Source organism: Manis pentadactyla, chromosome 2 (assembly GCF_030020395.1).
Source record: "Manis pentadactyla isolate mManPen7 chromosome 2, mManPen7.hap1, whole genome shotgun sequence".
NCBI classification, from domain to species: Eukaryota; Metazoa; Chordata; class Mammalia; order Pholidota; family Manidae; genus Manis; species Manis pentadactyla.
Genome location: NC_080020.1, coordinates 201,710,985 through 201,782,577, shown reverse-complemented (window position 1 = coordinate 201,782,577; position 71,593 = coordinate 201,710,985). Strand labels below are relative to the sequence as shown.

Below are 71,593 nucleotides of genomic sequence, written 5' to 3'. Positions count from 1 at the left end.
CCAGACCATCGTACATCCATCCCTTCCCTAACCTCTCCAACCTCTTCCCTAATCCTCTCCCTAACAACTTCCATACCCTGCGCCAGGGCCTCCCTGAAGTGGGGAGCTCAGGCTGAGCCGAGCAACCAACCTGTCTCCATCCTTGGCTTTTCTCCTTCCAAGCTGAGGAGTCCCAGCTCTGGGACTCAGGAGCTCGGGCTCTGCTCTCAACAACTCCGCAGCAGCCTGGTACAGCCAGGCAGCCCCTGAAGTGGGCCCTGGGGCCACAGACCCCTGCCCAGGCGTCGCCACTCTACTCTTACACACCTGCCCTCTCCTCGCTTCTCTCCCTCTCAGAATGCTGGAGGGGCAGGGTAGCCCTCATGAAACACCCCTCTGGGCCCCACTTCACCCAGGGTCCTGCCTTGCCTGCAGCCTCAGCCTCCGCTGATCTGTCCCTTGTACTTTGTAGCCGTGCCAAGGCCCTTTTCCTGCTGAATGGGAAGCAACCCCACCCCTTCTTACAGCCTGGGGCAGCTGCAGCAACTTCCCCCAGAACGGCAAAGATTCCCATCTGGCCCCTACATGGCAGCATGAAGGCCAGCACTCTGGCCCTGAGGTGCAGCCATGCAACCACGACAAAGCTCCTAGCCAAGGTCACGACAACAAAAGGCCTATGTTCCAGGTGGGTTGTGTCAGAACCCAAGGAAAAGCAGTTGGAAGAATGCCATTCCCGGCCGCTCTGCCGGCCCTGCTTCATCAGTGTCTTGCCACAGCTCCTGTGGACGCCTCCTCTGACAGGTGCAGACCCAGAACAAGCAGCACCTGGTCCCCACCTCCCCACCTGGCACGTTCTGTTAGCACAGCACCCAGGCACCCAGGAGCCACACAAAGATCAGGATTCCCGATTCAAGACTGTGTGAGTGACCCACCCCACTTCATCCCACCTCAGTGGCTGAACCACCCCAGCTGCTCTGTTCCTGGGGTAGGAGCGAGGGTCAGCTGTGCGGCCCCCACAACGACAGGGCTGACACGCCACAGCTAAGGTGCAATGAGTTTCCCAGGACAGATGCTACAGCCTGGCTGCCCTCACCACCACCACCCAGGGGCAGCCTGTCCTAGAGCAACCAAACCCCATCAGCCCCAAGAGCACCCAGATCGGGAGAGGGGCGGGGTTGTAGGGGAGCTCCTCCCTAACGAGAGTTTCTTGGCCCTACGTTTTACCGGCTCTGAGAGACTGAGAGACACACCCTGAGAAGTGCCTAAAATAATATTAAAGGGGTTCCCTTCAACATACAGGGCCTGCTTACGAAGGCAAAGGTGTCTGATGCTCCTTTGGCTCCCTGGCATGCACTAGTGTGTGCTCTCGCACACTGATGAACCATCTGAAAAAAGCAGAGGATCAGCAGAACTGCTCAGTGACCGTGGGTCAGAGACGGCCCTGGAATACTGACAGTGACAGCCAGTGAAGCCAACAAGAGCAGAAAGGACAGGACCTGCTTCTCAACCAGCCAACCTGGGCAGTTTTTGGTGCTAGATTAGAGTGATCCAACCCAGGATATGTACCAAATGTCAAATAAATACATTAAATTACTGCATCCAGATGGCATCAGAATTTCCAATCATTATTATCCCCAGTAACCTCTATGGTGAAGATCAATGGGCCAGAAAGTGAGAGGTCTTCACAGATTCCCACCACAAGAAAACCCTGGAAGACAACTTGGGGATTAGAAAACTTAACCTCAGACAAGTCCAGGGAGCCTGCCCACACACAAAAAGGGGGTAAAGCATATAAAACAAGGGAAGTCAGCTGGTGTTTTAAGTCACTCCCACCTTCACCATGCCACTGACAGCTTCACACCAGTCACACTGGACAGGAGGCCAGGGAGGACAGGGAAAGCCAGCCTGACCCTGAAGGGGAACTTTGGCCGACAGAGAAAACAAAGGAGGGGGAAAGTGGGCACATCTCTGAGAGCAGAAGTATGAAGTAGCCATTTTCAACCCTTTTGTTATCATGCACCCTAAAAAAATTTTGAAAATCTATGTGTACCCATCTGCACATATGAGCTTAACATCTAAAATTTTTCATTGTAAGCTTACGGTAGTTGCAAAGAGTATAGTTTCTGGTGTATTGTTAAGTATCAGCTTACCTATTAAATCACTTATAAATGTATTCAGCAGAATATAAATACCATTGCAATTGAACATCTACCTTCATCTAGATAAAAATACAAATGTCTATTTAACAATCAGAAATTGCTTCTTGAACTTGTATTTCCATTTTACTCCTCCACCTAAAAATTTATACACACATGCCCCCACCAGCCCCAATTTTATCCTAAGGCAATATATTTTTAGGCTTGAAAGTCTATTATCACTCACACTTATAATTCTCTGTAACATATTAAAATTTAAATTTGTTTAAATTTTCTTGTGACCATAAGAGCTAGGTGTTAAGAAATACTTTATTCCAGATTCACTATTATATTTACTGTTAGTACATTTTTTATCAAAACAGCAGAAATACTTATAATTATTAAATATGAGCAAAATTTTATTAGAAATGTATCCCAGTTAGAAGGAAGAAGCCGGTTCATGTTTCCATGGCTAATCTACACTCACTATTAAAATAAGATACCTTCAGCACCAATTCTAGTCCTAATTTTTTAATTTTACAGATACTAAGCACTGAGAGACCTTGTTCTCATAAACAGATGCAAGTTTTAGAACAGCAACATCTCTAAATCCTTTGAACTCCCAAATTGTACACCAAAAGTCACGTAATGAATGATTATCAATTTTATTTTTAATGATCAACTGGCAACTCAATTGGTTCCTCCAATTTTGTTAAAAGCAAAGACTCACAAAATTTGTAACTTGCAAAAGGATTTGTTACCCAGTCATTAGAGTCACCAATTCCCAGCATCACCAGCATCACCAATATTTGGAATTATCCCTTGATGCCCCAGAAATAACTTATACTCCAGGGCAACATACAACAGTCTGATAAGAATGGGTGGAAAAAGACTGTGAAGAACCTTTTAGCCAGTTGTGTACTCAGGCAGCTCAATTTCAGGAAGTGTAATGGAAGCTGAGGATGTAAAAATTGACTTCCCTTAAAACTCTCTTTGCCTGGGTGCCCCAGGAGCCTTCCTACCCGTGGGGTGCGTGAAGGCAGGCCTCTGCTGTAAAGCCTAACACGTGGCCTGAAGAATGCAAGGTGAGTGAATGTTCCTTTGTTGACAGCATCCCATCCACACAGCACTGACAGAGAAACAAGCCAACCTGGCAAAGGTTCAAAGTAACATGCTTAAAAGGAATAATCCTGAGAATGCAGCATAAGGCTCAGAGCCATGAGTTAAGATCCAAGAAAACGAGATCCTGAGCTGCTTCTCTGCATCTGCCTGCACAGCCTGACACCAAACAGCTGACTGGCCCAGTGGAGGATACATGACCCAAGGGGACAATGACATTCTCTTTCCTGAAATCTGGAGCTGCTCTCCAGTGGCTGGGCAACAAGAAACAGAGAAAGTTGGTCCTGAGAAACAGAACTAAACAGCTGTATAGCCAAGAGCATGACAGAAAGGTGCACTGCACTGGCTCCAAAGGCAGTCCTTTGGAGGCTCAGCTTGAGTTCCGGAAAATTGCCCTTTCTGAATAGACTGGTTTTAATGAATTTTTGGGACCTGCAGTCAGACCAGGTTTGGTTCACACAAGACAATAGAGATTGCTCCTGAGGAAGTCAGCCTGATAGGCCAGTAACATTTACAGCATTATCAAAAAGCACTTAGATATAAGTAGGCAAAGTAGATGAATAAATCATTCCCAAAAGAGGAAATGAAAAGATTAAAATTTTTTTTTATTTTGGTATCATTAATATATAATTACATGAGCAACACTGTGGTTACTAGATTCCCATTATCAAGTCCCCACCACATACCCCATTACAGTCACTGTCCATCAGTGAAGTAAGATGCTATAGTCACTACTTGTCTTCTCTGTGCTATACTGCCTTCCCCGTGCCCCACCACCCCTACATTATGTGTGCTGATTAGTGCCCCTTTTCCCCCTTATCCCTCCCATCCCACCCATCCTCCCCAGTCCCTTTCCCTTTGGTAACTGTTAGTCCATTCTTGGGTTCTGTGATTCTGCTGCTGTTTTGTTCCTTCAGTTTTTGCTTTGTTCTTATATTCCACAGATGAGTGAAATCATTTGATACTTGTCTTTCTCTGCCTGGCTTATTTCACTGAGCATAATATCCTCTAGCTCCATCCATGTTGTTGCAAATGATAGGATTTGTTTTCTTCTTATGGCTGAGTAATATTCCATTGTGTATATGTACCACAGCTTCTTTATCCATTCATCTACTGATGGGACACTTAGGTTGCTTCCATTTCTTGGCTATTATAACTAGTGCTGCAATAAACATAGGGGTGCATATGTCTTTTTCAAACTGGGCTTCTGCATTCTTAGGGTAAATTCCTAGGAGTGGAACTCCTGGGTCAAATGGTATTTCTATTTTGAGTTTTCTGAGGAACCTCCATACTGCTTTCCACAATGTTTGAACTAATTTACATTCTCAACAGCAGTGTAGGAGGGTTCCCCTTTCTCTACATCCTCGCCAACATTTGTTGTTTGTCTTTTGGATGGTAGTCATCCTAACTGGTGTGAGGTGGTATCTCATCGTGGTTTTAATTTGCATTTCTCTGATGATTAGCAATGTGGAGCATCTTTTCATGTGCCTGTTGGCCATCTGAATTTTTTCTTTGGAGAAGTGTCTGTTCAGATCCTCTGCCCATTTTTTAATTGGTTTATTTGCTTTATGTTTGTTGAGGTGCATGAGCTCTTTGTATATTTTGGATGTCAACCCCTTATCAGATGTCATTTATGAATATATTCTCCCATACTGTAGGATGCCTTTTTGTTCTACTGATGGTGTCCTTTGCTGCACAGAAGCTTTTCAATTTGATATAGTCCCACTTGTTCATTTTTGTTCTTGTTTCCCTTGCCCAGGGAGGTATGTTCATGAAGAAGTTGTTAATGTTTATATTCAAGAGATTTTTGCCTATGTTTTTTTCTAAGAGATTTATGGTTTCATGATTTACATTCAGGTCTTTGATCCATTTTACTTCTGTGTATGGAGTTAGACAGTAATCCAGTTTCATTCTCTTACATGTAGCTGTCCAGTTTTGCCAGCACCATCTGCTGCAGAGACTGTCATTTCCCCATTGTATGTCCATGGCTCCTTTATCATATATTAATTGACCATATATGCTTGGGTTAATATCTGTACTCTCTATTCTGTTCCACTGGCCTATGAGTCTGTTCTTGTGCCAGTACCAAATTGTTGTGATTACTGTGGCTTTGTAGTAGAGCTTGAAGTTGGGAAGAGAGATCCCCCCTGCTTTATTCTTCCTTCTCAGGATTGCTTTGGCTATTTGGGGCCTTTTGTGGTTCCATATGAATTTCAGAACTATTTGTTCCATTTTGTTTAAGAATGCTGTCGGTATTTTGATAGGGATTGCATTGAATCTGTCAATTGCTTTAGGCAGGATGGCCATTTTGACAATATTAATTCTTCCTACCCAAGAGCATGGGATGCATAGGAACACAGATTAAGAATTCTGGAATCACTATATATGTATACTATAATTGAACAATTAAGTCAATGGGTGGTGGATGAGGGGATCCAGGTTTCTTACTATTAGAGTTGGAGTTTTCCAATAAGCATGGGGATGAGGCTAGAACAATCTGCATGATAATGGGTTAGAATTGGAGACATCAGCATGAACTCATGTTTAGCTTAATATACATAGAGATGATTCCACATAGAAATGTTTATAAATATGTGTGTGTGTACGCATTAGTAGATATATTTATTTCCTTGCTCCATCAGCAGAGGGACTAAAAGCAACAACATCCCAGTAGCAATGAATACCCAGCTACCAGATCTTGGTTTCTAATACTGTTCTCCAATAAAAGGAAACAGGTCTCCTCGGAGAAGTGGCTTATTTTAAGATTGGAGCAGAAAATTTACAAGATGAGCCTAGAACATCTTACTGTGCCAGAAAGCAGGGAAGTGCTAAAAAAAAGAGCCCCCCAAAAATCTGCAATGATGGTAGTATGTCAAAGGGACACAAAAGCTGTAAAATCTGTAAGATCTCACAGTGGCCAAAGCTGAAAAAATTTAAGTAACAAAATAAATAAATTGTTAATGCATCACAACTCAAATAAAAAAATAAATACCCTTGAGTTCATGCTTATATAAATGATTAAATAAATAAATGAGGCAAACAGATCTCCCATGCAGAATTCCAAATAATTTACTCCACCCTCAAGGAGGAAATATATTTCCCCACTCTTTAAGTGTGCTCTGCACCTTCCAAATAATACAGTAAGGAAAGGGGGGAGGGACAAGTCTTACAAGATTAAACTACAACTTTTTAAGCTCAGTTATGTGATTCTTTCTCTATATTTCCTGAGCGTAAGATTTATGAATAAAATAGTATAACCACTTAAACTTGTAAACGATTTTTGTTATTGGCAATTGTGTTTGTTCACTTAAGGTATAAAATATGTTTTGTAAGAATTGAATTTTCTCCCTTAAGCTGCCAAGAGCACAGGATGAATTTCCATTTATTAGTGTCTGCTTTAATTTCTCTTAAGAGTGTCTTGTAGTTTTCAGGGTAAAGGTCTTTCACTTCCTTCATTAGGTTTATTCCGAGGTATTTTATTCTTTTTGATGCAATTGTGAATGGAATTGTTTTCCTGATTTCTCTTTCTGCTAGTTCATCATAAGTGTATAGGAATGCAACAGATTTCTGTGTATTAATTTTGTATCCTGCAACTTTGCTGAATTCAAATATTAGTTCTACTAGTTTGAGAGTGGATTCTTTAGGGTTTTTTATGTACAATATCATGTCATCTGCAAACAGGGATAGTTTGGCTTCTTCCTTACCAATCTGGATGCCTTTTATTAAAAAGATAAAAATATTTAAAGTAAATTTTAAATAGAAGAAAGCTACTCAATATCACTAATTACAAAAGAAAAAGAATTTAAACCAAAGAAATTTTATAACTTGGCAAAAAATTTTATCACTTTTATCAGACTGGCAAAGATGAAAAACTTTGATAATACATTTTGCTGGCAAAGGGGAGGGGGAACAGGCACCCTCATCATGGCTGAACAGGAACACACCTCAGCACCATCTTTTAGTGAGCAATAACTGTCAAGATTGGAAACACACATTCCCTTTGCCTTTTAAGTCTCCCTTCTAGAAGTTATCCTACAAGTATATTCAACAATATGTAAAATGACATGGAAAGATCATCATACATTAAAGCAGTACTTGTAAAAGCAAAAAATTTAACTAAGTAACAGTCAAAAGGAGACTAGTTAAATAAACTGTGGTATATTCACAAAATGGAATATAATGCTGAAAAATGAGGCAGAGAATAATCTCCAAACTATGAGTAAGTAGTAGGAATGTACAGCACCATTTAGGTAAAAATAAAAGAGACAGAGAAGGAAAATGCACCAATGTGTATGAACAGAACATACCTGAAAGTAAACAGAGGAAATGGGGATAGAGAAAATACAAGGTAAAAATGGAAAGCATTTTATGTCAGAAACTAAAGAAACGTGCAAAGACTGGTAAGGGCATGTCAACAGGACACAGAAGCCAAATTTGGGCTAAACATAGGCATCACAATGAATAATGACAAAAATGGTTATTACACTGGATGAGAAAATTAAATCTGCTTAAAAGCGGGGTCCTCATTGTCACAGAAAAATGTTAACAATGAAGAAGGAAAGAAAGAATAGAAAATCACTTTTTTACAACCACCTTAGTAATAAATGATTCAGTCAATAATTACCAAAGAACACTAACATGGATGCCAAACTGTTGAGAAGGGTATTTCTAGTCTCAAATATTACCCAAAAGATTACTTATTAATTACAAAAGGAAAAGGGCATCTTTACAAGGGGGGAAATCTGGCAGACAACATCTTAAGTTACTTAACTTCAAATCTCCAATAATGGGCCAAACTGGTAACAAGTGCCACCTGATAAAAGGATACCACATCCCAGATGATGAATTCCTGACAAAAATGTTTAACCTGAATGCAATCATAAGAAGACAGTAAAACAACTCCACCTTGAAGGATGTTCTGCAAATCACTGCCCTGCTTTTCAAACAGGTCAGTGTCACAAAGGACACTGAGGACTATTCTGGATAAAAGGAGACTAAGGGGATATGACAACTAAATGCAATGAGTGATCCTTGAGTGGATCCTGGACTGGACCAATACAAAAACAAAACCAACTATAACTGCTAGTGGAAATATAAAAAGGTACAGTTGATTTGGAAACAGTCTGGCAATTCATCAAAAAGTTAAACATGGAGTTCCCATATGACCCACAATTCTGCTCCTAGATGTACATACTAAAGAGAAATGAAAATGTGCCCATATGAAAACTTGTTCACCAACATCCACAGAAGTGTGGCATATTCATAAGGGTCAAAAGTGGAAATAACCCAAATGTCTATCAACTGATCAATGAATAAACACAATGTGGTCTGTCTATACGAGAGTATTATTCAGCCATAGAAAGGAATGACATACCGATACACACTATAACACGAACCTCAAAATCATTACACTGAAAGAAACCAGTCACAAAAGATCACATATTATGTGAACATTTTTATGTGAAATGTCCAGAAAAATCTACAGAGACAAAAAAATAGATCAGTGGTTGCCTAAGATCACATATTATGTGAACATTTTTATGTGAAAAGTCCAGAAAAATCTACAGAGACAAAAAAATAGATCAGTGGTTGCCTAGGGCTAGGAGGCGAGCCGGCAAAGCAGGGTGACCGCTAATGGGCACAGGGTTTCCTCTTGGGCTAACTGAATTACAAAATTGATTGTGGTGATGGTTGCACAACTCTGAATATAGTAAAAACCACTGAATTGTACACTTTAAATAAGTGAATTGTTCAGTATGTGAATTATATCCTAATAAAGCTGTTTTTTAAATTTAAAAAAAAGACAACTATAGGGGCAGGTCCAAGATGGTGACAAAGAAAGAGCCTGAGCACACCTCCTCTCACATACACACTGACTCTGTACCTACACACAACCTCCTTCACACAAGCGATAAAAAGACCACATAAAAAAACAGCAGGAAAGCGAGAGACACAGTATTTGAGGGAGCCCCACCCCTAGCTAAGCCTTGCTGTAGGGACAGATATCACTGAGCCACTGGAGCACAGATTCGCCTGCTCTGGGGCACAGATATAAAGCTACCAGCTGGAGGGTCTAACCTGACCACCAACCAGCAGGGGAACTGCTGGAACTCTCTCCGAGACCACAGATACTGGTAAGTGCCAGTTTACATTCTCCCAGACACTGCTAGTGCAAATGGGGGTAGGGTGAGTGCCATTGTTTGCAATCCCCCCGGACACTGCTAGCTCGAATGGAAGCAGGGTATGAGACTCTGTTTACGCTCCCCATACACACTGTTAGTGCAGATGCAACAGGGTAAGCTATATCATTTGCATTACACTGCACATTGCCAGTGTGGACAGGAACAGAGAGAGTGTGACTGTTTACATTCTCTGTGCACATTGCCAGTGAAGACAAGAGCAGGAAAAGGGTGCACACACCAGCTCTGGATGTGTTGGAGGTAGCCTCCAGGCCCCTGCCCACATGCAAACATTTCTGGCCAAGAGAGCCAGGAGTCCCACCAAGGTGGTACTAGGATGATGCCCACGTGGATTCACTCTGTCTGTACCCCTTCTATCCCCAGCCTCCCTGTTTGCACAGCCCCAACCAGGGGCCAATCCAAGAGACACCCCCAGACTGGACCAGCCAACCCCAGCCACATTAGAATGGCCCCAACTAGTGCCCACCCAGGAGTCCCTGGACAGTACCATTTTGACACCAGTCACTCCACTAGAGAGGGTCCAGCCCACTGCCCAACTGGGAGCTCCCCAGACCACCTCTGCACTGGCCATCCCGCCAGCACAGCCCAAGGGGACCCCCAGCCCATGCCCTGGGAGCCCTGGCACTGGGACACGCCTATCTCATGTTTCACTTACCTCCAGCCAATCAAAGCCACCTGGCACACCCAGTCTATCCAGGGGGCCTTCCTACATAAGGCCATTCCTTCAAGACTAGGAGAGGTAGCCCTTTCAACTAAGTCATAGAATCAAGCACAGAGAGTCAAATAAAATGAGGAGACAGAGGAGTATGTTCCAAACAACAGAACAAAACCTCAGGAAAATAAATAAATAAATGAAACAGAGTTAACAATGCTACCTGACAGAGTTCAAAGCAATGGTTATAAAGTTGCTTATCAGACTTGAGAGAAGAATTGATGGGCTCAGGGAGGATTTCAATAAAGAGATAGAAAATCTAAGAAAGAACCAATCAGAGAGATGAAGAATAAAACACACTAGAGGGAATCAACAGCAGACTAGAGGTTGCAGAAGAACAGATCAGCAACTGTGGAAGACAGAGTAATGGGAAGTACTCAAATTGAACAACTGAAAGAAAAAAGAATAGAAAGAAATGAGGATAGGTTAAGGGAGATCTGAGACATCTAATGTCCCAATATTCACATTACAAGAGTCCCAGAGAGAGAGAAGACAGAGGAGTGGACAACTTACTTAAAGAAATAACAGCTGAAAACTTCCCTAACCCAGAGAATAAACAGACATCCAGATCCAGGAAGCAGAGAGCCCCAAACAAGATGAACTCAAGGAGGCCACCACTGAGACACATAATTAAAATGTCAAAAATCAAAGACAAAAAGAGAATCCTAAAAGCAGCAAGAGAAAAGAAATGAGTTACCTACCAGGGAAACCCCATAAGGGTACCAGCTGATTTTTAAGCAGAAACTCTAAAGGGCAGAAAGAGGTGGCATGATATATTCAAACTGCTGAAAGAAAGAGACCTACAACCAAAAATACTCTACCCAGCAAGGTTATCATTCAGAATTGAAGAAGAGATGAAGTTTCTCAGATAAGCACAGGTTAATGGAGTTCACCACCACTAAACCAGCCTTACCAGAAATGTTAAAGAAAATTCTCTAAGAAAAGGAAAGCCCATAACTAGAAGAAAACTACAAAAAGAAAAAATTTCACTGGTAAAAGTAAACAGACAGCAAAGGTAGTAGACCAATCACTTAAAATCTAGTATGTTAAGGTTAAAAGCAAAGTAGTAAAAAAACTATTCCTAAAAAAACAGTTAAAGGGATCACTAAATAAAAGGTGTTTCAGAAGACATCATATACATAAAATATAAGGGGAGTTAAAATGCAGCGCTGTTAGAATCCATTCAACCTTAAGCAGAGACTGCTATATATATATATATATATATATATATAATATGTCATATATAAACTACATGGTAACCACAAACTGAAATCTGTAACAGATACACAAAAAATAGAGAAAGGAATACAACCATAACACTAAGAAAAGTCATCACACACAAGGGAAAAGACCAAGAGAAGAACAGATCAAAGAAAAATGACAAAACAAACAGAAAATATTTAACAAAATGGCAATAATTACATACTTATCAATAATTAATTTAAATGTAAACAGACTACATCTCCAATCAAAAGACACAGGGTGACTGAATGGATAAAAGAACAAGACCCATCTATAAGCTGCCTACAAAAGACTCCCTTCAGATAAAGCAGCAGACTGAAACTGAAGGGATGGAAAAAGATAGTTTATGCAAATAAAAATTTTTTTAAAAACCTGGAGCAGTAGTATTTATGTCAGACAAAATAGACTTTAAGACAAATATTGTAACAAGAGACAAAGGGCATTTATAATGATTATGGGCTCAATCCAGCAAGAAGATAAAACAACTATAAATATCTATATGCAACAGAGAAACACCTAAGTACATAAAGCAAAAATCAAAAGACATGAAAGGAGAAACTGGCAGGAATATATAATAGTAGGGGACTTTACCATCCTACTAACATCTATGGCTAGATTAGCCAGCCAGAAATTCAATAAGGAAATAGTGGCTTTAAATGATACCTTAGACCAAATGGATCTAATAGATATATACAGAGTATTACATACAAAACAACAGAATTCTCATTCAAATGCACATGGAACATTTTCCAGGATAGATCACATGTCAGACCACAAAACAAGCCTTAGTAAATACAGGAAGACTTAAATCATACCAAAAGACTTAAATCATACCAACCATCTTTTCTGACTACAACAGTATGAAACTGGAAATCACTTAAAGGAAAAACACTTGAAAAAACACAAACACATCGAGGCTAAACATGCCACTAAACAACCAATGGGTCAATGAAGAAATCAAAGAGGAAATCAAAAATTACATGGAAAATAATGGAAATAGAAACATAACAATGCAAAATCTTTGGGATGCAGCATAAGCAGTTCTAAGAGGGAAGTTTATAGCATTATAGGCCTACCTCAAGAAGGAAGAAAAATCTCAAAAACACAATAAAAGTCCAACACCTACAGGAACTAGAAAAGAACAAAGCCCAAAGTTAGTAGAAGACAAGAAGTAACAAAGATCAAAGCAGAATAAATGAAAGAGATTTAAAAAAAATACAAAGGATCAATGAAAGTAAGAGCTGGTTCTCTGAAAAGATAAACAGAACTGATATGCCTTCAGTTAGAGTCATCAAGAAAAAGGACTCAAGTAAGTAAAAAACAGAAATGAAAAGTTATAACTGACACCATAGAAATATAAACAACTTTAAGAGACTTTTATGAAAAATTATGTGCCAACAAATTGGACAACCTAGAAGAAATGGATAAATTCCTAGAAACATGCAATCTCCCCAAGACTGAACCACAAAGAGAAAATATGAAGACCATTTACTAGTAATGAAATTGAAGCACTAATCAAAAAACACTCAACGAACAAAAATCCAGCATCAGATGGCTTCACAGGAGAATTCCACAAAACATTTAGAGTTACTATCAATCCTTCTCCAAGAATTTCAAAAACTGAAGAGGAAAGAAAGCTTCCAAATTCATTCTAAGAGCCAGCATCACCCAAATACCAAAACAAACAAAAACACTACAAAAAAAAAATTAGAGACCAATATCCCTAATGAATATACATGCAAAACTCAACAAAATATTAGTAAATCAATTCAAACATACATTAAAATCATCATTCACTATAACCAGGTGGGACTTATTCCAGGAATGCAATGATGGTTCAATATACACAAATCAATCAACGTGAAACACCACATTAACAAAAGGATGGAGAAAAACTATATGGTTATCTCAACAGATGCTGAAAAAGCATTTTACAAAATTAAGTGTGCACTCGTGACAAAAATTCTCAAGAAAGTGGTTAGAGGGAACACACTTCAACATGATAAAAGCCATATATGACAAATCCACAGCTAACATCATACTCAGTGGCTAAAGCTGAAAGCTTTTCCTCTAGATCAGGACAAGACAAGGATGCCCACTCTCACCACTTTTATTCAACACAGTACTGGGGGTCCTAGCCACAACAGTCAGGCAAGAAAAAGAAAAGGCATCCAAACTGCCGAGGCAGAAGTAAGATTGTCACTATTTGCAGATGATGTGATACTATATATAGAAAACCCTAAAGATTCCATCAAAAAACTACTTGAATTAATAAATCAATTAAGATATGTGTTGCATTTTTATATGCAAATAATGAATTAATAGAAAGAGAAATTAAAAATCAATCCTATTTACAATTGCATCAAAAAGAATAAAATACCTAGGGAAAAATTTAACCAATGGGGTGAAAGACTTGTACTCTGAAAACTGTGAGATACTGATGAAAGAAATTGAAGATGACACCACTAAATGGAAAGCTATTCCATGCTGTTGGACAGAATTAAAAATTAAAATTATCAAAATAGCCATACTGCCCAAAGCAATCTACATATTCAATGCAATCCCTATCAAAATACCAACAGCATTTTTTACTAAATTAGAGCAAATATCCTAAGATTTTATACAGAACCACAAGAAACCTTGAACAGCCCAAGCCATCCTGAGAAAGAACAATGCAAGGGGTATCAGGGTCCCTGATTTCAAACTATACTACAAAGCTACAGTAATCAAACAGTATGGTACTAGTACAAGAACAGATAAATAGACCAACAGAACAGAATAGAGCACCCAGAAATAAACCCACACCCATATGGTCAATTAATATATGACAAAGGAGGCAAGAATATCAATGAGGAAAAGACAGTCTCTTTAATAAATGATGCTGGGAAAACTAGACGGCTACATGCAAAATAATGAAACCAGATCACTCTCTTACACTATACATATAAAAACTCAAAATGGATTATAGACCTAAATATAAGACCTGAATCCATAAATCTCCTAGAAGAAAACATGGACAGTAAACTCTTAAACATCAACATTAGTCATTTTTTTCTAGATATGTCTCCCCAGGGAAGGGAAACAAAAGCAAAAGGGAAAAATGAGCAAGTGGGACTACTTCAAGCTAAAAAGCTTCTGCATGGCAAGAGAAACCATCAACACATGAAAAACAACTGATTGCATGGGAGAATATACTTGCAAATGATATATCTGATAAGGGGCTAACATTCAAAATACATAGAACTCATACAACTCAACACCAAAAAAAACAAATAATCCAACTGAAATATGGGCAGAGGACCAGAATAGATATTTCCAAAAAAAGACATACAGATGGCCAACAGGCACACGAAAAGGTGTTCATCACTAATCACCAGGGAAATGCAAATCAAACCCACAATTAGCTATCACCTCACACCAGTCAGAATGGCTAATATCAAAAAACAAGTGTTGGCAAGGATGTGGAGAAAAGAGGACCCTTGAGTACTGCTGGTGGGACTGCACACTGGTACAGCCACTATAGAAAGCAGTATGGAGGTTTCTCAACTAAAAATAGAAACCACATGACCAAGCAATTTCAATTCTGGGAAGTTCCCCAAAGAAAAGAAAATTAATAATCTGATAAGATATATATGCACTATGTTTATCACAGCACTATTTACAATAGCCAAAATACAGACACAACCGAAATACCATGGGCCATGGACAGATAAATGTATAAAAAAGATGTGGTACACATATACAATGGAATATTACTCAGCCATAAAAAGAAATCTTGCCATCTGCCAACACACATGGACCTAGAGGGTATTATATAAGTAAACAAAGTCAGACAGAGAAAGCCAAATACATATGATTTCACTTATAGGTGAAATCTAAGAAACAAAACAAAGAATCAAAATAAACTCAAACACAGAGAACAGACTGGTAGTTACCACAGGGGAGGAAAGGTAGAGGGATGGGTGCAATAGATCAAAGGGGAAAAAAAAATAGTGGTAATGTCTGGTATCTTGATCTGGGCAATTGTTACATGAGTTACATGTAACAATTACATGTAACAGTTACATTCATCAAGCTGTACATTAAGATTTGTGCATTTTTATTGTATGTACCTCAATTTTTAAAAAGCCAGAGGTCTATGAAAGAAAAAGAAACACAAGTATAAAGGACATATTATTGAGATACCTGGAGAAATTCAAATATAGTCTATATTTAGATGGTAGTATTGTTACAAATGTTAAACTGAGGGTGAAAACTGTATTATGGTTATAAAGGAAAATGTGCTTATTCTTAGGAGATAATGGCTAAAGTATTTATGGCTGAATTACTATAATTCCATAGCTTAATCTGAAATGACTCAGCAAAAACCAAATGTGTGTTTGTGAAACAGCAAGAAAAGGCAATACACTGATATGTGAAGGATATATAGGTATACACTGTACAATTCTTACAATCTTTCTATAATCTGAAATTTTTCAAAATAAAAACTTGGGGGAAATACCAGAGAAGAATAAAGTTAAAGTTTGGACTCTTACAGACAAATAAGGGCTTTCTAGACTGTGAGAATGTTACTGTTTTCAAACACCATTATTTTATCCTCAGGAAGAGGTCGCTGTTATTTGCTATGGCAAGATACAGACCACTACTTTACATAAAGTAAAATTCCACTTTTTTCAGCATTAATATAGGGTATATGAGAGCTACCCATTTTGACAGTACAGGAAATTAATGTCTAAATGAAATGCATGTTACATTTCACTTAGGGGCAAATAGGTTTCTTACATGGAAACATATGGTAATCATAAATATGCCATTAGCCTCTATTACTCGACTTTGAGAAACCATTTCATAAAGATTTTCTGGTACCTAATTAAAAAGAAAACTTAGACTCGGGTTTATCTGGTGTTCTGAAATCACCCTGAAGTTCATTTAAAAGGACTTCAAACAAGATTTTTCATTCATGTATTTATTCCACAATCAAAATAAATCATAATTTAAAACCATGACATTTTTAAAAGGTAAAGGAGAATTTGTACCAAAGCTACATTAATGAAACAAACATCAATTTAAAATGCAACACTAAACAGGTGTTCTCTGTTCCCATGGTGGAATAAATATGTAACAATTAGACATAAAATTCCTCTAAAGATCTGACATGAGCCATGAGACAAATAACCCTTGAAACAAACTGCCCAAAGGATAGAGGCAGGCTGCAAATAATTTCTATTAACATTTTACTGCAAGATGGAAAAATCCCCAAGGTGACTTGGAACTCAAACCCCTCATTTCATGCACCTGTCCTTGGCTTGTCTTCCTTCCTCTGCCACATCCAAATCCAGAAAGGCTTCTGCACCCCATGCTCAAAATGCCACTGTTAAATCCCCAAGGACCTTGACACAGACTGCCATTAATGAGCCTGTGTGCAACCTTCATCCAGAAGCTCAAGGGAAATCAGGAGCTCAAATTCAGAGAACAGCAGCATTTCTGTAAATAATAGTTTTAACTGTTGGATGAGCTCTGACAGGCCACATGCATTTCACAAACAAACCAAAATTTGTCTTAATATCTTTCAATTTTCTTTGCAAAATCTTAAGTAGGCCATTCAAGTAATAAAGAAAATTTTTACAGAAACAATGAAAAATGAAAATTCAAAGGGTTTATACCCAAAAGCAAACCAGTCCTCTGCAGCCTAACTCATTTGTTTCTGGGCTGTGAAGCCATGTAGAGGGCAATCAGGCAGTAGATGGTCCCTCCCACCGTCAGCGCCATGGTGGTCCGGTAAAGCATTTGGTCCAGCAGGCCTCTTTTCAGATGGATGGGCACACCATCAGATTTCTTGAAAGTAAGAATTGTCAAGGACATGGATGATAAGAAAATGATTTTATAATTAGACTAATAAAGAACAAATGTTTCTACTTTATAACTAGTCCTTCAACACACTGCAGTGGAAAAAGTCTTAATCCATTAGAATGTGAACTGAAATACTGGTATATTTTCTTATAAATGTAAATAAAGCTTGTAAGTCCAGTCATTCTTGAGAATGCAACCTCAGGAACATGCATGCAACAAATTCCAAATTCCTAAGGACTTTATCATATATTGCTATATACACTAGGAAAGGAGCACTGGTGTATTTTTTTTTAAGGCAAAGATAATCAGCACCAAAACAAAGATCTACAGGCACATGAAATGCTCTACATTTACTTCTACACTTAGCATGACTTGTGATCATTAATGGATGAAGTCTGAGCATATCAGGTCAGTTAAAACACTCAGGCCCATTTTGTATTCAACTGCCTTCTTTCTGCTAAACTTTTAAACCCTCATTTTCTGAGACTACATAAAATGTTTAATCCATTATTTTGTAGTCTCAAAGATCCTTCCCCACTGCAACTCAAGACCCGAAATGCCCCATTCAAGTCTTACTCATCAGATTTTAAAAGCCCCCAAGCTCATCCCAAATTTGGACATATTTTTGAGGAAGGGGCAGTAAGAGGCACTGCCACTCCCATGGCACCTGAGATGCAACTGGGTCACTGACCTCTCCATTATCTGCATGTAGATTAACATGAGTAATATTTTACAATCCAAGTCTAGCTACTCTCTTTTTCAGCAAATCCAAGACAGCCTCCTCCACTTCTAACAATAGCTAGTGAATTTTAACATCAAGCATCAAGCAAGGAAAAAAATAACTGGAAGAAAACCCATTGCCAAAATAAAAATGAGTTATTCTCTCCTCAACTAGTCTGTTCTAGTGTCTTCTCTCACCTGGAAAAATTTCTGCAGCTCGGGAACTTTGTTTTTCCCAGCATAATCATATGCAGTAGAATCAGATGTCAGCTTAGTTGGTGTGGCAAATATGATGGGCGGTGCTTCTGTGGAAACCACAGGCTTTAATCCCTGTAGGGAAAAAAGGAAAATGTCAGGCTGGAACTGTGTCTGGACATCTGAACAACCTTTCAAAGAGCAGGCTATGCTCTCAGGAATAGAGGAGGCAGTCATTCAACTACCCAAGAGGGAAGGAGTTCCCCCAAATCCACATTAAAAGCCCTTTAATTTTAAGGCTGAAAGTTCTTTAACTTTCAGCAGAACACCCTAGTCCACTTTCCCAGAGCAACTCCTGTCAAGCACTTCCCACCATTAAGATGGGGGCGGGGAAAGCGAGGAAAGGAGCAACCCAAGCGCCCACTCCAAACTTCCAGAAACACCTGCTTTGTCTTTTTATCAAACCAGTAAAACATTTATGACCTGTATGAACTTCTGGTTAGAGTTCAAAAGAGACCTGGTAGTTAGTTCCTTTTCTCCTCTTGAGTGGCCTGACATATCGACATAGAATCTCTAATCCCAGAGTGAACTTCCCAGACACACAGTAAAGAAATGTCTCAATCCGGAAGAACCTGTAGTGGTAAAAGACTTGTCTTTCAGGACCAAAAAACAAAAACAGAGCAAAAAAATTATAGTAGAGTAACTGGACTTCCCAACATTAAAAAAATCTATAAATTAAAAATACATAATAAAAATAAAGGAAACATAAGTGTTCTCACCTATGACATGTATGTGATATTAATAGTATCTACTACTAAAAGGATTTCATAAGATAAGTGTGCATGCTGCTGGTACACAGCAGGTATTCAGTAAATATAAACTGAATGAGATCTGGGGATTAACACAGGTTTGCTATTTGCAGCTCCCTCAGCCACAGGCACAAAGGAAGGACAAACATACAGGCTTAAAAGGAACATAAGGGGGAGATAAATGCAGTACTGATACATACTACAACGTGGATGAACCTTGAAAACGACACTGAGTAAAAGAATCCAGTCACAAAAGACTACGTATTATACGATCCCATTCATATGAATGTCCAGAATAGGAAAATCTACAGAGACAAAAGGAGATTAGTGGCTGCTTAGAGCTGGGGGTGGGGGAGCAATAGGGGTGAGAGCTGAAGATTATAGGATTCTTTTTTTTTTTTAATTTTTTATTAAGGTATTATTGATATACACTCTTATGAAGGTTTCACATGAAAAAACAATGTGGTTACTACATTTACCCATATTATCAAGTCCCCACCCATACCCCAATGCAGTCACTGTCCATCAGTGTAGTAAGATGCCACAGATTCACTTTCTGCCTTCTCTGTGCTACACTGTTTTCCCCGTGACCCCCCACACCATGTGTACTAAACATAATACCCCTCAATCCCCATCTCCCTCCCTCCTGACCAGCCCTCCCACACCCCTCCCCTTTGGTAACCACTAGTCCCTTCTTGGGTTTTGAGTCCACTGCTATTTTGTTCCTTCAGTTTTGCTTCGTTGTTATACTCCACAAATGAAGGAAATCATTTGATATTTGTCTTTCTCCGCCTGGCTTATTTCACTGAGCATAATATCCTCCAGTTCCATCATGTTGTTGCCAAGGGTAGGATTTGTTTCTTTCTTATGGCTGAATAGTATTCCATTGTGTATATGTACCACCTCTTCTTTATCCATTCATCTGAGGGACACTTAGTTTGCTTCCATACCTTGGCTACTGTAAATAGTGCTGCAATAAACATAGGGGTGCATATGTCTTTTTGAGTCTGAGAAGTTGTATTCTTTGGGTAAATTCCAAGGAGTGGGATTCCCGGGTCAAATGGCATTTCTATTTTTAGTTTTTTGAGGAACGTAAATATTGCTTTCCACAATGGTTGAACTAGCTTACATTCCCACCAGCTGTGTAGGAGGGCTCCCCTTTCTCCGCATTCTCACCAGCACTTGTTGTTCTTAAGTCTTTTCGATGCTGGCCATCCTTACTGGTGTGTGGTGATATCTCATTGTCGTTTTAATTTGAATTTCCCTGATGATTAGTGATGTGGAGCATCTTTTCATGTATCTGTCAGCCATCTCAATTTCTTCTTTGGACAATTGTCTCTTCATATCCTCTGCCCATTTTTTAATCGGGTTATTTGCTTTTCTGAGTGTTGAGCAAATGAGCTCTTTATATATTTTGGATATTAACCCCTTGTCGGATATGTCATTTACAAATATATTCTCCCATATTGTAGGATGCCTTTTTGTTCTGTTGATGGTGTCCTTTGCCATACAGAAACTTTTTAGTTTGATGTAGTCCCATGTGTTCATTTTTGCTTCTGTTTCCTTTGCTTGAGGAGATGCGTTCAGGAAGTTGCTCATGCTTATATTCAGGAGTATAGGTTTCTTTTTGAGGTGATGAAAATGCTCAAATTAATGTGATGATGGTTGAACATTATCTATTAATACACTAGAAACCACTGACTTATACACTTTAAATGAGTATAGTATGTGAACTGTATTTCAATAAAGACGTTTAAAAGAAAAAAAAAGGAACCTCAGGAGAACTCTGGTTTTCTATCTGACAGACCTACCATGGTAGGAATATAGATGGTTCTCCAAAATAACCCCCTGACTGAAATTAAACAATTCCTGACTTCCATTTGTAATATGTTTGGAATGAAGAATTTTAAAGTTATCTATAATCCCATTATCTTATCCCATCAATTATGATGAACTATATAATCTCCAATCTTTTTTCATAGGTATATTTTAATATCTTCACAGTCACAGTATAAAATCCTACATTCTGCTTTTTTCATTTATAACAAGCATTTTTTTCAAGTTGCTCTACAATCTTCCTAATTTAGACCTCACATCAGCCCTGTAAGTGAAATATCAGCAGCCCATGTTACAGATGAGCCCTTGCTACAAAGCTCAGAGATTCCAAAGGAAGATGGGGTTCCAATCTATGTTTCTTTTTTAATTAAGGTATCTTTGATATACAATCTTATGAAGGTTTCATATGAGCAACACTGAGGTTACAACATTCACCCATATTATCAAGTCCCCCACACATACCCCATTGCCAAATCCGTGTTTTTATTACACCATACAATCAATAATTCAGCTCTCTTGGCCGCACAGGTAAAAGGAATGGATATGGTGGTGAGGTACTTCACCTACCCATCATTAAACCTCCCAACAATTTAAGAGCAGTCAGTATTTCCAATGTTTCAAGGCAGCTGGGTAAAACTAGCGCTAGGGTTCTCAAGAGTGGATTTGACCAGGAAAACTGTATTTATAGGAAAGGACCTAGAGCGAATCCTTTCACCTTTGCCTCTTCAAGGGCTGCAACTGCCCAACCTAGAGCCTCAAATATGTCTCTAACCATCTCAGTAAATGACACCATCCTTCCAAGTGCTCAGGAGGAGATCCTTGGAATTATTCTTAATACCTCTCACACACTGCAAATCCTTTGGGCTTTACCTTCAAAATATATTCAGAACCTGACCAATTCTCACCCATCTCCACCAATCCACACTCCAGTTCAAACCCCCAGATTTTTACACCAGTCTCTGAACTCGTTACTCTGCTTCCACCCATACTGCCCTGCAGTTTACTCTTATGCAATAACCGGTGATTTTTGTTAATAGAGGCTGTCACTACTCAGCTCAAACCCTCCCAAAGGCCTCCTATCTCACTGAACAAAACCCAAGGTTCTTACAATGGCTTCCAGGATGATCCCTCAACCCCTCCTTATATCATCCTCTTTCTCTGCCCCAGCCCACTCGACTAGCCCCTAAAATCTCCCAGGCAACAGGCATGTTCCCTCTGTCTAGTATGTTCTTCTCTAGGTGTCTATGTGACTGGCAACCTCACCTCCTTCAGGTTTTTGCCCACATACCGCCTTCTCAGTAAGTCTTTCCCTTACCACCCTTGTTAAAACTGCATGTCCTTCCCCCTTACCCTGCTAACAACCTACCCCCATTCCTGCTTTGTCTCACAGCACTCATCACCATCTATACTACACATAAAAGATACCACATTCTACTTTGTTCACGGTTGTCTCCCCCTACTGCAATGGAAGCCCAACGAGGGCAGGATTTTGGTATGTTTTGTTCCCTGTTCTTATTTCCCAAAACTTAGAAAAGCAACTGGCACAGAAACACATTCAGTGATTATTTGTTGAATGTACATATACAGCTAAGGAAGTCTATAGCTTCATCACCATGTAGACTTGAGTATTTCAGAACCAAAGTCATATATATATATATATATCAGCACTTGATGACAGCCTCCCACACCTCCCACAGCAACAAGAAAACAAGTGAAAGCTGTTCTTAAAATAAGTAGACTGCAGACCAGGTAGAAATCACAGGTTTTGCTTTTTAATATCGAACCTCTTAGCTATTTACACAATCACCATCTCTACAATTAAGAGCCATTCACTAGTAACCATGTTTAGAAGTTGGTTCTTCCTAGTCTTTTTTCTCCTTTTCCCTTTCCCCTTCTCTCTCTCTCTTTCTGTATGTATGTATGTATGTATATATGTATGTATGTATGTATACCACCAAAGAGTACTTTAATAAAGCAAAATATACACTCAAGGAGGGAGTGCAGGCTTGCTCCAGAGGTAAAGGCAAGCAGCACCGTGGGGGGGTTCAGGTTGGGTGGTTTTACAGCTGGAGTTTAAGCAGGGGTGGAATATTCATCAGGTTGGGTGGGGTTTTCTCAGAATAGAGAACAGATTTCTGGGAACTAGGGTGTCACCCTCTTTTTGTCCTTAGATGATCTTCCTGGGTGCCAAGGGATGTGATTTTTGATATGCTAATGAGCATATAATATACTTTGAGGTGAAGTCAGGGTCAACTTCTCCTCCATGTTGGAACTAGTCCATTTTGGCAGGTTTGGTACCTATACCCTGCCTCCCCACATCAGGCAAGAACAGTTTACACAGAATGTTTAGGATATAAACAAGCATGAACAGAATAAAAACACCCACCAAAGTCCCCACCCTACTCCCTGCTCATTTCTGGCTATCCTCCTACTGTATAACATTATCCCCTCAAGGAATTTGGACCTGAAATCTTTCAAGGGTAAATGGGTCCAGCAGTTCTTTGGTGTCTGTCAGGGAGAGGAGGGGTCATGGGTCTGTCTCAGCAGTGGCCGAGATGGCCAAGGGCACATTAAGAGGAGGATGCGGCTAGGTGCAGGGTTGCTGATGTGTGTCTTCATCAGTGTGAAGGATGGATTGAAATCCTTGTCTGAGCAACACACCTGGAGCTGGATTTTCTGTAATCTGGAGGAAACAAATTTGACAAGGAGTTTAAGAACACAAGGCCCGGATATGAGGACTAGTAATAGTAAGATCCCAATTGAAATGATGGCAGAAAAGTGGAAACATTTGGAGAGTCATAGCCAGATATTAGAATCTAATATCCATAAGGGTGCACTATTGAAACATAATTCTTCTCTCTCTAAAATCACCCCCACTTTTATTAGAGGTAACCATATTAAGACTAATTTGTTTATAACACTTGGCTTGATTATTTACATAAGTGCAGTAAGGATAGCGACTGATCACAAAGGCTCTTTTAAATGTGCTTTGCTGGAACTTTTCATAAGGAACTTCAGATTTAACCCTCAAACACCTCTCATCGTTGGGGAAGCCAAGCAAGGAACTTGCCATCAGGTTTCACCGCAGTACCTATAGATTTGAGTGAATTCCTCTCCTCTCGAGGTCCCCAAAATATCCTAAGGTTCCTGTGCTTGCCAGGAGGTGACCTTCCTTACTCACCTGGGTAAGGCTGCTAGGAACTCTGTAGGCAGGGTACCAGGCCAGTTCTTCAAAGGGATATATTGGCTCCATAAAGTCAGCCTTAGTTCCTTAAAGCTGTCTGGTCATATCTGAGTCTACACATGTTTCTCTCAAATACGGCATTCCAGTCAAAGCCTTGGTAATATAACCAATGGTTTCAATTGTGTTCTGTCACAAGAACAGATTCTTATTGAACTTAGGCAAATAAATATACTGCCAAAAAATAATAAAATACTCACTGAGAGTTTCCAAATTCTGGAGGGATCAGGTAAATATTTCAGTTCTGCTTATAAACGCATAATTTACCAAACTACTATAAATTAGCTTAAGAGAAAAAGTTGAAAAACAAACACATGGTCTTTGAACAGATCAGAAACATATGAAACAAAAATTCGTAAAAATTTAAATCATCATCCTCAGTTTACTCAATCTTATATAATTAATTCCTGTTCTGCTAAAATCCAGTTTTTCGACTAGTTCCAGAATAAAACAGTAACTATAAATGACAAAAGACCTAAAAATGGCAATGATTAAAGATCTGATGAGAGTTCATCATAAGTCAATTGACAAGGAAATTTGGTTATTTCTGTAACAAAAACAGTTTAACAATATAAAGTTTAGCGACATTCATCTGACAATGCTTCCCAGGTAATTTTATGTATCAAATTAATAAGCTGAATTAGCTAAAAAGTTCTCCAGAGAAAATCCTCTGGCATGTTCCAGGGGCCTTCTGGAATATGTGAGTTAACTGTAAGTGAAAAGACTTTATTTAAAATTTGATTTGGGGAAGTTGTCAACAAAGATTTTAAGACACTCACCTAAATAGGACTTTAGGTCACCATGAAACAATCCTTATCCATTTAATCAAATGACAATAAAAGATTTTAAAGGCAAACACAGACAAAGTCAGCCATCCTCCCAAAAATGTTGTTAGGCGATCCAACCCAGGAGATCTCCCTACCTGCTAGGTGAGACCTCAACCCGCAGAAGGATTCCTGACTGACAGAGAAAGAATTAACAAGCAGGTCCATCAGGTACAAGCAAAGAGTAGTTTAATAAGGCAAAGTCACACTCAACAGTTGTGTGGGCATGCTCCATAGGCAAGCAGCCTTCCTGGTCTACTTTAGTTGCTCCAAATTATTAAAGAGAAGAGTGAACATGATTTTTCTCCCCTCAAAGTTGACTGGGGCAAGTTCCTTCTCTTCTACCTTTTAGGTTTGGGGAAGAGGAAAGAAGGTAGAGAAATAGAAAGTTTCAATGTGCAGTGACTTAAGTTACGCATTTCTAACTGCCAGCTAGATACCACCACCTGCATGTTGCCCCTGAGCCTTACATTTTGAACATTTACAATTTACCCAGTTTCTCACCCAGCAGCTCCCTGTTTCTGTGGAAATCACCATCATCCTCCCATTACCCAGTCTTCTTGAAGTCCTCCTTCCCCAACTCCGAAATCTCCATCAGTCGCTTACCTCCCAGACCTCTGACTCTTTCGCCATTCCTACTCAGAAGACCCTAAAATATTTTATGGGTGTAACAGGGATCCCTGGCACTGGTCTCACCACATCAGATTATCTTTTCAAAGCATAGTTATGGTCATGATACTTGCTCCTCCACCATAAGGCTTTCATGAAACTAAAGGTAAGAAGAATGCTCTTGTTTCTACCTCTGGACTAGATTTTATCACAACCTTCTGCATCAATGCGTTGTAAATTTCTACTCATTTCTCACAAAATTAAGTCCTCCCATCCCAGGCCCTTCATGATCACCTCAATCTACCACAGCCAAATTTACCTACCCAATGATTCTCCTGCAGCCAACCCCTCTTCCCTCTCACAGTTCCGTTTACCTAGAATATTCTGCCATCTTAAGTAGAAGAGGAATTGATAGGTCATATGGTAAAAACATATTTCACTTTTTAAGAAACTGCCCAAATGTTTCCAAAGTGGCTGCCTCATTTTATATTCCCACCAGCAATGTAGTAGGGTTCCAGTTTCTCCACATTATCACCAACACCTATTCTTTTTTATTTAGCAGGCATGATGTAATATCTCATTGTGGTTTTGATTTGCATTTACGTAATGACTAATGATGTTTTCATGTACCTATAAGCCTCGATTTATTTCTGGCACTGGACACAGGAAAACATTTTTCAACCAACTACTATAAGATACCCACCTCAAAATTATTTGTTATCAAGCTGATTCATAAATCTCTACCTGTACTATTGTTAGAGAACTAGCTTTTCCATATTGTTATTCAATGTTTGTTAGGTTTTTCACTTTACATAATATTGAAATTTACAAACATCTACATTTTACAGTATGCTAATGTTTCTGGTGCCTGTCACAATCTCTCTGAAATCTGCAACTCATATAAACCCTACACAGCACCACTTCTTTCAACATACTTCGAAATCCTTCACAAGTTCAAATTCTCAAGAGAAGCACAATTCAAGAGGTGCTAGAAATCTTATGGCCCTTTTTTCCTTACTAAGTAATGAAACCTAGATTATGCTAAAATTCTGTTGCAAGAACATCTACAACCACCAAGAGCACAGATCAATTGTGATATATTCATACAATGAAATCACTACACAGCACTAAAAGCAATTATTAGTACATATAACATGAATGAACCTCAGAAATATTGGGAGGGATAAAAAGCCTTACACAAGAGTACTGTGATTCCATTCATGTGAAATTCAAAAAACAGGCAAAAAACTATTTATAGTGACAAGGTCAGAATAGGCACCTGGAGACTGACAAAGTAAGAATTAAAAACGAACTTCCTAGTGGTGATATAATGTTCTACATGTTAACAGAGGTTGGAATTAAAGTGAATGCATTTGTCAAAATTTGTCAAAATTTGTCAAAATTTGTCTAAAATCTATCATCTCCACACCACGATATTCCATACCATATTAACACTCCACACCAATTCATCAAACTGTAAGTTAACAGTTGAGATCTGGACACTGAAAAATATACTTGCTTTACAGAAGCAGCAGATGTAACAGAAATGGCTATTTTCCTATAATCTGTAAAAGAAATCACTGTTGACAATGCCTTCTTCACATCTGGGTACAAATTTGGTTTGAGCGACACCACACAGGTTTCCCTTCTAATTCTGGATTGTTCTTTCAATAAATGTACTCCTCTACCCTCCCTTCATGTTTCCATAGTCTAATCATATTCCCACCTTTCTTCCCTATTATACTCCCTGAGCGATCTCCTCCCAGATTCTAATACCATGTACAGACTGAAAACACCCAAATATATTAAACTCTGTATTCATAAATCTGGTGCCACTAGACATGACACATCATTACAAGCTCAACATTGATTAACCTGGACCCTTCCTTCCCAACTAACATCCCCCAAAAACTTGCCCTTCTTCTTACCCTCTTTACTCTTGTTAATGTTAGTATCACATCCTTAGACTGAAATAGTTCTTAAACATCCTGTCTTGGGCAAGTTTCAGTGTCCCACAGAAAATGGAGGAAGTAACACTAATGGAACGTCCCTTACACCTCACCTGGGGCCCTTACTATTCCAGCCCAGTTTTCCAACTACTTATCTCATCAGCCCTTTCAAAACTACTCTGTGAGGAGGAGTGAACAGATGGTATCTCAGACTCAACTTCTGGAGAAGAGCTACCACTTATTTAGTACCAACCACCTGGCCAAAGACTGCTAATCACTTGACACACACCTCATTTAATCTGTACTAAAGCTGCCCTTGTTGAAACTGAGCTCACAATAAACTAATATAGCTAAGGTCATAAAATAAAGCTGCAAAGCCAGGATTTGTGCCCAAAATAAGAGTCTGGGACTCTAAAATCTATCGTCTCCACACCACAATCTGGAGACCGAAACTCCAATTATCCGTCAACTGTTTCACAGTTGAGGAAGTGTAAACAATTGCATGTTAACTGCTCATGTTCACCCGGACATTTCAAGGAACCGGTTAACTCTCCCGATTCTGATCACATAGCTCCTCCTGCCCCTATGACTTCCCTCCGTGCAGTCTTCCAGCTCTCCAATCTCGTGCTTGGATGAGGCTGCATTTTGGGCAGCGGCAAGAGGGTGACAATGGGGCACTGAGGAGACCGCAAGCCAGACCTTAAAAAGAATGACAAGGCTGAACTTCAAACTCCGCCGGGTTACATTCTGGGCCCCGCCGACCTCACGAGCCACAGTCAACGACCCCGGGGGTCACCTTGACCCTTGCCGAGTGCCAGGCCCAACCTCTGCGCCAGGCAAGCCCGGCAGGGAAGCAGCTACAGAATTAGAAGCCTTCACGGCCGTGGCAAGCGGGTGTGTAGAGGCACCGGGGAGACGCGGGGCGACCAAACCCAACTACGGCCAGAAACCTCGCCCAGTTCCGGCGCGCGAATGCCTGGCGCAGAGGTTCGGGCCGCCCTTCTCCCGTCCGAGTTGGCGCGGCGCCGCCCATACCTGAGGGGTATAGGCATCAGAAGCCCATGCTCCAGCCAACTTCTGCGTGAAGCCACTAAACTTGTAATACATGACGCCGCGAGTCCGGCTTCCCGCAGGCAGAGCCTGCGCGACCTCCCCAGGAAAGGACCCTGCCTTCCCGGCTGTCGCCCTAAAGCTCAGCCCAAGGACCCTGCACCAGAAGGGCTGTCCAGAGATCGCCTAATTTAAAAATGGTCATTTAAGCCATATAAGGGACAAGAAGCTGGATTCTCAGGACCAAGAGAAGCACAACTGCCTCTAGAAGAGCATGAAAAGCCACAATAGCGGATCTATAGAAATACTGGTTTCCCTTTCTCACAACATTTAGATACGGCAGTGCCAAGATGCCTTAAGAAAAACGCAAGCGCCTCGCTAACGAGACCGGAAGCTAAGGGACTCTCTGGGGAGGAGTGGGACGGACTCTGGCCGGGGCCTTGGGCAGAGGGGCGGGGCTTTGGTGAGGGCCGGAGGGGGCCGGAGGGGGCCGGAGGGCGGAGCGAGCTAAAACAGCGGTGCAGCCCCCTAGTTGTCGGGGGCTTCTCTTCTTTTACCAAACTTAACTTCCGTATAGTCTCTTTTTACTTCCATTACCTGGGTCACCTCGTGAAAAGTTCCGTTCTTACTCAGTCGTCCCAGGAGTATGAACCCGTCGGCCGGGCTTCTCCGGCAACCTGTGAGTGGGGGAGTAAATAAAATTTGGAAGTAACTGCTAAGAGATGTTAAGCACCAAGGGCTGTTGGGGTTTCACCCCGTTAATATAGATAGCCTCCTGGAATTGGTGCAGAAGAAATACCTAGTGACCTAAAGTTGAGGCACAGGGGCGTAAATTTTTCAGTTTCTCATCACTGGTTTTAACACTTACCTGAGTATTATGGGAATTTGTTACTCATCCTTTTCCTGGCCAATGCCCTTTTAGACAAATAAGGTGAGGAGTGGAAGGAAGGTAGACTAGAAACACTTGAAAAAACTGGACCCTGAGCCCGAAAGATTAGGGACTACCACTTCCAGCTCCTGTAGTATTCATTTGTGTTCGATTTAAAGATGTTTTTTAACTCTCTACTATGTGCAAGGTACTGTATAAAAGGAGTATACTAGTTTCCTACCTCCAGGGATGGAGCAAGGTTTTTCTTAGCTTTATTATCTAAGTAGAGGTTTTCACAAGCATAGGTGCATTTATAGTGCATTTATGAAAGCATGTGGCAAACTTACAGGTGATACCGACCTTTATATAACATTTTCCATAAATAAGTTCCTTTAATCTTTAACAGCGACCCTAAGAGGCAGGCGCTATTATCATCTGCATTTTACATTACACGAAAAGGAGGCCCAGAAAAGTAACTTGCCCAAGTCAGCTATTAGTGGCAGAGCTAGTCATCTGGCTCAAAATCCTGTACTCTTAAGCACTACATTATAGATAAATAGATATAAATCTATTCTAAGAAGAGAAGGATGAACATTGAATATTCCACAGCTAGAGTGTACACCAGCAACCCTAGATGCTCTTCCCTAGATAAGGGGAAGAAACCACAATTCACCATGCAGAGAAGCTTATCAATAGCTAAGTGACTTGAGTAAGTAATGCAAATGCTGGTCTGGCTCTGAGATCATATGGTATCAGCCAATCTAAAGATCAATTCATATGACCAGCCAATCTAAAGCTACTGCTTTCATAAAACAACATTGTGATAGAATGAAAAGAACATTCTATTTGAGTTTGACTTGCAATTTCTTCAAGACTTAGTGATTTGCAATTAGTTATTTCCATTTTCTGAACCTCTCTTGCCTCTTCTATAAAGTAGGAATTATCATAGTATCTTCCCTTACTAGTGTTCTGAGAATCAATAGTTTAGTAATAAAGCTTACACAAATGTTAAGTTGCTGATCTTACCTTTGATTCATTATACTTTTTCGTAGTTCTTCACTATATACAAGAAACTTAGTTAACTTTTCTTGGTTACTCTAAATTAATTAATTGATTGATTTAATTAATTTTTTAAATGCTGGGATCACAACAAGAAGAGGGAATGAGCTTGCTAGCAAATATGAATTGGAAAGAAATGTCTTTCATAGAGTTTAGACTGGAAAGAGAAATTAAATGATTGAGGGCAGCTCCCTGTCTCTATCCTATTGTCTTCTGGACATCTATCAGAAGAAAGTAGAGAACATTCCCCAACTTTTAGTAGCACTAAGGTGTAGCAGCTTTTTTAAGTATAAAGGTGACTGTCAACAGTGGTTATTTTCTTAAAGTTCCTGCCATCTGATTTTAGATCCTGCAAGACATAAATTAAGAATCCTGAAAATGTTACAACAGCCGGGCTGTTCAGTGGGAGGTAAAATGTCAGCAGCAGAGTGTGGGTTGGGATGTCACATGGAGTGGCTGATCATAGGAAGATTTTGTCTCTCATTTCTCTAAACGCAGCACACTCTGACAGCACTACAGCACCCTATTCTCATTCTCATTTGCATATCCCACCCAACATCAAAGCATGAGCCTTTCAGGATGGTCTCTGGATCCTCTTCTGAGGGGAAGTGACCACAATTCACGGTGCAGAGAAGCTTGTCAGTCGCCAAGTAGCTTGAGCAAGTGCAAATGCCAGTCTGACTCTGAGTGAATCAGAATACTGCTTCTCCATTTGTGAGGACTGTGTGTTAATGGCCCCTGGCAGGCTGCTCTGTGAAAGCACTCAGGAATGGATAGAAGACCAACATAAATTTTAAATTGGGTTGTACTGAATATAGATAGGAACTGCTCCTTGTGAAATAGTGCTTATTTTTTTTAATTCTCCGATTTTCCGAGAATTGACTTTTTAAAAATTGAAGCTTGGTGGGTCTGGCAGAGTTAAAGGCCCCATAGTAGTTGAGGTCATCATGGGCTCCTTTTTCCAAGTCCTTCAATCTCCTTCCCTTACGTCAGAAGGGCTCATATATCTCCTGGCTCTGGTGTTTCCAGTTGGGAACAGAAATAGGAGTAATAAGCATTTGTTCTGGGCTGTTTTACCATGGGGAGGGCATCTCTGGGATACAGGCCTCCAGGAAGCGTGCCTTCCCCATTTTACTGTTTCTTTGCTGCTAAATATACAAACTGAAAAACACTTCGAACCTGAAGGAGCACATTTGTACACGTGGATTTTGCCCATTCTAAGGTAGTTTCCCTGATGGAAAACAGTCTCTACTAGCATCTTGCTAGAGTGCAGTGCAACCTTTTTTATTGTGGCTTGTGTTTACCCTCTTTTTGGCAAAAAGGAAGGTAGAGGGGAAACTTTTTCCCAGCATTTAAAACTTCTAGTGATAGCCCCAAGAAAAGCATCCCCAGTAAAATACTGAAAACAAAATGGAGAGCTACACGCACTTTATAATTCTCAGCATGATGACACCTGTCGTACAGTTATTCAGTAATTTTCTTGTGGCAGAATTAAAAATATCAGCTGTCATCTCTTAGTCTTTTCCTCAGATAAAGTCCTATCTGGTGTGAAAATTTTAAGTTCGTCTTGAAACCTGAAATCTAGATTATATCAACAGTACTGAAAAACAATTAACCCTTTTTTAAAGCATGGTATTTTCATAGCAAAGGAGCAAAGGGTCTGAATGGTGCATTTTTCACCCAAAGGAGGAGAAATGGCAGCTGGGGTTGCAGTTGCCAGGACAGCTTTATTACAGTACAGGATGAACATATTGACATCAACTCCCTGCTCTGACCTTCTCATTGTTGAATGTCAATATGGTGTGTGAAGCTGCCTCACTTTTGCCTGCCTGCTTTTTGTTATGTGCAAGTCAAAAGCACATCCACAGATATTATAGATTTAACTCAATTTTGACACATCACATTTCATTTCACTGGTTAAGAAAGGCTGAGGTATGACTCATAATTTATTTTAAATCATTTTAAATATACTTAATTAGGCATAGGAAAAAGTTCAGATCCAGAACAAGATTCATGCAATTTTACATTACCATCTATAAAAACATAGTATATATAATGCTGTCCTATACATGCAATGAAAGCATTAGTGGTGGTCTTCTACAGTTTGGGGTGAAAGGGTGGTTCTTGATTACTGGAGATTCTCACTCTCTGCATCACTTATGTCTGCAGCGTTGAGATATTTTGCATTGAGAATGTATGACTTTTGTAAGTCCATATACACACAGACACATACCACAAAATCCCAAAAGGCATAAAAATTAGAATTTAAAAGTGTTCCCATATATTTATACTACCAATTCTGAATGTAAAACTACCAATTAATTTAGAATATATTTTAATCAACCTTTGTGCAGATGTAAGGAACCTATTGAGTGACAGTCTCCAAGTATTAAGCCACAGAAAGGTCACTCATGAGCCATTCAGCCCATTAAGCTTAACACTTCTTCACAGTTAAGATTCTTCTTCACAGGGCTTTTGGAGGAAAGAAAGAATGAATGAATGAATGAATGAATGATGAAAAAATGAAAGAACGAACAAACATCACCTCCACACACTGCTGTGAGAAATAAGCAACCATTGTGGGTAGTTATGTGAGTGCCCTGATGGCCATGAAAATTGGTGATAGAGTGGAAAAGGAAATTAAGAACATATATCTGGGTCTCAAGAGGGTGAATGTTAATGGATCGTTTTCTTTTCAGGTAGTAGAACTTTTTGTCTTTAGGAAAGTCTGACTCCATCCAATATCAAAACATGCAGTGCTCTAGAGCCATTGAAAGTCAGTGTGCCCAGATACCAGCCCTGCACTAGATGTGTGACCTTAGGCCAGTTCCGTAACCTCTCTTGGCTATAGAATAAAAATTTCAACTCAACAGATTGCAAGGTTAAATAAGATGATATGTGCTGAAAAAAGTGGAAAGAAAACATGTAAATATATGAAAGTCTATATGGGAAATAATATTGAATAAAAACAGTAAAACCAGTATAAACCAAAAATTAATTTAGCATAATATAAAGCATTAGACTCTGTAGTCTATTTGATTTTGTGTTTGTGTAGTTAGCTGGTTTATGTAGAGTTAGCTGTGTTTGTATAAAGTTAACTGGTTATAATAAAAATTGTAACCTAAAAATCTTTCCATTTCCTCAGCTCCCACCCCTCCTTCCTCTTGTTCTTCCATCTTCCTGTCTCCTTTCCCCAAGAGTAATAAGTGTTAGTTAAGGTCATGGAACAACCAGACCAGAACTGTCAGGTGGAACACAGTATATGAACTGCCTCCAAAGATGGAGAATCTATTTTTCGAACTTGAAGACCAAAGAAAGAAGTTGAGCATCCCACCAAAATAATAGCCAACCTTTTAGCATCAGCACCAAAAAATTAAAAATCACATTATTTTCAAACACCAAGTCCATATTTTACTTATCCCCCCACTCCCACTTCTGCCTCAGATTCACAGACATTGAAGATTCAGCATTTCTTTAGCTTCTGCTACATAAAAACCCAAAGTCATAGCCCTAACTTCAAATCACCTTCTGAAGCAGGTGCCAGGTACATAGGCTGTAATGCCAGCCCAGCCCAGGTATGAATCCCAGCTCTTTCGACTCACAAGCTCAGCTACCCTGGGAAAGTTACTTCCTTACTGAGTGTCAGAGGTGAAATGAAGGTTCTAAGTCACAGAGTTATCAGTGTATTACCGAGTAGCAAAGGTAGCAGCCTGCATGCACTAATACCTGGGAGCAGCCTGCCAGGTGATTCCAGAATGGCTGACTTGGGGAGGAGGGCAGGGGAGGTCAGCCTAGGTCTTCTTCCAAGAACGGACAGGCCTTTGACTATCACCACTACATTCTGGGAAGCAAGGCCATGGAAGCAACCCAGAGGTTTCCAGCAAGAGACTGAACACTGAAGCCCAGCTTTCCAACAGTGTGGAACCCTGGCAGGAGATACAAGTAGTGGCATGTAATTCTGTGAACATCACATCTTATTCAACCCCCAAACTTCAAGGCTACTCTTTCCCCTTTCCTAGCATCCACGCTTATATCCTGATGGGCTACAGATGCATAATGGAGAATATCTGCATCTACTTTCATCTAAATCATGGTAAAGGTAAAAATCAACTCAAGGTGTTTGTGTTTTCTCCCCTGAGCAGAAGCAAACGCTCTGTGAACACACATAGCCTTGTTTAAGCACAGATGTCAGGAACTCAGAGCCTGTAAATCTGCCCAGGCGGTTCTGTTCTTGAATCATTAAGAACAACTGAGTGGGTGGAACGAGAACATGAAATTGTTGTGTGCACTCATGTTTTGTTTATGGAGCAATCATTTCTAGATGTGTGTTCTTTTTTATGAAGAATCCTTTCTATGTTTGCCTTTTAGCACCCCACTTTCCTTCCTGTCCTCAGATTTCCCACACCCACTAATAAGAAACATTGAGAGCATTACAAAAATGTCCACAGATTTAAAGAATAGGTTACATTAAGTGTCTCTCTAAACCAATTCCATTTACTCAATCAAAATAAATGATTTAGTAATATAACACAGCTAACAATTTGAACATTGTGTATTGTTTAAAAAGCTCATAACAGCTCCCAAGTCATACAAACCACTTTCTTTTTCCTATTGTGCTCAACCAGGACCTTGTTAATCACATGGATTTAAAGTTCTGTGATGCTACTTATCAGCTGGGTTTAATTAGTGGCTTATGCACCTGCCACTGGATTCCTCATTTAACTTCACTGTACCTTGGTTTCCTTACCTATGAGCATATTATCTTCTTGTGAGGATTCAGTGCCTAGAACACAGTAAACACTCAGTAAACGGCTAGCAGTTAGCAGTTGTAGCAACTGGGCAGACAGGCTGGAATAGACTTTTGTGGGATCCTGAGGACCCTTCTCTCTGATACACCCCACCCCAACCTTGGCATGCATCAGACACCCCACAAATGATGGCTCTCAGGCTTATCCTAGTGATAACAACCCTGGCTAGTGCTCCAGTCTTCTCAGATCCCAGCAGTTTCTGTCCACCTGTAGACTGACCCACCCCACTGCTCTCCCTCCTTGTGTTTGTTGAGCTCTGGTGCTGTGTTTTCCATCTGCGTGGGTCTCACTTTATTGTTTTCTTTCATGTTGTTTTTGGCTTTTGTTGAGCTCTGGTGCTGTGTTTTCCATCTGCGTGGGTCTCACTTTATTGTTTTCTTTCATGTTGTTTTTGGCCTCTAAGCATGGTCCTCTCTGGCACACATCCCCAGCCCCATTCTCTGTGGCACACCCCCAAGACCTCGCCTTGTTTTGGCAGCCAGCTTACAGCTTGGGGCGGGAACGGTAGCATCAGGTGCTTTAAAAGAGGGAGCAATTACATTAAAATTTCCCTCAAGAAAATGAGCTTAGTTTTTTTAAATGTGCCATGGAACAGATCTAATAACTTAGTTCTGTAACACTTTCTCCTGTGCCTGCTCTAATTGCAAGAATTTTTTCAGAAACAATAGAGTATTACTGCTTTTCAACAGGCTACTGAGACTGCATTTCCAGAGGGCTTCCATTCAGAAGGGGCTTTTCAGATTTGATCCACAACACAAACAGGTACGGGGAAGCCCTGCCAGCTCAAAAAGGGTTAAGGGGGTCAGCAAGGCCAGGGCCAGTTTTGAAGAAGGTTGGTGCCACGAGACTCCAAATCATTCCCTCCCCATAGGGCCTTATAAGGCTCCACAGAGGTACTTTGCCTTTTGATCTGAAAGCCCGTTCAGCCAATGTTCAGTGTCCAGGACAAGTTCCTGACTACAGGAATGCTAGCCAGGACAGCAGGCCTACTTCCTTCAGGCTCTGGGAGTGCTGGGAACTGTCCAAACCTAGCCAAGCCGCCTGCAGGAGCTGATCAAATTAGAGAACTGAGACCTGTGACCACAGATTTTTCCAAGAGCTGTAATGCTATCAGTCAACTAGCTCTTCATTTTGATGGGTTGTAAAAGTGCCATTTATCCTACAAGCTTCAGGATGAGCAACCCAGTAGGAATCTAAGTTAAATAATGCAAGAACAACTACTCTTGGTAAAGATTTTGTACTTCAGAATTAATAGCAAAACAAAAAAAAACAAACCTACATTTATATCGATTGCAAATATTATAGCAGAGAAATCACTTTCATTAAATTCCCTTGATGAAGCCATGTATGACCTGAGTTAAAGGCCTCTGGAGGCCCGCAGCCATGAAGCAGCACCTTGTGGGCGCAAATGGAGATTTACCCCTTAAGGCCTCAGGCCAAGTTTTTTACACTTTGGTTGTCCCACCAATAAGGGGATGATCCCCAGCAAAATGCCTGAGTCAGGATGATCAGGATCTGGGGTGGGCAGTTGGAAGGGGGACTGCAGCAGTGGTCCTGACACAATGAGGCAGTTGGCTGAGGAATGGTCTAGGGCTAGTGTGATGCCATGGGACATTTACACCACCTCCTGAACCTGCAGACCTATGATTTAGAAAATCATGGAGAACTTTTCATTTCTTAGGGCCATCTAAGAAACAACATGATGTAGCATGTGGCTGGGGCACTGGGGTCACAGGATCTGTGTGTGGTGAAGTCTGGGGAGGAGATTTAGGGAAAAAAATTTCCAAGGTCCTTCATCAACTTTCTTAAATTACCTATAGAATGCAAACATGCTATTCAATAAATATTAACCCAAAATGCAGTTAACTTTGATAATACAATTAGATTAGCAGTCCAATAGAACATTCTGTGGTGATGGTAACATTCTCTGTGTGTTTGTGGCCATGTGTGGCTGTTGAGCCCTTGATATGTGGCTGGTGCAATTGAAGAACTTAATTTGTAATTTTATGTCATTTTAATTTTAATTTAGATAGCCACATCTGGCTTGTAGGTAGAGTAGTGGATAGCACAGGCTTAAGGGGACAAGGTGGGAAAGAGAAAGGAGACATACAGGTAACTTCCAGTTTGTCCAAGTCCTGAAAGGAAGTCCAACTCATCAGCTAATGAATTCAGGCCACCACAGTAAAAAATAATTTCAATTTGTATGAAAAGTGCTGTAATGCCTGCCTAAATGTTGAACCATAACAGATACTCTTTTTTCATAGTTTCAGTGGGAAAAATGCCATTTTATGCTTCTGGAAAATGGAAGTGTCATTCTCAGCATGTGCCCACCATTACTGTCTCCATCTTCAAGCCACGTAGAGCCTTGCTTCTGAAGGCTTCTAACATCCCGTTATGAGTTTTTCAGCCAGAAACCTAAAAAAGTTCTTCTACAGCCAATGACAGGTCAGGTTTCCCACCCTAATTTAGACCACCCCTGCATTCCATAGTTCACTGCCTTTCAGCATTTCTACTTGTGAAGCAGCAACTGATTCCTGAAAAACGTTTCTTTCACATGCTGAAATGTGGTTCAGCAACCAGCTCAGGTCAGTGGATCTGATCACCATCCCTGGCCCAGGTGAATGCCCTGAGGAGTAGTGACCTCTGCCCACAGGCAGTGGGCACCAACCAGGCAAGGGGCAGTACACGGGCCTCCCTGCTGCCCACCCACACAGCCCAAGCCCCCAGCAGCCCCTGCAGAGCAGGTACCAGCGCCTCGTCCCTTACAAGGGGCAAAGGTCAAGGGGGCTTGAGTAAGGTGGAGCAAAGACTCCTCAAGCAGGGCACAGGCTGGGAAGCAGGTGAGGCGGGGGAGAGGAAGGCTCTTCTGGTTATAAACAAAAAACCGACAGATCCAGTAAGCCAGCAGTTTGGAACTGAGTATCTGAGCCAGACAATAAGCTTTTAAAACCATAAAGTACAAGCGCAGCACAACACCCTATGTCAGAGCTCTGCCCCGGTCTTGTGAAAAGCACCAAGGGCCCCTAAGCAGCCGGGAGGCGCCTAAGTGGCCGGGAGGAGCGTGGGATGTCCCAAGCGGCTCACCGGAGCAAAGAACACAGACACGCCAGCTAGGAGGTGCAGGCCGGGACAGGCAGCTCAGCCAGGCCTGCCTAATTGACAAAGGCTCCTAATGAGTAGGATAAACACCATTCGGGGCCATTTGCTGTGAAATGGACTAGGGTAGATGAGAAATCGCCCTGTATGGGCAGAAAGCACACACGTCAACAGAAAATAATGTGCTGGAAAAGTTTTAAATTAAAGTGCCATGCTGAGTGTGCAGAGGCATTAATGCTTATATAATTAATCATTTCATATTTGAAGATTGGGATTTTTTTCCCTTTTAATTAATTAGCCAGTAGGCTCATTAGAGTACATTTTTCATGTCAAAAAGGCAGTGGATTCTAAGAGAAGTAAGAAGGGCTGCAGGCCATAAGTGGTGTCAGGCCTTCTCATACAAGGTGCTGTGAAAAGCACAGGAAACCACCATCATCTCTGCCCAGAAATTTCCCGGATAGGGGCTGGGAACCCAGAACTAGTCAAAATGCATGGGATTTATCCAAGTCCCAAGAATGCAAGACTTCGCTGGTGCTCACTTTTTCACAAGCTGCATTTAGCCCTTTTTTCAGGACTGCACTGACCAGAGTTGTGGCTTGCTCGGCCAGTGGATCTGTCTTTTACTAGAAAGAGGACGGAGCATGAGAGCTGAAGACTGGGCTCTGCCGACCACTGCTCTGGGTTCCAGCTTGGACTGCACCTTCCTCGCCAGAGACTTTGGGCAGTCACGTAAACCTCCTCATGCTTCAGTTTACTGCTCTGTACCATGAAGATAAAAGCACCTACCTCAGGGCTGTTGAGAGAAGAAAATGGAATAATGTGTATAAACTGCTTACTTAGGTGCCTAGCACAAACTGAAGACTCAGAATCGGTAGGCTTTATTACAAGAAGAGTTGCACTTCTTTGGAAACAGAACACCACCCTTGACTTCTCCACAAACCTGCTTTTTGCACATGCAGTAAAATATGCATAAAGTTAAATTTACCTTTTTAACCATTTTTAAGTGTACACTTCTGTGGCAACAAGGATTTACATTGTTGGGCAACCATCACCACCGTCCAGCCCCACCACATTTTCACCTACCGCAGATGGAACTCTGTACCCACTAAACTCCCCATCCCCCCACCTGCCCCTCAGCCCTCAGCAACCACCCTTCTACTCTCTGTTGCTATGAATTTGACTACTCTAGGTACATGATATATGAGGAATCATGCAATATTTGCCTCTTGTGATTGGCTTATTTTACTTAGAATATGTCTTCAAATCTCATCAATGTTGTGGCATGTGTCAAAATTTCCTTTTAAAGGCTGAATAATATTCCATTTATGTACATACCACATTTGGTTTCTCCATTCATTAGTCAATAGTCACTTAGGCTTCTTCCATCTTTTGTTTCGTCTGAATAATGCTGTTATGAACATGGTTGAACAAACATTTGGCCAAGTTCCCACTTTCACTTTTTTGGGGAATATATCCAGAAGTGGAATTGTTGGATCATTTGGTAATTCTTTTTAATTTTTTTGAGGAATCATATCATTTTCCACAGCAATTGCACTATTTTACATTCTCACAAGCTATGTACAGGGTTCCAATTTCTCCACATCCTTGTCAACACTTGTTATTTTCTGGGTTTTTTTTTTAATAGCCATCCTACTGGTATAAAATGGTATCTCATTGTGGTTTTGATTTATATTTCCCTAATGACTAGTGATGTTAAGCATCTTTTCATGTTCCACACAGCTTTTTGATACCCAAGAGGAGAGCATGGCAGAAACTCTTTGGGTTCTGGGCACAAGAACTGTAAGAGCAGGGGAATATTAACTTGCCTTTCTATCAAGATGATAGATAGATAGATAGATAGATAGATAGATAGATAGATAGATAGATAGATAGATAGATAGATAGATAGACAGATAGATAGACAGATAAATAGACAGGTAAATGTGAATATGGGGAGATACTGCATTTTGTATAAGCATAGAAACAAAAGTCTAATCTAGTTTGTGTCAATCATTAGCTCACAGGGTTTAGCCCTGGGACAGCAAGAGGATCTTTTCCATTCCTATTTTACTTTGTATGTTTCATGAAAAGGGAGAATAAGGTGTTGGAATTATACATGGTTTATTTTTGTAGTTTTCTATATTTTTTAATATCTCTATAATAGATGGATTATTTTTTCAAAAAGAAAAAGATTTTTTAAAAACAACCTTAGTAACATTTGCAGTATGTTTAACTTTATAAGTTAATAAATTCAAGGAACACAGATCAAGATGCACGCCTGGAATGTTAGAACTGAAACCTTCCTACAGCTCTATTGCATCCTATTTGGCAAGGACCCTGAAGAAGTAACTCTTGACCATGGCTCTGCCTTTCTGTCAAATTGCTCTAAGGTCAGCTAGGGGGCCAAAGGGAAGACCCAGAAAAGTGTGAAATCTTTAGGATGCTTACAGCCTAGTTGATGCTCACACAAAACATGGTGAGGGTACCACAGAGGGCTTAATGGAAGTGTGAAATTGTGTACATGGATGCAATCTTGGTACTTTTGAGACAAGATTGCCCAGAGTCTGCCACAGTTTAGAAACCTCTCCTGGACAAGTGGCAGTGGTGGTGGGTGGAAACTGAGCAGACCCTGACGACTGAGGGCAAGTAAATGGGTGTGCTGGGAAAGGAGTCAGGCAGCACTCCCGGCCCTGGGAGGAAATAATCCAGAGCTGTGTGGGCTCTGCAAGGCCTCTGCCTGGCAGCAGAGGAGGCTGATGTTGAGAGAGACTCAATAATTACACGGAAAATATGGTAGTATTTTTTGCCTTGACTTCAAAAGTAATGCATCATCTTTAAGAGTTTGTGATTAGATATAGAGATAGATATACATATAAAGATACCTTTTTACCAAAATAAAATGATATACTGTTCTATAACTTTGTTTTCTCAATAACCTCTTATATTGTCAAGATCTCTCTCTTTACATATGTGCATACATACATGCACACGTGCACATGCACACTCATCCTTATCAATATGCCCTATTTGTATGAATGTGACATAATTTTAACCAGGTCCCTACTGACGAACAGTTGTCCACTTTTTATCATTATGAAGTGTGCTACAGTAAATATCCTTGCACACACACCTTTATGTATTCATACTAGAAGTAAGATTGCCTGGTTGATGAGGATGTGCATTTAAATTTGTTAGGTGTGTTCAAGTTACCTTCAGAGAGGCCACGGCCATTCCTCCACCCCCTACCCCAGGCTGTGTGGGAGAAGTGCAGGCCGAGGTGTGGCACCCCCACCCTGGAGCCCCCTTGTGGCTATGCCTCCTGCTAAGCCTCAATAAGCCTCACTCCCACAACTGTAGAACTGACAGTTTGCTATGGCTGCTACATCCGAGAATCCATTTCAAAGTGCCTGGGACATCCTAACCACTCCACAAAGTCAGCTGCCATTATTATCTTTCAAACTTTAGCTAATTTGATAGGCAAAAAGTGATGTTTTGTTTTTGTTGTCATTTGCATTTTTAAACCACTACGATGAGGATGGCAATTCCTCCCAAGAGTGTTGCTGACTTCTCAACGATGTGTTTATTTAGCCAGTGGATTGCAAACATCACATACCAATCAAGTAGTGTCTGTTGAGAGTCTCCTATTGCAAGGCCATTGCCAGCTCCCCAGGGGCTGACTCAGAGGGTCCTGAACTTGTCACAGCTGTGCCTCTGTTGGGCCTTACTTACCAGCCAGGACTCCCTTCTTCACCCTCAGGGCTGCCTTGTGGCTGGGCTTAGAGGATCAGGACACTTGAGGTAGCTGAAGATCAGATGGGCTTAGTTTTCCAAGGGGCTGGGAACCTGCAGGGGGGTCTCAGGAAGGACTAAGGCCTACCCTTGATGAGTACACAGCCCAACTCAGCTACTGGTAGGGTTGCCAGGTTTAACAAACGGCAACGTGAAACACTCTTAAATTTGAGGGTCAGATAAACAACAAATAACTTTTCAGCATACATATGCCCCAAATATTGCATGGGACATTCTTATACCAAAAAATGCTTTTATTTAAAACTATGCATGGTTTATCTCAAATTCAAATGTAACTGGATGACTCATATTTTATCTGGTAACAGGTTTTTAATTAACCTGTTATAGTAGTTTCTGTTGCTGTTGTAGCAAATACCTCAAATTTGGTGGCTTTAAACTATACAAACTTACTCTCTTATAATTCTGGGAGCCAGAAGTCCAAAATTAGTTTCCCTGGACTAAAGCCAAGGTCAGCTTCCTTTTCCAGATTCTTGAAGATGCTTCCATTCTTTGGCTCAGGGCCCCTCTATCTTCATAGCAAGCAAAATAGCATCTTTAAATCTCTGATTCTAATATTTCTGCCTCCCTCTTTAAAAGACTCTTCTGTTTATATTGGGCCCACTTGGATAATCCAGGATAACCTCCCCATTGCATATTCTGTAATTAATTGCATCTGCAATCCCTTTTACCACATGAAGAAAGGTATTACGTTCTGAGGATTAGGATATGGACATCTTTGGAGGCCACACCTGCCAGGCAACCATCATACATTACATTTTTTCTACTGCAAAGGCATTCTGAGTTCCAAACTCCACCACCTTTTTCCCCCAAACTCTATAATAGCAGTTGGCATACTATTTTGTAACTATTTCAGGTCTGTCTGTCTCCCTACTCTCCTGCTTTGAGTATAGAGACAAGAGCTATTCATCTCAGTCTGCGCTGTGCTTGACACAATGATGACTGGCACACATGCTTGAGCAAAAGATGATCAAATACATACTGAACTGTAACTTAGGGTGCAGGGTGTGCCTCTAACATAATTGTATATTATGGAAGGACACAAGAAAAGGTGTGTTGTGTGGAAATGTGACTTGGTGAGAAGCGAGATGGACTCTGAACCAAAGAGCTGAGCAGCAAAAGGAGCACAGAGCTCAGGATCAGAGAGGTGTGTGTAGGAGAGAAAAGAACAAGGTGAGATGCAGGAGTGCCCCAAACCACAGCCCCTCCCTGGGTCCTGGATGCTAGGAGGTGGTTTTGAGTGTGGTACGGTTCCTCAAGCATACTCTGAGACAGGGATTTAGGTGCAATCACTTTATCTGGGAGATGATCCTAGAAAACACCTAGAGGAATGCACTGAAACTGGGAGGAAAAAGCCAACTTAGGGTGCATTGAAAGCACTGCGGCACCTGGCACTCAGTTTCCTGGGGGTCCCTCAGAACTGCCCCATGGAGATGGATCTACAGGGCACTCATGGCCCTTGCTTGGGCTGTACATATGCGACCTATTTACAGGCGACCTGATGGGGGGCTGGAAGGGATATGGCAGGACCAACACTGTCTACTCATTGTGTTTACTACTACAACATAGGATTACATGGATGTACACCTTTGACTTGATTTATGTTTGCAATATTTTAACTTGACAAAATTTTACAAAAAGAAGGAATATTTCCTATTTTTAAAAAAAACAGATAACTGCAGGAAATACAAATTCTCCACCCCTCAAAGTTCTACTCCATTGTTAGACCCCTCAAGAATGACTGGTTTTTAGCTCACAAGGTTTCTGCCACCTTGATTCTCCTAGTCTAATATATGTGCTGAATGTATCCCACTGGCATTTCTGACTTTGGTTAGCTGAAATTCTCCTCTTTCTCCCATCTACTCACTGGCCACCATCTTTACACCATTATCAGTTTGCAGTCACAGTTCATCAATGTCTATCTTTGTTAATTAATTTTGGCTTCCCAAAAAACAATAAATCTCAGTGATTATAAGTTCATCAAGTTGATTCTGTTAGGGTAAATACCTTGTTCCTTTTTTCTTGCTATAATTAACTTTGTTTTATCGGACTGTTTTCAGACAGTGAACACCCCACAATGGGACTTGTCTGTGTGAACATCCGCATCATTCCTTGGTTCTGAAGTGTGAGCTATGAAGAAAAAAACCATCAAACTAGATGTCATAAGTGACAGCACCCATCTGAGTCTGTAGCAGTGGAATGACACCCTGTGAGCTCCAGGATGACAAGATAGCTGCTCCCAGGTGCCAATGCAGAGTAACAACCCTCCCGCAGACACAAGAGTTTTGGTGAATAAGCGTTTAATAGATTAAACCATAAGCGTCACAATGCAAAAGCATTGGAGTCACTTCTCCTGTCTATTTTCTTAAAGAAAAAGAAAAACACAGAAAAATATTTTACACTTATTCATCCCATGAATTATTGTTGAGTATCTACTATGGACTGGGCACTGTGCTAAGGAGTCAATCAAAGCTTACATGTGAATTACTTTTCCCAGGAGGAAAATGGAGATGCCCAAGAAGCTATCTGATCAGCTCTGAAGTGGTACAGATAAAGGTAGGGAGAAAACAGAGAGAAAAAGGGAGAGAGAGCGAACGATCCTCACTCAAGAGAGACACTGGAGTGGCATCAGCTGCTGAATGGTGACCACTGGGGACTGACAAAAATCAGAAATACATGGCATTGAATCCTATCCAAAACCTTAAGGAACACAGTGTTTCCATAATAAGTAACACACACACATTCCAAATGTGATGCTCTACTAGCCTGTCACATACAGTGGAGAGGGAGGGATGCATTTTTGTTTGCTTTGGCAAATCTAAATTTGGATCTAGGAGTCTCATCACAAAGCATGCCTTGCAGACCTTGGTCCCTGTCATACATGTGTTCCCTCATGCTGCAGGCCCTGGCAGTGGGAGGAGCAGGCCAACCCACTAACAGGGGCTAGAGCCCAGGCCTGGGGTCCCCTCCCAGCTGTTACCAGACTGCCCACCATTCAGCTCTTCAAGAGCCCAATCTGTCTCGCAAAAACAACTGGCATTCAGGGAATGAGCACCAAGTGCAAAATATTTACCATCCGGAAGTTCAGCTTCGGCACAAAAAATTGGTTGCCTTCTCGGTGAATTAAATTCAATTAACCCCCTTATCTTAGCTGTGTGTTACAATAATCAGTAATGTCTGCCTCTGCCCGAGTCTATGTAAGGGACTGCAGGGGGGACAAGATGGCTTTTGGTAGGCTATGCCATTGGCAGGACATTGCTGCAAGATGATCGCCTCCTTAACAGCAAAGGCATAGGTGGCGCCTCCTCCACATCTATTTCCACTCAGGATTTTGCTCCCCCGACCCTCCCAGCATCCACACTCAGCACTCTGAGAGCCGCGGGAGGCCACTTTGCTCTGACAACTGTCTCTGTCGCTGACAGTGTCTCCTAATTATCTTCTCAGCAGTGATGGCTGAGGACCAGTTCTCCACTTGGGCGAGAGGATTATAATACCCGATCTGATTGGGAGGAAAGGAAATTCTGCTGTTTTCTGAGCTTCTTGGAGCAGTTACTACTTTTCCAAAAGAGCCTAAATAATATTCACAACAATCAGAAGAAGAAAAAACACACATATTACTTCAAACAACCATTCCTCAGAAAACAGTAACATGCTTTTCAGCCAGATGAATGTGCTTATGTAACAGGGTAACTCCTATCCTCAGCAGAGCTTCCAAGCACCACAGCCATTAAGTTAATGGCCTGAAACAGAGCCCAAAGACCTGTGTTTGTCCCATGACATGCACCCTGGGTGGTGGTATGCAAGGCAGTCTTCAAAAAGGGTCCTTTTTTTAAAAGAACAAATTACTTTTCAAACAGCTGCAGTCCAAGGCAAGGGACTTTACAAGGGGAAAAGACCAGTTTGGCCTAGAATCAAGTGGTGAGGTTTAAAGGTGGGCTTTAGAGGATCTATTATTGTCCTGAGTCTCTCCTTAGGGAAAGAAGGCTGAAAGTCACACCCCAAATCCCCTCCCTAGCCTCAAGTCCCTTCTCTGGTCTCTGGTCTCTGGTCACCTCTTGGTGACCTCTGCCAGTTTCTGGGGGCCTAAGCCTGTTTCTTTTCCCCCTGCCAGTGCAGAGCGAATGGTCACAGAAATAGAGCCTAACACCCCTGAGCCTTGCCTCGCTTGCCCTGTTTTCATAAACACAGAGCCCTGGCCAGCCAGCTTGTGGGAGGGCTGGGAATGGACTTGTGCTCCCACACCACAGAAATGCCGCCGCAAGTAGCTTGCAAGCCTGACCTCTTGGGAAAGAACCACACATGAATTCCACTGCAGTTACACCTTCCTCACTCTTCCTCCTCAGGGTCTTTCAGGGCAAAGGCCTGAGGATTTGGCACAAGGCATACCAGGATGCTCCCTAGTTCTTCAGTATATGGGCAACAGCTTTTAGACATCTAGATTAGAGCAGCCACGTGGGTTTGCTCTAACTAGGAGTTGGGGTTAAATCTCCAGTCCTGGTTTGACTCTGAACCTACTTTAACATTGTCTAAAAACTACCTAATTCTTTGGGGCCATTTTCTTTCATTTTATGAAAAAAGGTATTAGAGCAGCCTCCCAAGCCATCCGCTTACTGGTCATTAAACCTCAGAATTGCTCAGGTGAAAGGGACTGTCTAAATTAAAAAAGTGTCATTAATGATTCTATTACTGGCTTTATGGGAGGAAATGTTGGAAGAGGATGTCATAATGCTCAAGCTGAAGTGCTGGCCTCCCTTCCAAAAATATAGCAGCTGGCGCTTCTCCAAGCCTTGCTTTCCCGGCGCCTGCCCACCAGCCTCCGCCCCGCTCTGCGGGGTGCTGGCCTTGCCAGTTCCTGGAACGTGGTCCTCAGCCAGACTGGTGCTGCTGCTCTGGGGAGCTGGGACACATGGGCCATCAGCTGGGCTGCCAGATGTCCTTTGTAACTTCAGGCCTATGGTATTTCTTATAAATAACTGGGGGAACAAATACCTTCCCAATGCTAGTCTCTCCTCATTCCTCCCTCAAATCAATTCAACAAAGATCTGTTGGCTAAGTGTCAAACAGTGGAGGAGAGAAAAATTTACTCAGTGAAGAAACATATATCATTCCTGAGGATCTGCAGGGCACTGAGGTTGGCCCCGAGGGAGCCAAAATGAACATCATGGAGGTGTAGTCCTTGCCCTCAAGGAAATGCAGCCCCAGAGACAACTGGTAGGTGCTGGTCAGCCCCTGTGACTCAAGGCCCGATGGGCCGGCCCACAGCCAAGGGCTTGGAGGCAGCAGAGGGAGGCCTTCCTGAGGCAGGGGATGGGGGCAGGCTTCAGACGCTGAGGCATCTGAGTTGAACTGAGAGAGAGGCGCGGGATTTCAGCAGGGAAAGAAGGTGATGTGTGATACAGAAAGTCCCAGTGGCCTCAAAGTCCTCAGAGCAGGAGGGTCTCAGAGTAAGCCAGCTGGGAGTGTGCAGAGAAGCAGGCAGAGATGGGCTGTCTGCAGGTCAGGCCACTGCAGAAGGTCTAGGAGACCACACTCACCTTGACTGGACATCACAGGCATACTGCAGCCACAGGAGCTTTAGAGGAGAGGGCCTCTATCAGATGGCCTTGCTTCCTCTGACTGAAGTCTCCCCCACCTCCTGCTGAGGCCGTCTCTGTGAGGGGTAAAGTAGGGAGGAGACCATGGCCCAGCCTCCAGCTCTCCCCCACCCACCAGTGGGACAGCTCAGGGGAAGCAAGGTGTGGGGGTTCAGACATCGGGTCAGTCCCAACTCTGACCACACTGCCCTGCAGTGTGATACCGGGCCAGCTCCCCCCAGCCTAAATGAGATTGCACATTGCTGTCTGAGGCCCTGTCCCACACCCACAGCATTAAGAAGAGCCCATTTGGAGACAGGGTCAAGGTGTGGGCTGTAGTTCTGCTGTTTCTAGTTCCCCAGTGGGAAGGAAGGCCAAGGGGGAAGGACCACTATCCCTCACACCGGTGCACACATGCTGTATGCCAAGACACACCAATCTGCACAACTACTGTCAGCTTTACAGGCTAAAAGCTGGTGGTGTGGTGGCAGGAACCAGTAAACCTCAAGCCACAAACAATAATGTATGCTGTGCAATGTGTGCAAGGTACTTTATATACATTGTGTCACATTTAAACCTTACAATAATTTGTATGCTAAATACTTTGAAGATGAGAAAACTGAGGCCAAGAGATGTGAAATAAAATTGACCAAAGTCACAGGCCCCAGAAATGGTGGAGCAGATGTCTCTGCCCCATCCCGCACCCAGATTCATCCTTAAGAGTTTTGCTCTTGTTGCCTGTCCTGTGTGTGAACTTCCTTCCAGGGCCTACCCACCACCCAGGAAATAAAAGCCAAACTTTTTAACATGGCACTTCCAGACCTATGATATATTCCCAGTCTTACCTCCACTCCCCAAACCTGGCACTACCTGTCATTCTGAGGCTATAGCCTGTATATTCTCACTTCTGGCCACTTGGCTCCCCTTGCCCCTCTTACCTAAAATAGCCCTGTGCCCATCTGTGCCTGTCAGAAAACCACCTGCCTGTAGGCATGAGCTCAGTGTCCCTAGAAGTGTCAGCCTCTCCATCCAGCCCTGTCTTTGTTTCTCCAGATCCTCACTTGAGACACTCAGAATTTTCAGCCAGACAACTTTCTGTTGTATGGAACTCTTCCCAAGATTACAGGAAATTCAGCATTCAGGATCTGCCCAAATGTCAAAGATGACCCCCAGTGATTATGACAATGAAAATAATCTCCATCACATTTCTAATCACCATCTGGGATTGGAAGCCTGACTGCCTTGGGTAACAGTATGTGTAGAAATGTCCATCTCTCCTAGTGGACTGTATGCACCTTGAGTGCAGCTATTATTTTTGTGTTCAGCTTTGCATCTCCTATAAGCCTAGCACAATGCCTTGCACATTTCAAGTACTGATATGTCTGCTGAATGCACATAGTACAATGTTCTTTTTATTTTCCTACTTTATAAGTGAACTGATTTTTTAGTTTCATAGTCACAGAGAGCAGTAGCCATCCCCATGCCAATACACTCTACCTGGTTCTTCCATTTTGTCACCTAAATTTTTACTTAACTCTCTGAACATTAAGAAATCCAACCAATAGTGCCTATGTCTGTAACTGCTCTCATTCACTGATGCAAAAACTGCAAAATTCCTAGGAGGACTTAAAGATGTTTATCCAAGCTCATACTTGCCAACGTAGAACAAATAGATAAATAGATTGATCTGAATCTAGATCCCAGCACTGACAGACCCTGACTTTTCCAGCTTGAGCAGAGCCATTTTTAGAAAGTGCCACCTTCCTTCTGGGGCCCAGTGTCCAGGCTTCACCTTACAGCAGGGGGATATACAGGATAGGTCAATGGGGCTGCTCAAGACTAGCAAAACCTGCACAGCTTTTGAGGTTCTGAAAAACATGTGAACCAAAATAGCTCGTGGTTGGCATGGAAGTGGCAGAATGTAATATCTTCCTATTTCCAATATGAAATTTATAAGGACCGGAATTTTCCTGGGGTGGGAATCTGGAAGACTGAACTAGCTCTCTGAATCCTACTCATGAGATGGCCCAGGACTGCTGCAAAGGAAAGCTAAACAGGCAGTAACTGATGCAGAGATGGGCACTGGTCTTGGAGTCAAGAAGCCTGGTTCCTGCTCCTGGCTCCCATGACCTTGGAGAAAGTCACATAACCTCCCCAAATCTCACTCATAAGGAGCAATATTACCTACTTTGCTTACTACTGTTATAGTCAACTAAGCTAACAAATGTGCACTTTAAACTATAAGTAAGTCACCATTCCTTCGCTGAGGAACTAGGGCATAAGGAGGCTAACTGCAGGTTGACTCCAGGAGAGAAACGATATCTCGGTGACTGTACTACCCACTCCCCCAAAGACTATTCCTGAAGGGGGTCTAGGGAGTGGTGTTTCTCTCTGTCAATAGTAAAGGTGAAACCCTAAGAACAAAATTTTCACATCTGTTGTTCTTCGAACAGTAAAGCAATTCATAATCACTACAGCAAAGCCAGGAAGCAAGCCAAGAAAATTTAGAATATCCACTGTCTTAGTCAACTCCAGCTGCCATAACAAAATACCAAAGACTGGGTGGCTTAAACAATAGAGATTTATTTTCTCACCGTTCTGGAGGCTGGAGATCCAAGACCAGGGTACTGGCAGGGTTGGGTTCCAGTGAGGGCTCTCTCCTTGGCCTGCAGACGGCTGCCTTCTTGCTCTGTGCTCACGTGGCCTTTCTTTTATGCATGTGAATGGAGAGAGATCTCTCTCTCGTCCCCTCTTCTTCTAAGGCCACCAATCCTATAGAATTAAAACCCCACACTTATAACTTTATTTAACCTAAATTACCTCCCTAAAGGTCCTATCTCCAAATACAGTCACATGGGAGATAGGGCTTCAACATGTGAATGTAAGGGGGACACAGTTTAGCCCATAGGAACCACAAACTCACTCACAGAAAACTACTCTTGATACTTTGGTATATTTTCTCCCATTCTAAGCATGTAGATTTTAAAGAGAGAGAGATCATACCATGCAGAATACTTTTTAATCTGCTTCTTTCACTCAACAATATATGGTGACAATTTTTCCACATCTTTGGATTTACTTCTCCAACACTGCTTCTAGTAACTTATAACTTCCTCCACATGGCTGCATCATTGTTCCTGGGTTCCCTAATTTTGGCCTTGTAGCTTATAGCCAACTTTCCCCATTACAGAGAGGTGCCAGGGTAAACACCCTTGGCTATTTCCTTAGGATAAGTTCCTGGCAGTGAAGTGATAGGTCAGTTGGCATGCACATTTCTAAAGCTTTTCACAAGCAGTGTCAGAAATTTGCACCCATTTATACTTCCACTAGTAGCAAACTACAGAGTGGTTTCACTTTTTAAAAATAACCTTTTTTATTTTGGAGTAAATTTGTATCTACAGAAAAGTTGCAATGATAGTACAGAGTTTCTACATGCCTTTCACCCAGTTTCTCCTAATCTTAACATATTACCCAACCATAGTGCATTCATCCAAACCAAGAAATTCACATTGTACATGACTATTAAGTAAACTGTAGACTTTATCCTCAGTTCACCAATTTTTCCATTTAGGTCCTCTTATTCTCCCAGGATTCAAGCCAGGACATGACATTGTGTTTTGTGTGGCATCACATTTTTTAAAATTATTATTAAGGTATCATTGATATACAATCTTATGAAGGTTTCACATGAGCCACATTGTGGTTACTACATTTACACATATTATCAAGTCCCCCCTCACACACACCCCACTGCAGTTACTGTCCATCAGCATTAATAAGAGTGGCATCACTTTTTAAATCTTACTTTTTACCAACCACAGGGAAGTCCCGTGGTATTTTGGAGATCTGCTCTCTCTAATGCTAACGGGTGGTTACTGTCCATTGCTTCGGGGTATGACTCGTTCCAGGCTGTGCTTATCTCATCAGCAAAGTTACTGTTGTACGGGACAGTGAGGGTGTTTTAGGGTAACTGGCCATCATGGTCTACCTCCCCAAATTTTGTACAGAGCCCAGGAAGAGGACCTAGGGCTCTTTTTGAGGGAATGAACATGTGGGTGTTCCCACGGGGTCTCCCATGTCACTGTTAGGCAGGAAACATAAACAACAGCACCACAATTGGATTTTGCTCTCTATTTGTTAAATTTGGTCCTTCATTACAAAGCAGGCTGGTGCTATCTTATTTTGTTCATGCTTTTGCTCATCTCCTGTAATCATTAAATTACAGAGCCATATTTCCAAAGCTCTAGAGAAAAAAAAATGGATTAGGAATAAAATCTTTTAAGCTACCGTAGAAAAGCTCTGGATTCAGTTATGAATGGTGGGTGCAGAGCCTGGGATATGATCTGTTCCGAGGCATCTTAGGTGAATGATTTGCTTCATTTTCTATGGTTCTACAGTGTTTTCTCTTTAATGCAGAGCAAGGAGGGCACCTTTAATATTCTGTTCCTGGATGTATCCCAGATTGCTTCATGAGCCTATCCCCAGGGGTTAAAGTGAATGAAGGAATGAGAGGTCATGAAACACATGAATGATCAGGAGGGAGAAAATGAAAGCTGAGAAGAAAAGGCTGCTGGGTTGTTTATCATCCTCCCCACAGAGGCGGAGCAGCTCTGTGCCTTTCCCACAATTGTCTATTTGAAAGTCTTTGTTCTTTCCTTAGAAGGCCCGTTTCTCTTGAGTGACTCAAAAACTTAAATATTTAGTGAGCTATTAGAACAACTCTCAGATCAGCATTCAGAGACTGAGTTATCTTCCAGGCTCTGAATCTGTCTGAAGCCATGATTGATTCACTCATATTTTCATTTTCTCTCATTACCTCTGAGAGTTCAATCTGGACCCTTTCCAACAAGGTTCCTTGGGGACACCTATTTGTTTCTCTGGGCAGCCCAGCTTTGGCTTAGGATCCCCCCCAGGCCTTTGCCATCCCCCTCATTCACAAGGGAGGTACCGAGGGCCAAGTTCATGGTTCTTCTGGGGAATCTTCTAGAAGGACTCTTCTGGTGAAAGCTGCTATGACTGTTTCCTCCCAGGCAGCTCTACCAGGATGGGGCTCTGTAAACCAGATTTGCATTCTAAATGCAGGGCCCATTTGCCTCATTATGTTTTGTGTCTTTACTAAGAATGAGGGGGAAAATCAGAGCAGAAGAACATCTCGAAGACCGTGTTATTGGTCCTATGCCCTCATCATGGAGTTCCCCAAGGATCCCACCGTCCTCCACTCTCTGCACTGCTGGGACCAGGACACAAGCCTGCAAGAGCTGCCTAAGCACCCAGGGCAAACCAACTCATCCAGCTCGGCCCCACCTCTCAACTGGCGAGCTAGAGCTCAGACTCTGCCTCAAGAACCTTCCAGCTTGTAAAGGTGTCCTTGAGGTTGGCTTATTTACAATCAGTTTGGGAACCAAGGACTGCAGCTTATGCCCCTGAGTAGTGGAAGTTTGAGAGAAATCAGGTAGCAATAGGAACAACTCAAATTTCTCATGACAGCTTCCTGAGGCAGCACTTCTGGGCTCCTCCTCAATCAGAAGAGTGACTGCCTAGCACACACTTGTCTCTCTTTCTAACACTGTATATCTCTTGCCTCTGATTAGTTCAATCAGTAAAGACAGTTTTATGGTGCCAAGAGCTCTTATTGGTATCTTAGAATTTGGCCCCTAATTTTACTTTCCAGGGATATAGCAGAATCTATGGGGATCTCTTTATTCATAACGAATAGAGCATCTGAAATTGGCTAAGGAATACTCTCATCAATTCAACTCAAATGAAGTTGAGATGTACCAAAGCCCTCGCATGGGAAATCTGTTCTGAGGAAATGATGCTAAATGTTGGAAATGCTTTGCAGGTGTGAACGCAAGCGTCTCTTCCTGCCACCTTCCTCTTATATATTTGGGAAAAGGGGGCTTGTCTCCCATCCGCTCTTAGTCCATGCTGCGGCCCCCATCTCCCTGCCCTTCCAGGCCCCTGGCTTCTCCCTGTAGTCTCTGCTTCTGCTTGGACCTTTGTTGGCACCACAACCTGAAAATTTGGGATTTCCTTCCTTCACATCAGCTTCGGGGGGCAGGGACTTGGGGAGCAGAAGGGTGGGTGGGAGTGTGCTGACTGCCTGCAATCTTGTAAATCATTCACTAGGAATATTGAAAATTCACCAATAACACATGGTTGTGGTGGGTGGCAGATTCCAGGGTGGTGCTGTGCAGCTGAATCAGTGAAGGTTGGGCTTGGCCTTGTTTATGTAGTACAGCACAGTGCTTACACGTCCAGACTGCCTAGTTACTAGCCTTTACTAGCTACATGACTTCAGGCAAGTTAGTTCATCTCTTTGTGCCTTCGAGCTCATCTGTAAAACAGGGATAATCCTGGTACCTACCTCATAGGGTTGGTGACATAAACATTTAATTAGTTTATAAGTCAAGTGCTTACAACAGTATATGACAGGTGATAAGTGATTATTATGATAAGATGGGTGGAAAACCCAAAGAGTTTTATTTCTTATGTACATTAATAATGAAAAAAAGAAAGTCCAGAGGTAAGTAACCTAGAGCTGGTATGGCAACTTCATGATATTATTAGACCCAGACTCCTACCTTTCCTTTTCCCCCTCAAGTTTGCCTCATAGCACATGTAACTGCTGGAGCTCCAGTCATTGCACCTAAATTGAAGTCTGGAAGAAGGAAAGACAGTTGGGCAAAAAGAAATTATCCTAGCTGAGTGAGTTGCCTGAACGTGGTTACACTTCTGATTACATCTTATTAACTAGGACTGGGTCACAGGACTATGACCTGCTATGAGAGAAGCTGGGCAATATGCCCCTTCAAAAAAAACATTAAATGTATACTTTATTCCAGGTGACAATGTGCCGGCTAAAAACTAGTAACAAGAAGAGGAAGAGTAGACATAGGAAGAGAGAGTCTCTGCCATAACACCACAGCATAACAAACAACGCAAAGTTGGATATTAGGCCTGTCTTTTCCAAAGCTACTCAGACAGCCCCTCCCACAGGAAAGTTTTCATCCACTACCTTTTCTCTCCTGGGGATCCAACCTACCTGTATTACTTCAGCTTCTCTCTCTCTCTAGACCTTTGCCACACCTGTACCCTTCTCACATCTTCCCCTTCTCTCTAAAGTCAGATCACTCACTTCTCTCCAGAAATTCAAAATTCTCCTTGGTGCAATGCTGGGCCATTCAGCTCCTTCTTGGCATTACCCTCACCTATATCTGAATAGCCAGAGGCCCTGCTCTGGCTGGGGGTAAGTCTTTCTCAACCAAAATGCTCACCGGACCATTCAAAGCATTTTTCTAAATCAAAGAATGGAAGAAGCTGGTGGATAAATATATGTACAACTCCTGTTCCCACCCCATGTTCTCCTAGAGCATCAGTGTAGGGATTTGAAAAGGGTACAAACCCAAAAGGACAAGGAGAACAGGAGAAGAAATGACAGCAACAGTATTTTGGAAGCTGGAAAGCAGATGACGAAGTGGTGAGTGATTTAGGCAGTTCCAAGAAAGCAGAATTATAGGTCAGCAGGTAGAAAAAAACAAACAAGAATCCCTTTACACAGCATGCTGCAAAGGCTCAGGGCTTGGCAGTGGCAGGTGCCGTGGGGAATAATGGTGAAGGTGGAGCCCAGAGCAGGAGGATTGTGGAGAGGCTGTTTAAGAGGGAGCTGGACCCCCAGGTGGTGGTCTCTCCATTACCTCAGCAGAGGACTAGAGATATATTCTCTGAAGAGAATAGAAGGCCTCTGGTCTGAGAAATGAACACAGGGGGATTCAAGGATGTTTACGTGTTGAATGTTGAAAGCCCCAAACTCCTTTCCTTGCTGGAATACACCCTCCTGGCAGGAAATCAGACACATCTTCTTCGATACTGAGACTTACTGAGGTCAGGGGATGTCTAAAGATAGGACCCATCCATTAAAGGCATGACCCACAGCCAGGTAAACAATCAGCAAACAGCAGGGATGCCAGCCGCCCAGCACCACTAGAGGAAAAATGCTGGTGAGAAAGAGATCAAAACAAACCAACAGGAACCACATCAGGGTAAAGAACTACAGGGGATAAAGGAACAAGTCCATGACACCACAAAGAAACAATCAGTCAAATCCAGGTGCGGGCCAGGTCTCTTCAACAAGTCATCGTGATGGAAAATCAAACAGGGTATGAGGGGGACTTGTTCTAAAATAAAAAAAGATACAACCACGTGCAATCTGTGTTATTTGATTGAATCCTGGTTCAAAAAGTACAAAAGATATTTTTGGAACAACCAGGGAAATTTGAATATGGACTGTATATTAGAAACAAGGGAATTAAGGTACTTTTAACAAATTATCATTTATTACTATAAGGCGTGATAATGGTTTCATGTTAGAGAATGTCCTTACTTCTTGGATTGTATGCAGAAGTATTTAGATGTGAAGCATCATGATGCCTATAATTTTCTTTAAAACAGCTCAGGAAAAATACACATAGGTGAATCAAACATGGCAAAATGTTATTAATATTTTCATCTAAATGAGAGTAAATATTGAGTTTTCGTTGTCTGATTCCTTTTCTTTCTCTGTGTGTTTGAAACCTTCACAATAAAAGGTAAAACCAACCAACCAACCAAAAGCAAAAACCCATCAGGGAAATGACTGAATAATTAGCATAAACTCCTCAAATTCCACCAGAAGTTAGTTATGCAGAGGGAAGAGGGAGTTTCGTGGGTTCCGGCAGGCATTTCTATCCGGGTTCACAGTGGGTAGTGAGAGCAGGGTAGAACCAATTTGAGACCCCTGGGAAAGTCGGGATTCTAATGCTGGAGAGCTCACACCCAAGCCTCCGGTTCAGGGCAGGGGACACTGAAGTTGGGTCAGCAAGGTATGATTCAGAATGTGGCAAAGAGAATTCAGAGCAGGGAGACAGAGGCTTTGAGGTAACTGCTTTGAAAATTGATGGACAGGTGTTCTCAGGCACATTCTGTAACCATTTAAAATTATGTTTACACAAGGTCATTTCATTGTGGCATTATTTGTAATAGCACAACATTTAAAGAACCTAAATGTCCATTGTTTAGGGAATTTGTTGAATAAATTAAAATACAACCACCCAATAGAGTATAGGGAAGCCATAAAAAGCAGTGAGAAAAAACTATAATTACTGTATGGGATGGTCTTGGATAATCTGTTCCATGAAAAAAGCAAGGTACAGGACATACAGTATGTTACTTTTCATGTGGGAAGAGGCTAATACACATACATATATAAATAAGAACTGAAAAGACAAATCATAGACAAATAAATATGGTTACCTATAGGGGGAAGGAGGGAACAGCGTGGGAAAGGAAAGGGCTTGATCCTTACATATACATACACCTATTATATAGTTTCAATTTTGCAATCATGGCTTACATAATTGAAAACTTCAATTGAAAAGAAAAAATAGGCTTGCAAAGACTGAAATAATGTAAAAGTCTTGTGATATTAGGTGTAAAGGTGACACACAGCTAGTTATGTTCCACATGCTTACAACAGTATGAAAAAATAAGCCCAAGCCTATGCATGGAATAATGACTACAAGGACATACACTACGGTGTTATTTGTGCTGAATGGTGGGGCTGAGTGCATCCCTCTTTCTTCTTGCTTGTATTTTCAAAACTCTCCTTCATGAATCCAAAATCACTTAATAATGGAAGAAAAGAGAACTGATTTTTGTGGCCATCTGTGCTCTATATTAAAGAACCCTGCATTTGTAAGCCCCTTTTAGAGTCTACGGTTCTCTATCAAGCCTATCCCATAATTTAATTTTCATGACAAATCTAGCAGGCAGATATTCATCGTCTTTAATTTCCAGGCAAGAAAGTAACACTTTCGAGTTGGACTCTGAGATCAGCGCTCTTTTCCATGGCTGCCTCCATAGTCTGGTGGCCTTTATTTTGCTCAACCCAGTCTTCTAAGCATCCAGTCTCCTCCTCGGGCCAAGGCACAGTAGGCACCCCATGAGAAAAAGCCCTGAGAATTAGAGTTTGGTTCCACCACCCATGACAAATCTAAGTTCTACCATGAGTTTTGAGATACACAACATTACAGAAGACTCAAAACAGCTTTGATACTTCCAAATTAAACAAACAATCTTCTAACAGAAGCCAATCCTCTAGGGACAAAGAACAAAGAAAAAGTCTGAGAAATGTAGCAGCTGCTTCCAAAGGAAACCCCATTACAATTTAAAGTGCTGGATATTTTTGACACATGTAGTCTGGTTATTAATTCTGAAATGGCCTTGGAACAACATCATTTGCTACAGTAGAAGCTTTATCCCAACTGCTCTGCAAATAAGGGGATTCACATGGAGCCAACACACTGCAGAAATGCACACAAAGACAAGGGATGGCGGAGGAAAGGTTCCCATGTGTCCTGAGGGCAGGAGAAGGGGCTCAGTCTGGGGACTCAGGGATGAGACAGACCCCCAGGAAGTCTAGCTTGCACTAAGATCCTAGAGCTCCTGGGAAATATGGGAAAGGAATTGCTGACGTGTGGCACTGTAAACAATACAGGGCCTAAAGAGGAGAGACAAAATCTGTCTGATGTCTAGTTTTGTCTGGGTGGGAAAAACCTCCCTCCAGGCATCTCTTTAGTGTTCATTGCCCTATAATGTTCATCTCTTGTGACTTGGCTGTTCATATTCTTTGCCCATTTAAAAAACACTGGGTTGTCTTTTTCTGTTTGATTCGTAGTTCTCTGTTTTGATTCTCTATGCAACATGATATTAAAGTAGGGCTCTTCCTGCTCCAATTCTAATCTTCAATCAAAAGATTGTAATGGGGGAGAGCCTAGTAAACATGATGTTGGTCATGTAAGTGTAGATTAGTGATACAAAAAAAAAAAAAAGGGCAGTTCCTGTGTGGTAACCTCCAATGAGTTCTACACAAGAGTATAAAGGGCATATAAAAGTGTAGGCAAAGGGTCTGTTTGTGTTTATACAGAGGACCAAAGCCTAATTGGGCTACCCCGAAAATGAACTAAGATACGATATGAAAGAGAACTTCCAACATCAGCACTCTCTGGAAGACTCATGCCAGAAGATGATCATCAAAAAACCCCAACAAAGATCCACGCACTGCTACAGCTGTAGATGCACTCATCCCACCAGTTCCTGGACTTGCCATGGGAATGAGGAAGGAGATATCTAAGCTGGCCTGTGCATACAGTAAAACAACAAATTTGACTGGATCTATACTGTTGGAACTCAATCAAGAATTAGGAGAAGTGCAAATTGTAGCGCTCCAAAATCTTACAACTACAGACTATTTACTGTTAAAAGAACATAAGGGATGTGAACATTCCCCAGGAATGGGTTGTTTTAATTTGTCTGATTTCTCTCAGACTGTTCAAGTTCAGTTGGACAATATCCACCATATCATAGATAAGTTTTCACAAATGCCTAAGGTGCCTAACTGGTTTTCTTGGTTTCACTGGAGATGACTGGTAATTACAGGTATGCTTTGGTTAAGTAACTATACTCCTATTATGTTAATGTGTGTGTGCAATTTAAGTAGTAGCTTAAAACCTATACATGCTGAAGTTACTCTACAAGAAGATATGTCAAAGAAATAATCAATCTTCCCATGTTTTCTGCTGCCTGCTACTTCTATAGCTTTTCTTCTTCCTTCCTAATTACAACCCTTAAATAGAATTTGTGCCTCATATCAAATTTACTGAGTATCATAATTCTTCCAAGTGGTAAAGATACCTCAAGACAAATGCTGGGCATAGAACTACAGGGCATAAATATGCAAAGAAATAAAAAGCTAACCATTTCAAACAATAAGGCTTCTCTCTCACTTACCAACTTCACATTTCCCTGTATGGCCCCGGAAGATGACTGGTTAGCCCGAGACGGGTAAGATTCCTCAAGGGAGGAACAACCTAAGACAGGCACAGTCGCAGGGGGGTCATCAGGTGAGAAATTGGGGATCAACAGAGGTGAGGCTTAAAACCTTACCCCCCCGTTCTGAGAGAAATCTTCTGCATACGTGGATGTTTTATTGCCCTTGTCTAGCTTGGATTAACACATAGTCTACAGGCACACACCTGATCATCTACATTTGCTCTCTTACAACACTAAACTATGTTTTCTACCTTTATCTTGTATCTACCTACCACTTCAGCATTTTATTAAAAATAATAATAATAAAGAGAGAAATGTGGTATCCACATATAAATCAAGTATAAAAATCAAATGAGTATTCATATTTGAACTGACTGTTTATAGCTCATAATGCATGAGCAAAACCGAAGGTTTCTGTGATGGCTGCCCTTGTACTGTTCACCATGTAAGAACTTATTCACTATGTGAGAATTTGTTCTCCATGTAAGAACTTGTTCGTTATGCTTCAGAAGATTGGAGACTGATGAGAATTAGGCTTGGGGTGGATTAATGATTGTGCATTGAGCATTGAGTCCCCTATACAGAGTTTTATTGTTGTTAGCAACCATTTGATCGATAAATATGAGAGATGCCCTCACAAAAAAAAAAAAAAAAAAAAAAAAAAAAGTACACACTGCCAATGGTAAAATAATAAGTAACCGGGATGTAATGAATATAGTCAAGATACTGTAACAGCTTGGTATGGTGATAGCTGGTACCTAGAATTGTTGTGTATATAAATGTTGAATCACTGTGTTGTGCACCTGAAACTAATGTAATGTAATACTGTGTGTCAACTACCCTTCAATAAAAAATAATTATCTACAAAAAAAAAAAAAAAAGATTGTAAAAGATTGGTATATAGCCAAGATATGGAAGAAACCTAAGTGTTCGTCAATAGATGAATGGATAAAGAAGATGTGGTACATATACACAATGGAATATTATTCAGCCATAAAAAATATCCTGCCATTTGCAACAACATGGATGGATCTAGAGGGTGTGTTGACAAACAATGCTCAGTGAAATAAGCCAGGTCGAGAAAGACAAATACCATATAATTTCACTTACTTGTGGAATTAAAAAACAAAGCAAAACAGAATGAACAAAACAGCAGTAGACTCATAGACACTGAGAAGTGACTGGTGGTTAACATGGAGGAGGGGCTGGGTGAGTGGGTAGGGAGGGTGAGGGGGAAAAGGGGCACAAAAATTCTCAACATAGTATAAGTTGGTCATGGGCATAGTAGTACACATTGGAGAATATAGTCAATGATTCTATAACATCTTTCTATGTTGACAGATAGTAACCACACAAGAGGGGGTGAGGATTTAATAACATGGGTGACTGTTGAACCACTGTGTTGTATATTTGAAACCAATATAAGATTGTATATCAATGACACTTCAATTTAAAAAAAGAAAAAAAAAAGATTGGTATATATCCTCTACCAAACATTAAAGTGGGTGTGAGGCTTGCTCTCTATATGCAGAATTTACAAAAGAAAATTCAGAGAACTAGTTCAACAATCCTTAGGCACCTCAGCCAGGTCAGATACTAAAAGGGTCAGAGGAAGGAGAGAAAAGAGAAATTTTTGGAGACTTGTTGCCCTGCTACGAACAGATCCCATCCCATCTCAGCCTCATTCACCTCAATCCTAGAGAGAATGGGCTTCCATAATCCCACTGAGGGAGCTCAATATGAGTGTTCCTACAATTGCAGGTCTCTGTGGACCAGCACCTGACGCCTGTCCAGGAAATCCAGAGAGCAGTCATGAGGACAAATTGCTTAGGTGGCAGGACCAGAAGATTGCTGCTCTGTTGGCCTCCTCCTGCTCCTGGAGTTTGTCGGGACAGAGTTCATATGAGTGTTTCCATGAACAAGATGACGGCGATGTGAAGAGGGCTAGAGCGGGTGGCTGTGGTCCCATCCAATGGGGCTCCTTAAGTGAGCAAGGGAACCCAGCAGCAAGAAGCAAGAGATGATGCTCAGTTCTTAGGGGCTGGAAGGAGCCTCAAGGAACCAATTACAATAGAACACATCTGTCAGGGTCAAGGGACATGCAGGAAAGGGGACCCTCAGAAGAGAATCTCCTAAGAGGCAACAAACATGCTCATGAGAGAAAAACATGCTTAAACTCTGCCAAGCCCAGAGTTCAAAGCCAGGTTATGATGGGACCATGCTATCCACTGACCATACCTCCCTTCCTACCCCTCAGCCATGGGAAGATAAGAAACTGAGCTAGCAGGCTCAGGGCTGGAGGGATTGACAGAGCCCAAGACAATGACCTAGACTAAAAGGTCAATTGTCCCCCTCCTCTATCCCTACAGGCTGCCCACCCAAAGCAGATCTAAGGTGGATGAGAAAAGAAGTTTTGACATGAAATCAAGTTCAGAATTTAAGACCTTGGATGGATAATGTGTATAAATTGAGACTTGGCTTTTACTTTAAAGTGACCTAAGACTTTTTATTTTCTAAGAATGAATGGAAAGATATCTCTGGCTTGCCAGTTTTTATGTAGCAGCAGGAAAAGATCACCCCACTGAAACTTTTAAAGGAAGATAGTAGGAAGAATTGAAGAAGTTGTGTTTTGATTATTTCACAGGTTCATGCTTGTCTGATATACTAAGATGTTTATTTATTATAAATATTTTATTTTTCTTTATACTGTTGTCTTTTAATTTATGAATGGTGACTTTTATAAAAATTTTACATTTTGATGTTTCTGTTTTCTCCCTATTTGTATTTTTTTTTAAGAAATGCTTATCTTTTGAAATACTTTTAACATTTTCATGCTTGGATCTTTAATTCATCTGGAATTTACTTTGTATGTATGGTATGGGATAGGAATTTGTTTTCATGTTTTTACAAAAAGCCAATTTTCCTACTACCACTTAGTAAACATCCACTCTTTCCCACTAATTAGTGAGACCACACCTCTTAGGTACCAAAATGTCATAGTACATGAGCTCTGCTTATGTGCTCTCTGTTCTGTGCCATTGGTCTCTTTGTTTTTTCCTGAATCAATATACACCATTTAAATTACACTAGACGTATACTGCTTTAACTTCTGGTACTTACTCTTCATTTTCAGAATTGGGTTTGGACTATTTTAACTGTTCATCTTCTATATGAATTTAAGTAATGTTTGCCAGAGAGTCACAAATAAATATCTATTAGGAATTTTTATTAAGGTCCCACTGAATTTATAGATCAATTTGGGCAGAATTGCCACTTTGAGATTACTGAGTGTTCTTTCCATTAACATGATTTATTCAGTTCTTCTTATGTGTCCTTTAAACATATTTATATAGCTTTTAAACAGGATTTTGCATTTTATATCTCTTATTTATCTTGTTAATGTGAATGGTGTCTCTTTTTTTACACATAATCTAATTGGTTATTTCTTATGCAAAGAAATGATATTGCTTTCTTTATGTTGAGCTTAAATTCAGCCACCTCATGAACACCCATATTAGTCCAACTACTTCCCCAGTTTCTTGGGTTTTCTGGTAATATTGTGTGACTACCACAGTGCCACTACCACAGTGCCATACACTAGTAATAATCACAGAGATCCTTGTCATGTTCCTGAATTTAGTGGAACTGCTTCTGAAGTTTGACCACTGAGAATGATGTAGGCTTTTGGTAGATACTTTTATCAAGTTAAGAAAAAACCCTTTTGATGCCTAGTTTGCCAAGAAGTGCTATCATGATTGGGTGTTGGAGCTTGCTAAATTCCTTTTCTGAATCTACTTAAATCATATGGTATTTCTCCCAGAACAGTCTAGAACTGACCCTGCAGAGGAACTGCCATATGTGCCTCCATCAGGGGGGAGCCAGCTGCTTCCATGGAGACAACTGCTTTCAGGAGCACAAGACAAGGGTACAGTCCAGGGTCAGGAAGATGTGACTGAAACTGCTTCTCAACGCCCAAGCTGTGACTAGCTCAACACCGCGCTCCAGCTTCTGCCATCGCTACAGCTAAACTGACACCTTCAAAGCCGGATGCTGGACTCTTAGTCTCCACAGCCATTGTATGGCCGCAAAGCAGAGTGCGTCAAAAGCTGCAGGATGGTGGCCACTGCTTCCTTTTCTCCAACTTAGTCTCATACAAGTGCAGCTACAGGCAAAACCAGATTCTCATGTACCTGAAATGTGTTTTTCAGCTTTCTGGCCTCTGTAGTCAGGAAGATACACTCAGAGGAGGTGGATATAACTGCCAAGTGCCAATCAACTATATCTAATATGTCTCCTCATGATTCAAAAAAATCTCTACACGCAGTTAGGTGCACTGTTATCCTAAGATTATTTATCTCTGCCTCTCTGATCTTTTTTTTTCAATTGGTTTTTTAGATATCTGCCTATTTTGTCCTTTCAGAAAACCTGGCTTAATTGATCCTCTTGTTTTTGCATTTTATGTCTCATCAACCCATGCTTTCATCTTTGTTTTTAACTAAGGTATCATTGATACACAATCTTATGAAGGCTTCACATGAGCACCATTGTGGTTTCAACATTCATTCATGTTAATCAAGTCTCCCCCCTCCATTGCAGTCACAGTCCATCAGCACAGAAAGGTGCTATAGAGTCATTACTTGTCTTCTTGGTGCTATATTGCCTTCCTTGTGACCTACCTATACTGTGAGTGCTAATTATAGTGCCTCTTAAACCTCTTCTCCCTCCCCAGCCAACCTCCCCAACCCCTTCCCTTTGGTAACTGCTAGTCCCGTCTTGGAGTTTGTGAGTCTGCTGCTGTTTTTTTCCTTCAGTTTTGCTTTGTTGCTATGCCCCACAAATGAGTGAAGTCATTTGGTACTTGTTTTTCTCCATCTGGCTTATTTCACTAAGTATAATACCCTCTAGCTCCATCCCTGTTGTTGCAAATGGTAGGATTTGGGGGGATTTTTGTAGCTGAATAATATTCCATTGTATATATGTACCACACCTTCTCTACCCATTCATCTACTGATGGACACTTGGGTTGCTTCCATTTCTTGGCTATTGTAAATAGTTCTTTGATAAACATAGGGGTGCATTTGACTTTTTGAATCTGGGATCTTGTTTTCATGGGGTAAATTCCTAGGAGTGGAATTCCTGGGTCAAATGGTATTTCTATTTTTAGATTTTTGAGGAAACTCCATATTGCTTCCCACAATGGCTGAACTAATTTACATTCCCACCAACAGTGTAGGAGGGTTCCCCTTTCTCTGCATCCTCACCAGCATTTGTTGTATCTTGTCTTTTGGATGCTGGCCGTCCTAACTGGTATGAGGTGATATCTCATTGTAGTTTTAATTAGCATTTCCCTGATTATTTAGCAATGTGAAGCATCTTTTCATGTGCCTGTTGGCCATTCGAATTTCTTCTTTGGAGAAGTGTCTGTTCACATCCTCTGCCCATTTTTTAACCCGGTTATTTCTTTTTTAGGTGTTGAGGCATGTGAATTCTTTATATACTTTGGATGTTAGCCCTTCATTGGATAAGCCATTTACAAATATTTTCTCCCATAGCATAGTATGCCTTTTTGTTCTGCTGATGGTGTCCTTTGCTGTACAGAAGCTTTTTAGTTTGTTATAGTCCAATTTGTTCATTTTTGCTTTTGCTTCCCTTGCCCAAGAAGATGTTTTCAGGAAAAAGTTGCTCATGTTTATATTCAAGAGATTTTTGCCTATGTTTTCTTCTGAGTTTTATGGTTTCATGACTTACATGCATGCTTTTATCTTTATTTTATCTCTCTTGCATTCATTGGGTTCAGTCTCTAGCCTAAGGTGAACATTAAATGTTTACAATCTTTCTTGTTTCCCAAGAAATGTACTGCTTTATCTGCATCCCTCAGTGGTTGCTATTTTGTGATGTGTGTTTTAAAAGGTTTTATTGTCATTCAGTGTCTTTTCTTAGTTTCTCATTTGTCTTTTGATTTTGATTTGCTTATGTGGCTTCTCTCTCTCTCCCTCTTTGTATGCAGAACTTTGTGGTCAAAGTTGGAAAGATCTTCATTCCACAGTTATGAAGGAATTCTGTTTCCTTCTAGTACTTTTATGGTTTTACGTTGCACATTTATCTTTACTCTTTAGCCATTTGGAGCTTTTCTACTATATACTCATTGGTAGGGATTCAACTTTTTTCCTAGATGGTTCCCTCATTGCCTCAATACAATTTATTGAATAATCTTTTTTTCCCACTGGTTTGAGATAGTTCTTTTAACATATATAAGTACTTTCTTATGTATTTTAATCTTTTACTTTTTATTGCTTTGTGTTCATACATTAATACTCCATTGTTTTCATTTTTGAGAGTTTGCATGTTTTAAGATCTATCATTCTCAGATCCAGTTTCCATTCTTTGATCTACTTTTCTTATTTATTGTCATATGATTCACAGCATCATCATTTCTAGTTCTAAATAACATTTAGACTTTTTATTGCACTTGCCTTACTTTTATAAATTAACTTAGAGAACTGACCTCTTTATGATATTGACTCTTCTGATCCAAGAACATGGAATGTTTTTCATTTGCTCAGATCTTCTATGGTCCTTCAGTGGTATTTTAGTTTTCTTCACAGGACCTTATACATTTCTTTTTCAAGCTGATTTTTAGGTATTTGTGCTTGATAGGGTCAATTGGCACTTGACATTCACTCTCATGTACTTCTCTGTTCCCTTCTGAATTACAGGAACTGAAAGGCAAAAAAATCTCATTTCCCAGACTGTGACAGCTAAGGCTCTGGATATGACTTAGCTTTGAGCAATCACACACACACATACAAGACCAAGAAAGTGGAAACAAGGTGGAGTCTTTGAGGTTGCTCCTATGCTGGCTGACAGGTGAGGTTGGACTGTCACAAATGTTTATAGCCTCTGGACCCAATATTCCAGTATCTAGTCACCACCTGTATGAACATATGGACATGTGTTGGCAGGAGCAGTGTCAGCGTCTTAACCTCTGAGCTGTCACTGTGATGATATGACTTTGAAATCATTAATACCATGACAGCCCTCAGCTTTATATATCTCTTAAATTTTTATCTAACAGTTATGTAACACAGACTATCAACCAGAAATTGGTATAAGCAATTTTAAAATGCTATATCTGTGATTACTTACACTACTTTCAGCCCTACCAATGATTTTGTAAGCACTTAATTCCCTGTGTTCCTTTGTGGTTGAAATACTTGAGATTGATTTTGGTTTTCTAAATCAAAGTGGTTGATTCAACATCTTGTCTTTTGTATGACTACTGAATAATACAGCCTCTTCCATCATATAATCTTCTGTTTGTGTCTATAAGCACAGAAAGATCTCTGATAAAATTTTTATTCCATTTTTCTTCTTCTAGTGATTAAGAAGTTATATATTCTATTTTTCTAGTAAAGAATGACCAGCTTGTCTTTAAACACAGACACACAAACTGTTGCTATAATACTAATGATCAAGGTTTGTCAACATGGTTTCCCAATTTCTTTTTTTCCCCTTTGTTTCTGGGATCACATTCTTTCTTTCTGGATTCATTTTCATTCCTGCTGAAGCATAGTTTTTAGCTATCTTCCAGTGATGATCTATAAATACTCAGTCTTGATATTAAGTTATTATAGTCTTTCTTTTCATATCTTAAAATATCTCTATTTCACACACACTGATAGGTTAGCTGGGTATAGAATTCTACATCAAATTATTCTCCCTTAGTACTTTGAAGGTGTTATTTTTGACAACCATTTGTAAGAAGCATACAAGTCACTCCTTTCCAGATAAATTGTATTTTCCCTCTTGTAGCTTTAAAGATGATTCTCTTCATTCTTAGTATTTTGTAGTTTAATTGAAATGCTCCAAATATAGCTTCTTTTTTCTTTCCTCTTTCTATTTTTTGTAATCTGCCTCAGCATTTAGTATTTTCACTCTGCTAACTTGTGTCCATCTTAAATCTTAGAAAATTCTCACCTATTTTATCTTCAAATACTACCTCTTCACTTTTTCTACTCTCCCCTTCTGAAACTTCTAGTTCACATAAGCTAATGCTTCTCCATCTATCCTTCATGTCATCAACTATTGACTTTCTGTGCTATACTCTAAGAGGTTTTCCTCAGTTCCATTTTCCAATTTACTAATTCTTTCTTTAAATGTGTCTAGCCTAGTAGTTTTTCATTTCAGTGGCTAGTTTTTAATATACTTGTCCTTTTCTCATTGCCTCTTGACCTTACTTCACCGATACTAGTTCCTGTTATAGCTAAGCATTTAAAATGTATATTTTATTTGGAAGTATTTTGGATTGACCTATTATTTCTATTTCCTGATAGAAATTCTCCCATTGTTTGTTGACTCTTCCACAAGGCTGGACCTCAAGTGCTTTGTAATTTATGTTTGAAAGCTTATCTTGGGAGTTTTATCCTGTTTGTGCCCCTTGCTGTCAAGTGTTTTTTTTCTGTTGTTATGGTTCAGCATAAGCCAGTGCAGGGATGTGAGCTACACCTCACATTAGGGCTCAGGATTCTTGCCCCATTTAGACAGTGTGATGCCAGACCCTGCAGCAGCTCAGTGAGGTCCCAAATGTATAGATGCCTTCCTTTCCTCTCATGGAGGGTGTCATGCTCCTGGTTACAACCATATAGTAATTACTGTATTTCTCCCAAACACTCACTGTCCCTCCTTATAGGATTATATTTTTCTCACCCCAATAATTTCAGCTTGGGTAATGTAACTAGCTTTGTCAATAAAAATGAAATGTGACACTTATGAGTAGAAGCTTTAAGAGTCTGTATGCTTCCATCATCTTCTCTTTTTGCTCTAACACAAGAATAGTGACATCCCACTTAAAGGCAGCTCCTTCATCCTGGACTCCAAAATGAAGAGGATGTGGCATAGACTCATAACCAACCTGTGAAAGACATGTAATGTGAGCGAGAAATAAATCTCTGAGGTTGTTGGTAATCACTGCATATCTTAGTCCAAAGTGACTGACACAAACTTCAAGCTATATACTTAAAATTATAACTACACTTTAAAGATAATTTATCATGTGTTTTATATCATTTCTAAGTGTTTAGATGCAATGCTGCAAATGTAGTTTTTTTCTTTCCTCTTTATATTTTTTGTAATCTGCGTCAGCATTTAGTATTTTCACTCTGTTAACTTGTGTCCATCTTAAATCTTAGAAAATTCTCACCTATTTTATCTTCAAATATTGCCTCTTCACTTTTTCCTGTTCTCTCCTTCTGAAACTCTTAGTTCACATAAGCTAATGCTTCTCCAACTATCCTTCATGTCATCAACTATAAAATTACATACTTTCTGGGTTTTCTTTATCATACCAAAATATACATAAAATTTACCATTTTAATAATTTTTAAGTGTACAATTTGGTGGTATTGAGTATATTCAAAATGTGCAACCATCACCACTACCTATTTTCAGAATTTTTTCATCATTCCAAACAGAAACTCTATACTCATTAAACAATAATTCCTCATTCCTTCCACCCTCAATTCTGGTAACCTCTATTCCGCTTTCTGTCTCTATGAATTTGTATGTTCTATGTACCTCTTATAAGCAGAACTACACAATCTTTGTTCTTTTCTGTCTGGTTCATTTCAGTTAGTGTGTTTTCAAGAATTATCCATGTTATAACATGTGTTAGAAATTCATTCTTTTTAAAGGCTGAATAATATTCCAGTGTGTGTGTGTGTTGTCTGTAACCCCCCAGAATTTGTTTATACACTCATCTGTTGGTAGACATTTGAGCTAATTTCCACCTTTCTGGCTACTGTAACTGCTTTCTCAATTTACTAGTAGCCAAATACATGGTGTTATAGAAAAAGGCCTGAACTATTACACAACAAACCACTACCAGGGGGTTCAACTTGGAGTGAAGAAAACATTTCATTATGCTATATATTCTTACATTATTTAAATTTGTCAGAATTTTTATGCAATGTTAAAAAAACCAATAAGGAGTTTAAAAATAAATGCTTCCTTTTGATTAGAAGGGGCATGAACAAGAAATATAATGAATCACTGCAAATGTGTTTTTAAAAATTATTAGTAAAAGCTCAAGGTGATTCCACTTGTCAGCTAGCCACAGAATCTCCATAAATGAAGAAGAGCATTTATTAAAAATTAAAATCACACTGCAGGATGCTGTATATGATTAAATGAAACTCTTGCACATAAAACTATCACTTTTTTCTCCTTTAATTCTCCTATGCTTCTGTATCAGATTTTATGGCTTACAATGACTAATGATTACTAGTAATAATAGTCCTTTTTGAACAAAGGTGAAGCTTATTACAGTACCACATCCCCTGAGTCTAAATGTGATTAAGAATATATTTAATTTCAGCTACATCATTTGTGGTAGAATGCTACCTTGTATAACCACCCTTGATTTTTAACTGAAAATACTACTGTGATTTTTTCAGCTGTTCAAACTGTGTAAAGTTGTTCCTGCCAGGCCCATAAAAAGTTCTCATGGGCTGTGATATCCCAGATGATTAGAATAAAGTTCAAAAGGTTCTTCTTAATATCTTTGGAAAAGGTTAAACTCAAGGAAATGGCAACTTTCAATCAAAGGTTTCTAAATCAAGAACTGGAAAGCCTGGCCTTAGGTCTCAGATGCTTTCAGCTTCTACTCAATACAAACTGAATTTTCAGCCCTTTAACTAAAAGGAGGCTCTCCTATTTATTTCATGTTCTGGGCTTACTGGACACAGCTGCAACAGTATAAATAACCAGTCAGGACTAACTACAACAGCCCTTAGAGACCTCAGGGCTAAATCCCAGAACTGATTTCAAGGGCCAGCACAACTCACAGGAGCCCAGGCTGCTGGGCAGTCATTATGAGAGATTCCAGCACTACTACGGGGCAGTCAACATAAAAGGTTTCAGTCCTGGAAAACCTGGGTTTAAATTTCAACTGAACCACCTAGAGCTCTGGGATGCTGAATCCAATGACTGCTTTTCAAGTCTGCTGCTCATCTGACTGTCCGGAGGCGGTTAATACCCCTGCCTCCTTGCTGGCCCCTCAACCTCCTCTCCTCCTCTTGCCCCATGTGGGAGTCTCCTGGAGCCAGCCCAGGTTCCTTTCTTGGTTTCCTCAGCACTCTTGTCCAGAGGAATTTCTTTCATATCCTATTCCAAACTAGCTTCTATTTCCACCTATGTGCCAAGGAGTCCCAAATCCTGACCATTTGAAGAACTCTAGCTCAGACCTCACCCCAGGGCTTGAAGTGCAGAGTCACTAGCCTGCTGGATATTTCCATTTGGATTCTGCCCAGGCTACTCAGATTTAACAAGTCTAAAATGGAACTAACTCCCACCAAAGCTGCTCACTCTCTCCATCTCTTGTCTTTGCTACTGGATCCTCTCTCACCACTTCCTTCTACCTGGATGATGACCACACTTGTTTCCTAGTTGGTCCCACTGTCCCCGGTCTCTCTCCACCCTTAACTTAGCCGAAAGAGAGGTCCTCCTTAAAGACAAACCCTGCCATATCACTCCCCTAATGTATTTCCTTCAGTGTCACTCTGACTGCAGGGTACAGCCCACCTGGGCTAGCATGTGAGGCCTTTCCTACTCTGGCCTCTGCCCACCAATAGCAGCACCCCTCATGCACTCTTCTCTGTGCTCTTGCCGGCCAAGTGCAATTGCCATGTTCTCTGGCTTGGGTGCATGCTGAACCCTGTAAATGTCATAAAATCTTAAGGGTCTGTCTGCCTGAAACAAATTTAAAATTCACTCCTCCAGGAAGCCTTCCTTGACTCCTGAGCTGAATGAGGTGACAATCCTCTGGGACCCCCAGCAGCCATTTCATAACCTTTATCCTACCCCTGGACCTCATTAAAGTTTATTGATGATCTTTTTCCCTCCAGGAGCTCCTCAAGGATAGAGCCTGTCTCTTCCATATGTGTGTCTCAAGCCCAGCAAGGAGAGAAATGAGGCAAGAGAAACAAAATAAGCCAAGTGATGACAGTAACTTGTTACCCTGATGCAGAAGTAAGTGCTTTTTTCTCTTC

General features: G+C 40.9%; 1 protein-coding gene and 1 long non-coding RNA gene across 2 annotated transcripts; one reads left to right on the top strand and one right to left on the bottom strand.

Moving 5' to 3' along the window:
- Positions 1-16,337: 16,337 nt before the first annotated feature.
- Positions 16,338-28,619, bottom strand: LOC118932304 (cytochrome c oxidase subunit 7A-related protein, mitochondrial). The gene is made up of 3 exons (XM_036925681.2): positions 28,456-28,619; positions 18,156-18,287; positions 16,338-17,222 (listed from the first exon to the last, which is right to left on the bottom strand). Exons 1-3 carry the CDS (start codon positions 28,525-28,527, stop codon positions 17,082-17,084), a joined length of 345 nt encoding a protein of 114 aa, XP_036781576.1. The 5' UTR covers positions 28,528-28,619; the 3' UTR covers positions 16,338-17,081.
- A 4,103-nt stretch (positions 28,620-32,722) lies between these two features.
- On the top strand, positions 32,723-39,440 carry LOC118932372 (uncharacterized). The gene is made up of 3 exons (XR_008995870.1): positions 32,723-34,496; positions 35,895-35,967; positions 37,470-39,440. It is a non-coding gene; the product is annotated as an uncharacterized LOC118932372 (long non-coding RNA).
- Positions 39,441-71,593: the final 32,153 nt, after the last annotated feature.

Excerpts from the sequence above, each read along its gene's own strand:
- LOC118932304 (XM_036925681.2), bottom strand. The coding sequence starts at position 28,527 with ATGTATTACAAGTTTAGTGGCTTCACGCAGAAGTTGGCTGGAGCATGG. Across the intron at positions 18,288-28,455 it reads CTGATGCCTATACCCCTCAG|GGATTAAAGCCTGTGGTTTC; the intron begins GTATGGGCGGCG and ends TTTTCCCTACAG. Across the intron at positions 17,223-18,155 it reads AGCTGCAGAAATTTTTCCAG|AAATCTGATGGTGTGCCCAT; the intron begins GTGAGAGAAGAC and ends CTTACTTTCAAG.